This window comes from Ranitomeya variabilis, chromosome 3 (assembly GCF_051348905.1).
Source record: "Ranitomeya variabilis isolate aRanVar5 chromosome 3, aRanVar5.hap1, whole genome shotgun sequence".
NCBI lineage: Eukaryota > Metazoa > Chordata > Amphibia > Anura > Dendrobatidae > Ranitomeya > Ranitomeya variabilis.
In genome coordinates, this window is record NC_135234.1 from 490,733,801 (window position 1) to 490,805,889 (window position 72,089).

A 72,089-nucleotide genomic window follows, 5' to 3' on the forward strand; every position below is an offset into this window, starting at 1 on the left:
TAAAAATGTTCACATTGGGAGATATACTAAACAAACATTTAATTGCATGGATAGAGTACATTTAAGAATATTTAAAATGCAATCTCACATAACATTGTAAGATAGGTCTGAAAGCATTACTGAATGCATTTTAAACATGTAAGAAAAAGAACATCAGCATGAGCAATATTCATTTGGCATCTCTTACCATATTGCTGTGTTTTTCAATAATGTTTACTATTCAAATTATTCTGAAGAAAAATGTCAAGCTGCAAAAATCATCGATTTAAATGCCATTATATAGGGCTCTAAACTATAAATGATAAACTTTTATAAAGGAAACACTTAGTCTAAAAGAGCAAAGTAATCACTACTCAAATGACTGACCAATATCATGGTGTCGCTGTACTTAAGTGCGTCAAAAAATATACTCACTTGTTATTATAAATTTAAAGACCAGTGGAAAGAGATAAAGTACTAAGTAGCTTAAGATCATAAAAGGACATGCCAAAATTTATTTCTGATATTTCAGCATAGAGTTGAGCAAAAAGAAGGACCCTGGGTAGTGGATGATCTCAGAATAATAGTCTTTAGAAATAACTGTTGCTTGCATTTTCAAATCCTCTGTTGATTAAAAATCTTAACCCAGCATCATCATTGTTCTGGATGCATGCCTCACGTTTCACCTGGAGAGAAAATGCAATTAGTTCAAACAGATATGAGCTCTCTGGTCTGGAGGCCACAGACAACTAACATGGCCACTGGACAAGGACCATGAGAATATTTTTGTTCAACTGCATGTCGGATACATGTGAGAAAGATCACATTGGTGAAGTTGATAACCTCAGGCCACCACAATTAGCCACCAAAAAAGTCATAACCCCTGTGGCATTTTTCTGAATATTCCACAGATTTCTGAAAGTCAGGTTTTGATAAAGATATTTTTGTGCCTCATTGGGCACACTTTTAAAATATGTGTCTGAAGAGATCATGTCTATTTGGAGTCGCAACAGATTTATTAATGATAGAGATTGTAACGCCTCCTAGAGTTGACCCTCTGGGACTCGGTACCAAACCCTCCCCGGGTGAGCTAATCTAGTGGAACCGACCCCTAAACAGGGATGGTAAGGGGCAAAGCAAAGTAGGATAAATCAAGAGCGAGGCAAGCACACTGGGGGTAAACAGAGGCCAGAGTACATAGACAGTCACAGGGTGGTACACAGAGGCCAGAGTACTGACACGCACCAAGGCTGGTAATTAGAGCAATAATCAGGCACCTCCTCAAGGAGGAAGCCGCCTGATATACCTGACACGTACCGCTAATTGGCAGGATGGCACTTCCAGGTCTGAATACTGCTGAGGTATAAAAAAAAGGAGAAGCATGCTGCCACGTCCCAAGTTAGCCAGGGAGCATGCACGGACAGTGGGATCTCCAGGTCGGCCGAGAGACCGGAAGTGCAGGTGCTACATGACAAGATCCCCTTGTGGCAGAGCACCAGGACACTGAAGCGAGAGGATCAGAGTAATTATCGTGGGACCGGGTGGACGGGGCTGTGTCTTACCTCCTCCCTTACATCCCTCCTTCTTAAGGCTGGAAAGAAATCTACCAAGAATACGGGGTGCATTGATGTTCTCCCGTAGTTCCCACAATCTCTCCTCAGGACCCTTCCAATCAAAAAAACCCTTCCAATCAATCAAGAAGAAAGTTTTTTCTCTAACCTTGTTCACAGCAAGAACATCCTTCACTTCAAAGACATTTTCGGTACCAACGGGTTGAGGGGTGAGACAGGGAGAAGGATGAAATCAGTTAAGTATCATGGGTTTAAGGAGAGACACATGGAAGGCATTGGGAATACAGAATGAGGCAAGCAACTTCAGATTGTAAGCAAAATTGTTAATTTGTCCCAGGATCTCAAACTGACCGATATAGTGGGGACCCAGTTTGTAAGAAGGAATTTTAAGTCTAATATGTTTGGAAGAGAGCCATACTTTATAGCCAGGAAGATAAGGAGGAGTGTCCAAGCGCCTCTTATCGGCATGTCTCTTCTTCCTGCCACAAGCTCTTTCCAGGGCACCCATGGTCTCATCCCAGATCTTAGAAAACTACATGGACAGAGTCGGCTGCTGGCACACCAGAGAACGGAGGAACTGGAATAGACATAACAGGATGTTGCCCAGTGACAATGAGAAACGGAGACTTGGTAGAAGATTCGATGGAATGATTGCTATATGCAAACTCCGCCCAAGGAAGAAGGCTGACCCAATTGTTCTGATGAGCATTAGAAAAATGCCAAAGATAAGAAGTTAGGACCTGGTTTATTCATTCTACCTGGCTGTTGGTCTGGGGGTGATATGCAGAAGAGAAGTCTAGAATCACGTTCATGAGTTTGCAGAGAGCTCTCCAAAACCAGGAAGTGAACTGAACTACTCTATTGGACACGATGTGTTGAGGAAAACCATGAATTTTGAAGATGTGGCTAATGAAAATTTTTGCCAACTCTACAGCTGAAGGCAAGCCTGGCAGAGAAACAAAGTGTGACATCTTAGAAAAATGATCCACGACCATCAGAACAACTGTACAACCTGAGGAATGGGGAAGGTAAGTAATAAAATCCATGGTGATATGTTGCCAGGGGGCTGATGGCACTGGAAGAGGGTGCAAAGAACCAAAAGGTAGTTGTCTAGGAATCTTGTTCTTGGTGCTGGATGGGCATGCCGCCGTAAAATCTTTGACGTCCTGACAAAGAAAGGGCCACCAACAGTAGCAAAAAATAAGAGAGAGGGTCTTTTTGATACTAGCATGACCGGTAATTTTAGATGACTGACCTCAGAGTAACACCCCTTCTCGGTTGTTCTCTTCAACAAAAGTCTTACCTGGAGGTAGAGTAGAAAGGTTCAAAGGAGCTACAGTGACAGTGATAATCTTGGAAGGGTCAATAATGTCAAATGGATCTTCCTCTGCGTCAGCTGACTGGGAAGATCTAGACAGAGCATCTGCCACTTTCTTATTGCCAGGCCGAAAGTGAAGTTCAAAGTCAGAATGGGCGAAGAACAAAGACCACCTGGCTTGCGGGGGATTAAGTCTTTGAGCAGAACAAATATAAGCCAAATTCTTGTGGTCGGTGAAGATTATGAAAGGATGTACTGCTTCTTTGAGTAGATATCACCACACCTCTAAGGCCAATTTTATAGCCAATAACTCTCTGTCTCCAATTGAATAATTGTACTCAGATGTGGAAAATGCCTTGGAGAAAAAAACATAGGTGACTAACTGACTGGAAGAAGACCTCTGGGAAAGCACTGCATCGGCTCCCGTAGAAGAAGCATCCACCTTGAGGATGAATGGTCTTCTAGCCTCTGGACAATGTAGCACTGGAGCTGCCACAAAGGCTTGCTTCAGGGTTAGAAAAATGCTGCTGAGTGCAACAGGGTCTTATCCGGAATACAATTGATTAGATAGATCAGATTCTACTCACCAATTTGAGATGAAGGAAAGGCTCATAGATATATCCTGCTGCAGCAGATCCACCGGTCCACGCGTGACCAACAGAGGTAAAAAAAGGGGTAAAACGTGGATTTAATCTGCACTGCTGAATGATTCAAGGACCAAATATGTAGCCATTAGCTCGTGGATAATACATCCACGATCTAATAGGTACATTTTTGGACCTTGAATCATTCAGCAGCACAGTTTAATTCCAAGTTTTTCCCCCCTTCAGGGTTAGAAAGGCATTCTCTGCCTCTGAGGACCAAACATGAGGATTAGCTCCTTTGCGGAGATGAGACGAGATAGGCCTGGACAACGAGGAAAAATGAGGGATGAACTATCTATAATAGTTTGTGAAGCCAAGGAATTGCTGGATGGCCTTAATCCCAATAGGTAGTGGCCAGTTAAGAATGGCGGGCACTTTCTCGGGAACCATCCTTAGGCCGGAGTCTAAGATAATATACCCTAAAAAAGGTAAGGGAGTATGTTCAAAAATACACTTCTCAAACTTGGCATGCAGATATTCTCTCTCAATCGAAGCAACACTTGACAAACGTTCCTTCTATGGGAAGGCAAATCAGGGGAGATAACGAAAATGTCGTCCAAGTACATCACAACACAGGAGAATAAGAGATCCTGGAAGACGTCATTAAAAAACTCCTGAAATATTGCAAGGAATTGTAGAGGCCAAAGGGCATGACCAAGTATTCGTAATGTCCATCCCGTTTGTTAAAGGCAGTCTTCCACTCATCTTTGGAGCGGATACAGATCATATTGTAAGCTCCACGAAGATCAAGTTTGGTGAAGATTAGTGCCTATCGTAAATGATCAAATAGGTCTGGGATAAGCAGCAGAGGATGCTTGTTCTTGCCAGGGATATCATTCAAACCTCTTTAGTCTATACAGGGACGAAGGGAGCCGTCCTTCTGTTTGACAAAAAGAATGCCGTGCCCGAGGGAGAAGAGGACTTACGAATATAGCCTCTGGCCAGATTCTCCTGGATATATTCCAACATGGCCTGGGTCTCTGCTGGAGACAGCGGGTAAATTCTGCCCCTAGGAGGGGTGGAACCAGGAACGAGCTCAATCGGACAGTCATACGACCGATGCAGAGGGAGACTCTCTGCTTCCTTCTTGTTGAAGACATCCGTGAAAGGCCAATAGGCAGATGGTAACCCAGAGGGAGCTGAAGAGAGCCGTGAAGAACCAATTGGATGGACAGACAGCAGACACCATTCCTGACCGTTCCTGACAGAACTGACCAAACTGCTCAAAAAATAAAGGGAACACTAAAATCTCACATCCTGTGTGGGCCTCCAAAGAAATGCCACCCCACACCATTACTGACCCACTGCTAAACCGGTCATGCTGAAGGTTGTTGCAGGCAGCAGATCGCTCATCATGGCGTCTCCAGACTCTGTCACGTCTGTCACACGTGCTCAATGTGAACCTGCTTTCAGCTGTGAAGCGCACAGGGCACCAGTGGCAAATTTGCTAATCCTGGTGTTCTGTAGAAAATGCCAAGCGTCCTGCACGGTGTTGGGCTGTGAGCACAACTCCTATCTGTGGATGTCGGGCACTCAGACCATCCTCATGGTGTTGGTTTCTAACCATTTGTGCAGACACATGCACATTTATGGTCTACTGGAGGTCATTTTGCAGGGCTCTGGCAGTGCTCCTCCTGTCCCTCCTTGCACAAAGGCTGAGTTAGCAGTCATGCTGCTGGGTTGTTGCCCTCCTACGGCCCCCTCCACATCTCCTGATGTACTGGCCTGTCTCCTGGTAGCACATCCAGCCTCTGGACACTATGCTGACAGACACAGCAAACCTTCTTGACACAGCTTGACTTGATGTGCCATCCTGGATGAGCTGCACTACCTGAGCAACTTGTGTGGGTTGTAGAGTCCGTCTCATGCTACCACGAGTATGAAAGCACAACCATTCAAAAGTGACCAAAACATCAGCCAGAAAGCATTGGTACTGAGATGTGGTCTGTGGTCCCCACCTGCAGAACCACTCCTTTTTCTGAGTGTGTCTTGATAATTGCCAATAATTTCCATCTGTTATCTGTTCCATTTGCATAACAGCATGTGAAATTGATTGGCAAACAGTATTGCTTCCTAAGTGGACAGTTTGATTTCACAGAAGTTCGATTTACTTGGAGTTATATTCTGTTGTTTAAGTGTTCCCTTTATTTTTTTGAGCAGTGTATGTCACATGAACGCTAATCGAGTGTTGGTTCATGTGCTCTGAAACAGGGAAGACCAAGAAGAAATGTGTGAGATAAATTAGGCAAAATGTAAAAAGCTATCTTCTCACGATGTAGGGCTCCCACCTGCAATGCCACTTCCTTGGTAACCTTAATAATGGTCTCCTGAAAGGGTTTGCCATCCACCAAAGCAATCAACTGAGGATTCTCTAGGGTTTTGACTGGAATCTGATATTTGTAGACCTCCTCAAGCCTAATGAAGTTCCCTGCCATGCCCGAATCCACCTGTAATAATTATAGGGGATAATTCAGGAGCCTCTTTGCGTGGAACAAGACAACAGGACACAGTTTTATAAGTGGTAAAGTTTATATTATCACACAGTGATTCAAACAGGTGCAGAGAGAAACTCAAGTCCACAACACTTGGTGCAAATGATAAACGCAGCTTAGCAGTTAATAGGAAACTTCAGAGATAGATGCAAACAAACAGAATGTCTATGAAGCACAGTTATTCTTGAGGAAACTTGACACGAATAGATCCTTGACTTAGTCCAGACACAGATAGATATGCTATAAGGCAGTTCAAATCATATCTTAGCTCAACCAGGGAGGCCTGGTTAATAGTCTCAGGTTTTGCAGAGCAGCAAACAGCTTACATGTCCAGCAAATGCAGATGGAAGTAACACGAGCAGCAGATGAAGGAGGATTACTGAACACTGGTGTATGCAGCAGGAACTCAGAGCAGAGTGGCAGGATCTCCAACACAGGTTCACAGGAGCAGGTGCAGGTGCAAGGCCAGGGAGTAATCAGAAGGTGGATGCAAAGCAGAATAATCTAGCACAGACTGAAGGCTGGGGTGGAGTTTTATAGCAGGAAGACAAGTGCACATGAGACCAAAGATGCCATGTTGGAAAAGGGCAGTAATGCACAAAAGGTAAAAAATGTTCAGAGTCCTGACATTACTCCCTCCTTAGAAGTGGCCTCAGGACGCTCCTGGACCTGGTTTCTCAGGGAATCTCTGATGAAAATGAGAAATCTTCTGTTGGGCATTGATGTTTTCCACAGGTTCCCAAGAGTCTTCCTCAGGGGGATTTCCCTGCCATCTTATCAGATATTGGAGACTGAAGGCTGGGTGGAGTTTTATAGCAGCAAGACAAGTGCACATGAGACCAAAGACGCCATGTTGGAAAAGGGCAGTAATGCCCAGAAGGTAAAAAATGTTCAGAGTCCTGACACCACATAAGACACCTCAGAGTAACATTTGGGCCCAAAAAATAGTAGGGAGGAATCACATGCACCTAGAAAGGCCTCCTTTACCTGTCCTACATGGAGAAGTTTCCCGGCCTCTCAGAACAGGAACAAAGTAAGTATGAAGCAATTCCACAGTAAAAGCACAGGCCTTGCACAAGTTTCTCTCTTTGACGCTGTTCCACCATTTTGAGCCAGTCCACTTGCATAGGTTCAGGTGCAGTAGCGGTGACAGGCACCATTGGTCAGGGACTGAGTGGCTTATGGATAGATGAAGATGAACAAGTAGATCTTCTCTCCTGGACAGATTCGTGAGAGCGCTCTTGGAAGTGTAGGTCAATACATGTAGCAAGGAAAATTAGATCCTCAAAAGAAGTTGGAGTATCCCAGCCCGCGAGTTCATCCTTAATTCTGCCTGACAGCCCCTGTTGTGAATTCCGTCCTTGGGCTCCCTCTGGTGGTTGTGAATGGTACTTTTGTGAGTTCTGCCCTTGGGCTCCCTCTGGTGGTTTCGAGTGGAACTGCTGCTCCTTGAGTTTAGCTGTAGCAGCTGCTTTCACTGATCGTCTCTCCTGGCTTTGCTATTTAACCTGGCTTTGGTCTTCAGTTCATGCCAGCTGTCAATGTTTCTGGTTTGGGATTCAGATCTCTCCTTGGATTTCTCTGATGGCCTGTCCATTTCAGCAAAAGATAAGTTTTTGCTAGTTCTTTGTTGTCCATTTGCTTTGGACTTTATTGCTCAGCTCATGTTATGTTTCCTTTTGTCCAGCTTGTCATTATGATATATTCAGGCTAGCTGGAAGCTCTGGGAAAGCAGATTTGCCCTCCACACCGTGAGTCGGTGTGGAGATCATTTTTGTAAACTCTGCGTGGATTTTTAGTTTTTAATACTGACCGCACAGTATCTTTTCCTATTCTGTGTATTTAGATTAGTATTGGCCTCCTTTGCTAAAATCTGTTTTCATTTCTGTGTATGTTATTTCCCTCTCCACTCACAGTCAATATTTTTGGGGGGCTATCTTTCCTTTTAGGAATTTCTCTGAGGCAAGATAGCTTTCTGTTTCCATCTTTAGGGGTAGTTAGTTCTCAGGCTGTGACGAGGTGTCTAGGGAGAGACAGGAACACTCCACGGCTATTTCTAGTGTTGGTGTTAGGATTAGGAACTGCGGTCAGTAAAGATACCACCTCCTCAGAGCTTGTCTCATGTTGCTCTTTAACCACCAGGTCATATCAGTGTTGCTCCTTAACCACCAGGTCATAACAAGCCCCCCCAGAAAGCTCTAACCAACACCTTGTTATTCCACCCCAACTCAGAGGATAAGGTGCTTAAGCTAATGGCATATTAGCCGACTGTAAGTGAACCTTGGTGGAGATTGAAGAGGGACTCAAAAGTAGAGGCCAGACAACCCAGCTCATCAAACACTCTACAAAAGGTCTCCAGAAAGGTAGGCAGCTGAGAAACTATGGGATCATTACACTCCCACAGTGGATTTACCCAAGCCAGAGCCTCCCCCTCCAAGTGTGAGACCACAAATACCACTTTAGCCCAGTTGATAGGATATTGCTGCGGTAGAAGCTCAAAGTGGAGGCAACACTGATTCAAGAAGCCTCTACGCAGCTTGGGATCACCATTATACCTGGGCATCTTTCCCAAGTGGGGAGTGGAATGAGGCAGGGAGACGGAATCTGGATCCCGGGATAAGACCTGAGCCGAGGCAGTGGCAGTGGACTGAAGATTATACAAACGGTCATGCACTGAGGCTATATAACTCAGCATGTGGGACTGCATGTCATGCTGCTGGAAGAATTCCTCCTGGAGACTTGCTAGCTGAGTAGCATTTACTGGGTCAAACGAGACTCCATAGATTGCATAAAAGACATAAGGCGGTTCTGATTTTCTTGCAAAAATGCCAACTCCTTTTGTGCAGAAAAAGAGGCACCAGCGGGGTCCATGACCTGATTATTCTGTAATGCCTACTAGAGAGGACCCTTTATGATGTGGTACCAAACCCTCCCCGGGTGAGCTAACCTAGTGGAACAAACCACTATACCGGGATCGTCAGGGGCAGGCCCAGGGAGGTTGAATACCATGACAGCCGGTACCAAGGGAGCAGCTCATAGGAGACAAGGAAATGACGCATGAATCTTGTGCAACTGAGGAAAAGGGAGTCATAGAAAAAGGGCAACAAAAATGCTGGATCCAGAGGTGAGAGTAGGAAATAAGATCTGAGGTCCAGAGGGAATGGAGCAGGAACTGGGAATCTCTAGAGGCTAAGGCGAGGACTGGCACTAGAAGGGAAAAAGCAAAGCAGGATAAAGCAAGAGCAATGCAAGCACACTGGGGGTTCACAGAGGCCAGAGTACTGACAAGTACAACGGCTGGTACTTAGAGCAAAAATCAGGCGCCTCCTCAAGGAGGAAGCTGCCTGATATACCTGACACATACCGATAACTGGCAGGACGGCGCTTTCGAGTCAGGACACCGCCGCAGTATAAGAAACAGGAGAAGCATGCGGCTGCGTCCTAAGCTGGCCAGGGAGCATGCGCAGACAGCAGCATCCCTGAGTTGGCCGAGAGACCAGAAGTGCAGGAACGACACAACGAGATTCCCGCCTGTCAGCAAGCCGGGACATCCGAGAGAGAGGATAGGGGTAAGTATCGCGGTATCGGATGGACAGGGCTGTGACAGAGATGACAAAACTGATTTGATGCAAATGGAATGTGTTGAACTTTAGCAAATTTGCTGGACCAAGTGAATACAAATGATGTGTGTTTTGATTTTCATGAATCGTAAATAAATACCAGCTGTTATCTTACACAATATAAAAGTTTGCATCAGAAAGATAAGAGTCACATTACAGAACTCAAAATTAGGCAGGCTTTCCACTTATGTCTTGCAGCTATCATATCACATAGTTTAACACAGACATCACTAAGCATAGGACATCACAAAGTGTATACTGTATAAAAGCCTAAGTATCGAATGCAATGCAGCAATCATTTTGGGCTGAATCTATTTTGTGTGAGGATGCCATAGCTCACAAGAACAATAAAAATATGGAATCTGAATATGCTGTACAGATAGTATGTCTGACAAAATAGCAATGAAGAAAGGTTACCATTTGTTTACCCATAACTGTATATATAGAGGTCACTTTGACATTACTAAGGCTGAATTTAAACCCCTTACAGCTTGAAAGGGGTTGTATACAGTCCTGGGATACATCAAAGTATTACAGTATACATATCTTTTAAGAGCAACTGGAATACCTGAGATTCATATCAAATTTGTTTGCACAGAATACTAGAAAACATGTGGTGTCTCTAATGATATGCACCATTATTTTAGTGCAAAATATTTAGTTAAAGTATCACTGCCTAAATGGAAAATGGGCCAAATATTTGCTACATAGTGGAATTGACAAATATTACTGTATTTAGAAGTTACAGAAAATAGGCCTAGTATTATGTTACAAAATTAATCAAACGTTTTGACACTTATCACTGAAATTTCCTTCTTGTTTCTTTTTTAAATAATAAATATACAGGGTGGGCCACTTATATGGATACACCTTAATAAAATGGGAATGGTTGGTGATATCAACTTCCTGTTTGTGGCACATTAGTATATGAGAGGGGGAAAAAAGATTGGTGGTGACCATGGTGGCCATTTTGAAGTCAGTCATTTTGATCCAACTTTATTTTTTCCAATGGGAAGAGGGTCATTTGACACATCAAACTTATTGAGAATTTCACAAGAAAAACAATGGTGTGCTTGGTCACCACTCATCTTGAAAAGTTTTCCCCCTCCCATATACTAATGTGCCACAAACACTAAGTCGATATCACCAACCATTATAATTTTATTTAGGTGTATCCATATAAATGGCCCACCCTGTAGTATAAAAGTAAATTTATTTTAATTAAGGATTAAAATATACTATTTAGTAACAAAAAAATATAATTGAAATTCAAATTTATATTTTGTAAATGTTATTTAGATTATTCTTGACTCTCCAATGGAACTCATGACAATCATTTATCTTTGGATTTTTCAGGGACTGTGGTGGCCAAGTCATCTCACACAGCATTACTTCAAGCTCTTTTTCTCAAGAAACTGCTATACAGGCTAGAGGTGTATTTATGTCCATTGCCCTGTTAAACCCTTAACACAACAACACAAACTTGTACAAAACTTCATAGACATAATTTGTGGTGCCCTACTGTTAAATTAAGCAAGAGCCACAATTATCCAATAATAATTTGAAACTGACAAAAGTAATTTTCAACTGGATATCAACTAATGAAAATCAGACATTGCTTTAAAATTGTGATACAGCAGGGAAAAAATGATGAAAATACCTGAACAAAACTTATGGTACACCTATAAAACATTGAACATAATTTGATCCTAGGGACATGTTTACATGTGTCCTGTAATTAACCTATCTCCTTGGACTTGGCCGCAAGTTAAAAATTCATGAGAAAGTGAAGATATGGATGGTACAAATGGTAATCAATCAATTTCTAAAGAGAATAAAGGTGAACTCCAAGATCATGGTACATCAGTGTCAGACTGCAAAATACATTTTTAGAGGGGCTAAATTAGACTTCTTAGAAGACGACCGAAGAGGGAACCACTATTGGAAACAAATCATAAAAAAGGGATACTGTAGTTTGTCAAAATACATATTAACAAGCCGAAAACTTCTGAAAAAAAAGCTATTTTTAGAAAGAGAAAAAAATGGAGCGTATTTGTTTGTCACATCAGTATACAAAAAAAACATTGTACCTACTGTGAAAAATGGATGGGGGCTTGGTTATGTTTTGGGGCTGCTTTAAAGGGAACCTATCACCTCCCAGGCGTTTTTAACTAAAAGAGCCACCTTGTGCAACACCAATGCTGCATTCTGTCAAGGTGGCTCTTTTAGTTCTGGTCCCTGCCAACGCTGCAATAATCGCTTTTATAATGTGCCCCCTCATACCTCAAATTAGACTTGGGGGCAGGACTTTCCCCTCTAAGACAGATGCACCACAGCCATCACTCAGGGCCTCTGCGCACCGGGTGCCGCCTCCCCTTCCTTCATTAGCGTCCCCGCCGCCTGGGCTGTAAGTTTGAAGGGCAGCGCAACTGCGCATGCCTGAAAAAAAATAGCATTTAGATTGGAAAAACATTCCTAATTACCCTTATTAATTACGAATGATGCTCTATGCCATTACCCTGGGCTGCCAATGGGTTATTCTTGCAACCAGGGGCCTGCTGAAGTCCTCCATCACTGCCCTCTTGCTATTTCTCTGAATTTCAGCTATATGATGTGATATTGCCGTATATAGTACAATATAAGCAATCGGACCATGACAGGTTTAAAAGGTCTAACAAAGTAAAAAGAGAAAATCTATTATTTTTATTTTCAATGCAGAAAAATGAGCGTGAATTAATGACTTCATTTTTTTTGTTATATATTTTTTAAAAAAAAGATATTTTGTATCTACACTTTCATACAAGTTTGATATGTGAAAATATAGAATTAATTAACCCAATTGGAAAATGTTGTAATTAAAAAAAAAATAGAAATGTGTTCCTTTGGTCACTACTCCTCCCTAACAAATGTAATAAAAATAGATCAAAATGTTCAATATGGCCAAAAATTGTAGGAATAATACTGTCAGTTTGTCTCATGAAACTTGGTCTTGGAATACAGTGACACAAAGAAAAAAGTTTTGGTTTTTTTTACACATTTTTTTTATTTTATTTATTTAAATAGAAAAATGTATACACATTTTAAATTGCCATAATTATACTGACTTGAAAGAATCATTGTGCAAAGTAATTTTTACCACAAAACAAAAAACAATGGCAGAATTGCATTTGTCCCTATTTACAACACTTGCAATTTTTTTTACCATTTTTCATAAAAATGTAATGGTATAATAAATGGCATCATTGATAACTTCAACTAGTTTGGCAAAAAAACAAGCCATCATACAGCTATGAGGTTAGAAAGGTATGAGGTAGACAGGTTATGAGTTAGAAAAATAAAAGGTTCTGGAAGAAGCGAAGGAAAAAAAGAATAAACAAAATTGACTGTAAATTGAAGGGATTAAACATTAATTGTTGTCACTCTCAACTACTGTAAGAGAAAAACTTGATGGAAATATGTCAAAACAGAATTCAATGGTAGTCGACATTTGCAGTATATTTACATCATGGCGATCTGCCACACCGCCGGGTGGCATCTGACACTGACTGCTGACACCCGGCTCTCACCTGGTGCATTAAGCCCCTAAATGCTGTGATCAGCGAGGTTGCAGCATTTAGAGAGCAGGCATAGGAAAGAAAGCCCCTCTGCCTTTGGATCAGAGAGCCCACAATGTAGTCACAGAGTCCCGATCATTGTCATGGTGACCCAATGTCAGCAAGACGACAACCGAGTCACCAAGCACTAGGAGGTTAGTTAGATCATGTGCATAACGCGGTGTAAGGCATTCCGTTAACGCTGTCATTAACCCTCTGTGTGACTAACCTTTTACTATTGATGCTGCCTATGCAGCATCAATAGTAAAAACATACTGTATAATGTTAAAAATAATTTAAAAAAATTAAAAAATCATTATATACTCACCCTCCGACGGCCCGCGGATCCAGCCCAGGCCTTTCTTGCTCCTTGCGCGCCGCTCCGGTCCCCAGAATGCATTGTGGTAATGACCGGAGATGATGTAGTGGTCTCACCGGAGCGGTGCGCGAGGAGCGGGAAAGGCCTGGGCTGAAACCGGGGGCCGTCGGGGGGTGAGTATATGACTATTTTTTATTTGAGTTCTTTTTTTAACAGGGATATGGTGCCCACATTGCTATATACTGCGTGGGCTGTGTTATATACTACGTAGGCAGTGTTATATACAGCATGGGCTGTGTTATATACTACATCGGCTGTGCAATATAATACGTGGCTGTGCTATATACTACATGGGCTGTGTAATATACTATGTGGCTGTGCTATATACTGCGTGGGCTGTGCTATATACTGCATGGGCTGTGTTATATACTGCATTGGCTCTGCAATATACTGCATCGGCTGTGCAATATACTATGTGGCTGTGCTATATACTACATGGGCTGTGCTATATACTACTTGGACTGTGCAATATACTATGTGTCTGTGCTATATACTACGTGGCTGTGCAATATACTTCGTGGCTGTGCAATATACTACTCTACTTGGCTGTGCTATATACTACATGGGACTATGTGGAATGTGTTATATACTGCATGGGCTGTGTTGTATACTACGTCGCTGTGCTATATACTATGTGGGCTGTGTAATATACTACATGGGCTGTGTAATATATTACGTGGCTGTAATATACTGTGTGGGCTGTGCTATATACTGCGTGGGTTTGTGTTATATACTGCGTCAGCTGTGCAATATACTACATCGGCTGTGCAATATACTATGTGGGCTATGTAATATATTACGTGGCTGTAATATAGTGCATGGGCTGTGATACATACTGCGTCGGCTGTGTTATATACTGCATTGGCTGTGCAATATACTATGTGGCTGTGCAATATACTACGTGGGCTGTGTAGTATATTATGTGGCTGTAATATACTGCTTGGGCTGTGCTATATACTGCGTGGGCTGTGTTATATACTGTGTTGGCTGTGCAATATACTATAGCTGTGCTATATAATATGTGGGCTGTGTAATATATTATGTGGCTGTGTTATATACTACGTGGGCTGTGCTATATACTACATGGCCTGTGCAATATACTATGTGGACTGTGCAATATACTACGTTGACTGTGCAATGAACTACGTGGCTGTGCGATATACTACGTGGGCTGTGTAATATATTACGTGGCTGTAATATACTGCATGGGCTGTGCTATATACTGCATGGGCTGTGTTATATACTGCGTTGGCTGTTCAATATACTACGCGAGCTGTGTAATATATTACTTGGTTGTAATATACTGCGTGGGCTGTGCTCAATACTGCGTGGGCTGTGTTATATACTGCGTCGGCTCTGCAATATACATCACTGTGCAATATACTACATTGACTTTGCAATATACTTCGTGGGCTGTGTAATATATTACGTGGCTGTAATATACTGCGTGGGCTGTGCTATATACTGCGTTTGCTGTGATATATACTGTGTCGGCTGTGCAATATACTATGTGGCTGTGCAATACACTACGTGGGCTGTGTAATATATTACGTGGCTGTAATATACTGCATGGGCTGTGCTATATACTGCGTGGGCTTTGTTATATACTAAGTCAGCTGTGCAATATACTACGTGGCTGTGCTATATACTACGTGGGCTGTGTAATATACTATGTGGCTGTGTTACATATTACATGGGCTGTGCTATATACTATGTGAACTGTGCAATATACTACGTGGACTGTGCAATATAATATGTGGACTGTGCAATATACTGCGTGGCTGTGCAGCATACTACGTGGTTGTGCTATATACTACATGGCTGTGCTATATACTATGTGGGGCTACGAGGCTGTGTTATATACTGCATGGGCTGTGTTACATATGTCGCTGTGCTATATACTACGTGGGCTGTGTAATATACTACATGGCTGTGTAATATACTGCATGTGCTGTGCAATATACTACGTGGCTATGCTATATACTACGTGGCTGTGCAATATACTACTTGGCTGTGCAATATACTACGTGGCTCTGCTATATACTATGTGGCTGTGCAATATAAAACATGGGCTGTGCAATATACTACATGGGCTGTGCAACAAACTATGTGGCTGTGCAATATATTATGCCGGCTGTGTAATATATTACGTGGCTGTAATATACTGCGTGGGCTGTGTTATGTACTGTGTCAGCTGTGCAATATACTATGTCACTGTGCAATATACCACGTCGGCTTTGCAATATACTATGTGGGCTGTGTAATATATTACTTGGCTATAATATACTGCATTGGCTGTGATATATACTATGTGGGCTTTGTTATATACTGAGTCAGCTGTGCAATATACTAAGTGGCTGTGCTATATACTATGTGGGCTGTGTAATATACTACGTGGCTGTGCTATATATTACATGGGCTGTGCTATATACTACTTGGACTGTGCAATATACTATGTGGACTGTGCAATATGCTATGCGGCCGTGCAATATACTACGTGGCTGTGCTATATACTACTTGGCTGTGCTATATACTATGTGGGGCTACGAGGCTGTGTTATATACTGCATGGGCTGTGTTATATACTGCATCACTGTGCTATATACTACATGGGCTGTGTAATATAATATGTGGCAGTGTAATATACTGCATGTGCTGTGCAATATACTACGTGGCTATGCAATATACTGCTTGTCTGTGCAATATACTACTTGGCTGTGCAATATACTACATGGGCTGTGCAATAAACTATGTGGCTGTGCAATATACTACGTGGGCTGTGTAATATATTACGTGGCTGTAATATACTGTGTGGGCTGTGTTATATACTGCGTCGGCTGTGCAATATACTACGTGGCTGTGCTATATACTAAGTGGGCTGTGTAATATACTACGTGGCTGTGTTATATACTGTGTGGGCTGTGCTATATACTATGTGGACTGTGCAATATAATACATGGCTGTGCAATATACTACGTGGGCTGTGCAATATACTACGTGGGCTGTGCAATATTCTACGTGGCTGTGCAATATACTATGTGGGCTGTGCAATATACTATGTGGCTGTCCAATATATTACGTGGCTGTGCAATATACTACGTGGCTGTGCAATATACTACGTGGGCTGTGCTACATACTACGTGGCTGTGCAATATACTACGTGGGCTGTGTTATACACTTTGCGGCCCGTGTTATATACTGTGAGGGCTGTGTTATATACTACGTGGCTTTGTTATATACTACGTGAGCTGTGTTATATACTACGTGGCTGTGTTATAAGCTATGTGGGCTGCTATATACTACATGGCTGTGCTATATACTACATGGCTGTGCTATATACTACATGGCTGTGCTATATACTACATGGCTGTGCTATGTACTACGTGGCCGGCTGCAAACAATCAGTGGCAGGCGCACTCTGGCCGTGAATTGGCACAGGGTTTGAACCACACTTCACTAATTGGTCGCGCCTGGCCAGCCGAATTCTGTGTATTCACTGTATTATTCTAAAATCTTCATAAATAAACTACATATATATTCTAGAATACCCAATGCATTAGAAAAGGGCCACCATCTAGTAGTGATATATACACAATATACAGCTCCCCTAACTTAAATAACAGTCATTAGACTTACATCCATGGAGTCTATCAGTTTCTTAATTTGAGGACAATTAACTTTTGGGCAGCACTAACCACAGCCTTCCAGACACTGTTAAGAGACGGGTACTGATTTTCCTTCACCATAAATATCATATTTTAAAAGTGCCCACAATTTCTCAATATGGTTTAAGTCAGATGAGGACAGGAGCCATGTCATTATTCTTTCATATTTAAGGCCTTTACTAGCTAACCATGCATTGGAGTGCTTTGATGCATAAAATAGTGCATTGTACTGAATAAAATCACGGTTTTTCTAAAGATGCAGGCAAGTAAATATGAATGTCCACAGTGGCGCTACTGACTATCCTCTTAATCCAGCTGCAGGCAATCCGACCAATTCACCTGTCACTAAAATTGAACTAAAATATGAAAGCTGTACATTCTCAATAGCTTTATGTGTGCGTTTTGCAGCCCGATATTTTCAATAAATATATATGTCTAATTTTATTTTTGTATGAAGGCACTGTAAGGCTACTAACTAGTGTTGAGCAAGCCGTGACGTAATTTTCAGGTCCTGAATGCAGAATTAGGCATTCAGGACCTGAAATTATGTCACGGCTTGCTGCGATTGGTCGCGTCGTGGTCACATGGGCGGCACGCAACCAATCACAAGCCGTGACGTAATTTTAAAATGCGCGCGTTTCCTGCCTCCCGTGACGTCACGGCTTGTGATTGGTCGCGTCGCCCATGTGACCGCGACGCGACCAATCACAAGCCGGAACGTAATTTTAAAATCCTGAATGCCTAGAATTAGGCATTGAGGACCTGAAAATTACGTCACGGCTTGCTGTGATTGGTCGCGTCGCGGCCACATGGGCGGCACGCGACCAATCACAAGCCGTGACGTCACGGAAGGAAGTAAACGCGCGCATTTTAAGCAAAGAACGCTGCCGGTTCCCTCGGTGAGGTCCAGGCTGCGTCGGAGAGGTGAGTATAGCAATATTTTTTATTTTAATTCTTTATTTTACACATTAATGTTGTTTCGATACCGATACCCGATACCACAAAAGTATCGGATCTCGGTATCGGAATTCCGATACCCGCAAGTATCGACCGATACCCGATACTTGCGGTATCGGAATGCTCAACACTACTACTAACCTATTCTGTGCACACTATCACTGTAGGTTGAGTGGTGTTTATACAAATTATTCTAGAATAACTATCAGAGGGAGCACTTAGATAATCCCAAAACCTCCTCCTAAGTGCAGGTTCACAATTTCATATTTTATTTTTTTTCCTCTACCGCTATTTGAAGAAAGTGTTTTTCAACAACTGGCAGTATGTTTTGGAATTGATTTATAGTCCATCTTCAACTCTAAAAGGGTCAACTAGCTTATATCTAACAATAGAAGCCCATGCTAGTACCCCAACTCCACCTTATTGGTGTCTGAATTGCATTGCAGGTCTGTGCCCATTATTGATCTAGCCACAATCCCATCCATCTGGTTAGTTATGAGTGACTCTTATCACTTCAATCCATAAAATTTTAGAAAAATCTGACTCCAGATATTTTTTGGTTAAGTCTTGATGTTTGTGTCTTGTTTAGTGGTGGTCGGGTTTCAGCTTTCCTTACCTTGGCCGTGTCTCTTAGTACTGAATACGTTGTATTTCTGGGCAATCCAGAGTAGTTGCACTTATGGAATATGACAGAAAAGGGAAATAATGGGTTACTGGTAGCTTCACGTTCAATTCTTCTCAAAGAATAATGTGCATTTTTTTCTCAACATGTCATTTGAGACCCTATTGACGATTTGCAACAACAATTTTAATGGTTCTGTGATCATGCCCCAATATCTTAGCAATTTTAAGAGTGCTGCATCCCTTTGTCAGACTTTCCACAATTTTTATTTTTAATAGTTAGTTATATCTCTTTTTTGGCCCATTTTGTCTGAGGAAAAGCCATTCCCTCCTCATTACATAAATACACATAACCTGATCTGCTTCACCCAATAAGCATTTACAGTTTTACAAATAATAATTTTGCATACAGTGTATTTTATATTTGCTTTGCTATGGGTTGCAATCAAATCAACGTTTTGAAATGATGCTAAAATAACATTTTCAATGGCAACATTGTCACAGAAATTAGAAACAATTGGGATTTTAGAAATCACTTAGGTGGGTAAGTTTATTTTATATCTGAATTAATTTGAAGAATTTTCAATTCAGTGTTTGATTAACAGAAATATAAAATGTATCCACTGTTCATTAAAAATGCTTATTTCCTGAACATATATTAGATTTATTAAACTGTTTGAAAACTAAGTAAAAATACTCTTTGCATGAAGATAAATATATAGAGGAAACTAGAATGAATTACAGAGTATAACATAATATACATTAAATGTAACTATATTAATGCATTTAATGCACTTATCAGTTTTAATAGAAAACTTTTACTGAGGTAAAATGATTACTTATTGATTATGAATACATATATTCTTCTAAATATGGTATATGAAGTAGTAATTTAAATGCCAAATATAGCTTTTAGCCAGATTTTAAATTAGATCCAACCAACAGATGTTTATTAAAATGAATTGTCTACAAGGAGTTTGTATGTTTTCTCAGTGTTTGCACAGGCTTCCTTCAGGGATTCTGATTACCTCCCACACTCCAAAGAAAAACTGGGGACAGCGATGATAATATCTGTAAAGCACTGTGGAATATGATGGAGCTGTATAAGCAAGTAAAATAAGTAAATACTTGTCTATGAATTTTAACTCCTTAGTGTGCAGGCCATTTTTTCATATCTTACATGTCATTTTACATGGTGATGACTCTGGAATGTTTTGACATATCTAAGTAATTTTGAGATTATGCTTTTGTTACACATTAAGCTTTGTTAATGGGAAATTCGTCTATTTTCAAACTTTGAATTAATATCCCTTTAATCCAGAAAGTTATAACACACAAAAAAGTTAATAAATAACATTTACTTCATGTTTGCTTTATATCAGCACCATTTGTGAGATGTTCTTTTATTTTTTTAGGATGCTATAAGTCTTAAAAAGGTAGCAGCAATTTTATTTTTTCAAGGAAAATAACCAAACTTATTATTTTGGGTCACTTGTTTGGTTAAACCAATTGTAAATGAGTTTGTTTTTTTTAGATAAGTGCATTTTTATAAAGGTTTGATAATATTTTTTCCTTTTTTATATTTCCATATTAGTGCATATAAAATGTACATATATATTTCTATCTATCTATCTATCTATCTATCTATCTATCTATCTATCTATCTATCTATCTATCTAGCTATCTATCTATCTATCTATCTATCTATCTATCGATAGATTGATCTACCGTAGATATACAGCTCTGGCAAAAATTAAGAGACCACTTCCAAATGTTCAGTTTCTCCGATTTTCCTCTTTATAGGTATATTTTTGAGTAAAATGTAAATTGTTTTTTTAGTCTATAAACTTCTGACAACATGTCTCCAAATTTCCAAGCAATAAATTTTGTATTTTTTTCTGAAATGGAGAAATGGTCAAAATTAAAAAAAACAGTGCTTTCAGACTTCAAATAATGCAACGAAAGCAAGTTCATAATCATTTAGAAACAACAATACTAATGTTTTAACTTAGGAAAAGTTCAGAAATCAATATTTTGTGGAATAACCATGATTTTTAATCACATCTTTCATGCGTCTTGGCATGCTTTACACCAGTCTTTCACGCTACTTCTGGCACAAAAATGTAAGCAGTTCTTCTTTGTTTGATGTTTTGTGATTATCCATCATCCTCTTGATTACATTCCAGAGGTTTTTAATGGGGTTCAGGTCTGGAGATTGGGCTGCCAATGACAGGGTTTTGATGTGGTGGTGTGATAGAAATATATATATCATGTAGATCTCACTTGCATGTATACTCCTCTATAATCAAATATATACTTATATGCTCACAGCTAATATATATATTATAATCAATGGTTTAAAATGGCTGACACGAACTGAACTGATATAAGCCTGATATAACCCAGACAGATCATATGGGGTTTTCCACCCCTAAAAGCAGAAGAGAGTCAGATGTTTGGTGACTGCTGGTCGGGTGTCTCCACTTTGTCCTAGACAGAGAACTCGAGTTTAGTTGCTTGATCAGCAGTCATATGAGCATTAATCACAATATTCCATATATGTTTAGATAACCAATGACAGAGGAGCTAGACAATATGATAATTAACTAACCACCCCTGACAACCCCTAACCACTCCTTTCTATGTGAAAATATAAAACTATGTATGTACAATAAAGTATCAGTATTGATGGAATGTTGTTCTGTCACAGTTGTGTACAGTCCATTCTTGATGAGCGCTCAAAATACTCAGTCTAATTGGGAGCGGCCACAGCACACACAGGGATATATTTATCCAACCCTAATATTTCCATAACAGAATGGCACCCAACGGCTCGGATGAAACGCATGGGATCCTTCTAACCGGAGATACGGAAGCTGTAGCGTGGCCTGGCACAGGGGCAGGAGACTGCGCAGCTCCATAAGTAAGGTAAGAAAATGTTATCATCTTACCTGAAAGTCCCCTGTGCCCAGTCCTTGTCTATGCCTCTTGCCGGTCAGATGTGGTCACAAATTCCCAGGTAGTGTAAAAAATCCGGAGCCACGAATCCACCCTGGGAGGTGTCTGCTGTGAGCCGTGTATATGTATTTGTGTAAAATCCGAGAGAAGAAGGAAAAAGTGACTTTTGTTTGTGGTTGCTGAGAAACAGACCGCAGGAGGCCAAATCGCTCGATAAGTTATTGCAGGATTCCCGTGCATAGGAGGAACACGCAGAGTTCCGGGGCAGGTAGTCCCATGTTCCAGGCACGGGTAGTGATAACTTAAGAGGGCTACTGCAGATTCCCGTAGTGCTGGCGATCCAGTCAGGACGTCCGGACTGGGGTGGTAGATTTCCCGCTTGTTGTGCTTCTCAAGCACTCAGGTGGCCCGGGCGCAGGTGCGTCCAGTGCGATTGGCAGTAGTCTGTTCCCAGCGCAGCCTGCATGTGTCACAGAATTTAAAAGGGCATCTCTCGGATTGTCTATCTGTCTGTTTGTGTCATGTACTATTGCCGCTTTAAGAAGCAGAAATGGTTCTCTTGTCCGAACTTCCTCTTTCTCCGTGCTGTTTAGCAGAGAGATATGCATTGTAAATCAAACTGTCACATTTTTTTTCCGGACTGTTTTCAGCTGCAGTGCTGGGTATGTGTAGTTTTTTTTGTGAAGAAGTGAAATTTAAGTTGTATCTATCATTTTTGATGTGACATAAGTGTTTTCAGAAACGTGATTTTAGTGACATTTGATATTATTGCAATGGCATACGTGATATCTAAGAGGAAGTGTGTCTCTGACTGACAGCCGTTTTCATTTTTAATTTTTTTAACTCTCTTAGGGGGTCTTTTTTCTTTTTGCGGCATTTTAAAGTTTTTTTAATTAAGTTTTCCTCAATCTTCAATCTCTTTACCTTTTTATTTTTTATATATATATATTTTTGAAAAAAGTTTTTTTTTCTTTACTATTGTATCAAAGTTTTGAGTTTTTGGTTGTGAACTAAGTTTTTGACGGTTTTTCTTATCGTTTTGGGTTTTTCTTAGAGTTTTATATACTCATTTTTAGAAGTTTTTTTTTAGTACTGTTTTCTTTTCTCATTTTTGTGTGTTTTTCATTTTCATTTTTTTGCTTTTGCTATGGGGAATAAAGTGGCCAAGCAACAGGAAAGTCTTTTTACTTCCTGATGAGAAAACAGCCCCTAGATAGTGACAAAATACGAAGGTGTTAAGTATGTGAAGATTTTTGGAAGGTATAAAGTACGTGAAATTCATTAGAATGGCAGATTTCAAGCTGCAGAGTGGCATGACGTAGAAAGGAAAATAAGGGAAGTTACAGTAGCTGATGTTAGATTGCTGAATACTAATACATGGTATGAAGTGGCAGCAGAGCTTACATCGTTTAGGTGGAACAGAAAGTTATGTGAGCAAATCAGGAAGTGATTTTTGTGGGTAGGAGACAGGAGAATCTGCGCAGTCTGCTTTTAGCAGAATCCATGGTATAGGTAGTTATTTTTGCACAGTATGTGGTGCGCCCCGTCTCTCCCTACAGGGAGAAGGCATAATTGCTCCTCTCTATTATTCTTGTTGTTCTCCTCTATCCTCTTTCTTTTTTTTTTTTTTTTCTCTGTCAGTCTTTTTCTCTCCGCATTCTCTCTCTCTCTCTCTCTCTCTCCCTTCCTACTATTCCTTTGTCTCACTCCTCAACCCCTCCCCCTTCTTCTTCCTCTTTTTTCCTCCGTGTTGCCGGCTGGGCCAACGCCCAATTCAAACAATATGGTGCTTACAGCACAAGGTGTCCCTGGCACAGTCCAGCCATTGCCAGTTGTGATATCGGGGAAAGAAGGTGAAAGCCCCCCCTACAGTGGGCAGCCCCAGACATATCAGGCAGCAGTCAGCTCAGCCCTGGGTGCAGAGGGGGGAGGCATGATATCAGAACGAGCTCACTGACAGATCCTTCGTTACCTCATTTCACAGTCAACAATATTGTAACCCTTAAGGTTTTACATGAACATTGATATCACTATGTATTGATAATGTACAGCTTCAGCACCGGTCAGAGCTGCCTGCATCCACATTCACACCAACATGAAACTATAAGCCTAATCCATCACAGCTTCAGCAAGGGGGGAGACATCCTCACACAAAAAAGCAACTTCTAAGTTCAAAATCAGTCAGTGTATGACCCCAGTACAAGCTATCACAACTATTCCTCTGATGAAGATGAAGAGGGAACATCATACATGCTGTCCAGTACTAGAAAAGAAACCCACAGGCACCAAGAATGCAGGGGCAGATAGAGGCACCACCATTACACTATGTGCACTGCACTTCAAGTCAGGTGACAATTTTCCAGACCCAGGGATGCATCCCATGCCATTTTACTGAAGAGAGTAGCAGAAGCAGCAAACATATGCAGCCACCTGGAGTGATCTCTGGGCCATGAATGAAAATAGAAGCAGGTGATGCACTCTGGCCAATCATGAAGGAACAATTCAAACTTCCAGCAGAATCAGATGTACATGCTTGGGAGTCAGGGCCACAGCTAATATAACAGCTCAGAGAGTGGGCCAAAGGCAGATTGGCAGGACAAGCCATGACATGAGCCAAGATAAGACAGAGTCTGTAAAGAAGTTTCATGGCAGAGTAATGCAAGTATTCCAAGACTTGGGCTTCACCATTCATGAGTCATGACCAGATACACAGGCCTTTGTGCATGGACTGAGACAGCCAATTAGGAAACCACTGATAGTGGCTAGGCCTAGGAACAGGTCAATAGCAGTGGACTGACCCAGAAAAAATGTTTTATGTGCGCCTAGGAGACTGTCTATTGCCGATTGTCACCAAAACTGCCACCATTATAGCACCACAAAGAGCGCGAAGAAGGAAACGGGTGCCGTGCTGCTGAGAACGCTGGAAGGGGAGCCAGAGGTGAAGACGCTGCAAAGTGCCGACCAACACACCACCAGAAGAACCGCTGCAGACTCCAGAGAGGAGACACCGACCTCAATAAGGTTAGCAAAGGGGAGAAGCTATGTCGGAGCAGGAGGAAGAAGTGATGGCAGATGCAGCCACAGCCCCTGTAACGCCCCAAGACCTTGGGTTGGATGCAGCCGCCGGTCTCATGGCACCCCGGGCCTCGCCACGAATGCACCTGCAGGCCCCGTCTTACCACCGCAGCTTCAATCAGCAGGCTGGACCCCGCTGCCGCTACAGTACCCATCATGCCGTTGTCCACAGTAGCCAAAGGGATTGAGTCCCAACCAGGGGTGCAGAAGACAGCCCCTCTCATGGTGACCACTGACCTGGAAGAGCAACCACCCTACAAAGACAGAAGAAGTGTCAAGGGTTACATCTGTGGCAAGTTTGGCCATTACCAGAACCAGTGCGAAGCACCCACGCCCCCGAAGAGACTGGACCCATGCAACCCAAGAGTTGGTCCAGAAGAAACAGGTCAAGGAAGAAGTGCAGAAAGCAGTGAAGTACCCCATCCAAAGGACAGGGGCAAGCAAGCCAGGTCCGCAAGACACTACGCTCCTGACATGTAAAACTTCATCTGCAAGACCAGTACCTCAAATTACCCTTAAAATGGATGGCGTTGTCAGATCCAAAGTGGTGCAGCCAGAAGTGTGATGACACCTGTGGAACTCGCTGATCCCACCTGCCTATCAGAATCCTCTGTGTCTCGCATGGGCATTGATGGTCAAGTCAGACATTCTCAGCTTACAAAGCCACTGAGCGTGTGCACTCAGCCAGGACACTCTATCCTGTCCCAGTTTGTGGTGTAAAGGACCTGCCACTCAACCTGCTGGGAGCGAACCTACTGCAGAAGCTGAAGGCAACCACAGTGTTCCAGGAAGATGGGACAGTGACACTTTCTTCATCCCTGACCCAAGAAGAGTCATGCTGGCGGCCCTACAAGAACATTAAGCAACCAATGAGGCCTACTCAAGGAGGTACTGGACATAGTACCAGAAAGTCTATGGTCTAAGGGACCCCAGCACGTGAGAAAACCTCAAGTTGCCCCAGTACGGGTGTCACTCAAGCCATGTACCCCGTACCCTCGTAAGGCCCAGGCCAGGCCTAGAGTCAAGCTGCCTCTGACCAACTGAAGGTCTACCTGGAAATAGGAATCATTGTTCCTCGCAAATCGCCTTGCAATACCCCACTTTTCCCCGTCAAGAAAAAGACTGTAAAAGGAGAGCCAGCCAAGTTCAGAATGGTATATAACCTGAGAGCTGTGAATGACACCACAGTGTTTGAAACTGCAATTATGCCGAATCCGCACACTCTGCTCTCGAATGTGCCTGCCACAGCAAAAGTGTTCACAGTGACCGACCTGGCTAAGGTTTTCTTCAGTGTTCCCCCTCATCCGGAAGACCAGTTCATGTTTGCCTTAATGCACCAGGGGGGACACCACACATGGACAGTGATGCCACAGTGGGCCCAGAACAGCCCTTCACAGTTCACCAAAGCAATGTCCACAGTTCTCACCAACTGAGTCACAGAACAAGCAGAAGTAACCCTGCTACAATACATGGACAATCTACTCCTTTGTGCAGTTGACTTTGACACGTGTAAAGCCCATTCCTTGTATCTCCTACTCTACCTGGCGGAGCAGCACTGCAAGATCTCAAAGAACAAAGTCCAGTGGTGTCTGAAGCAAGTTACGTTCCAGAGACACTGTATTGCTCACCAGGTGAAATACCTGACAGATGACCGGAAGACCACAGTAGAGAAGATGGTTCCTCCAACAACTCCAAAGGTGCTACAGGCCTTCCTTGGTCTAGTTTCGTATTGCAGAGCCTGGATCCCTGATGCTTCCGTCCTAATGCAGCCTCTGTGTGAATACGTCAGCCTGACCCCGTTCCTCCAGAGAGATGTGGCCTTCAGTTCGTTCAAGAAGTTAAAAGGCTATGTAGTCTCTGCCAGCACTAGGCCTATCTGACTACGAGAAGCCATTCCGTCTCTACTTAATGAGAAAAGAAGGCCTTGCTACTGGAGTCCTGACACAGCTTCAGGGGGGAAAGCAGAGACTTTCGGACTACTTTTCAGCTTGCCTGGATCCAGTTGCAAGGGAAGCCTCTTCCTCCCGCATGAGAGCAGCAGTTGCAGCACACGCCCTCCTGGACAGGACTACTGACATCAGTGGAAAAAACCATTGGAAATCCTGGTTCTGCATGACATCTCAGCAATCCTCAACCAAACCCAGCTAAAACATCTCTTCACCGCCACGCATCTTCGCCTCCAGTGCTCTCTACTCCTGCCCGACAATGTCACCATCTCCAGATGCACAGTCCTCAACCCGTCCACTCTACTCCCACTCCCAAGGGGGGATACAGATACGGATCCTCAGATAAAAAGTCTGATCAAAATCTGCATGATACCTTCTGCAGGGATCTGAATTTGCTCCGGACGGATGACCATGATTGCTTCAGCATCATGCAAGAGGAAACAGCAGGACTACCCAAGGTGACAGAAGAGCCACTGACCAACCCAGAGTTGATCCTCTATGTGGATGGCTCCAGATTCGCAGATGATGAAGGAATATTTCACACGGGATGTGCAGTGACCAGCAATCAAGAGATCCTGTGGTCCAGAAGTCTGCTGCCCAGTCTGTCAGCCCAGGAAGCAGAACTGATAGCGCTGATGAAGGCCTACCAGATGGCAGAAGACAAGACTGAGAAAATGTATACCGATTCAAGGTACTTGCATGGCATAGCACACGACTTCGGACCCATCTGGGCTGCAAGGGACTTCATAACAGCCAGCGGAACAACCGTGAAGCATCAATGGAGCCATTAAGGACCTGCTGAACACACTTCAACTTCCAAAAGTGGTGACAATGCTAAAAGTCAAAGCGCATGGAAAACTGAACACAGTAGGGGCACGAGGCAACAACATGGCGGATATGGCAGCCAAAGAAACAGTCAAGGGAAGACAATATGGACAAGTGGAAGAGGTCGTAGAGCCGGATGGCTACTACAGGACGGCTGAAGACAAGAAACCTGACAAGATGACGTCCTGTGATCTGCTCAAAAAAGTTGCAAGAGCAAGCCCCAAAGGACAAGAAGGAATGCTGGATGCAGGAGTGAGCAACACATGAAGAAGGAAGGGTATACTAAATGGACTACAAACCCAGTTTACCCCGAAGCATGTACCCTATGGTGGTCCAGTGGGCACATGGGCCCACACACAGATTAAAGACACAGATGAATGATCCGATTGGTGCTTACTGGTTCGCTCCAGAAATCTCCACCCTAACAGCCAAGTTCATAAACAGCTGTCTGACCTGTGGCAAATGCAACCCTGGAAGAATGAAGAAAGTTCCCACACATCGTCTTGCCAGACCACTGTACCCCCTTCCAGAGGATCCAGATAGACCACATCCAGATGCCGCCAAGTGGAGGATTCGAATATGCCCTTGTGGTCGTGGACGTGTTCTCAGGATGGCCAGAAGCTTTCCCAGTGAGGAACCAGTCAGCAAAGACTACTGCAAAGAAGCTACTCTCAGAGACGAGATATGCAGCTATGGGGTCCCAGAAGTGATAGAGAGTGACCAGGGACCTGCATTCACAGCAAACCTCACATGAGAGATCTAGTCAGCAGTAGGGTCAGACTTAGGCCTACACACTCCCAATCACACTATTCAGTGTTAGGCACACTCCCAGAGGCCCAGGAAAGCTGTTACCATATGAAATTTTGTTTGTGTCTAGTCCCAGGTTAGGGGTATCCTTTCCCTTAGCAGCTGATTATGCAATATGATACTTTGTCTGCTTATGTAATTGAAATCACCAAGAAACTTGCTAACATCCATTCTCGAGTTTTTTTCTTCATTGCCAGATCCAGATTCAGTGTCCGGTATGCACTCCTAGAAGCCAGGAGACTGGGTGTTGGTGAAAAAGCTTGTAAGGAGAACACCACTCGATCCCAGATTTGATGGTCCTGCTCAAGTGCTGCTGATGACACCAAACTCTGTGAAACTGGAGGGAAGACTCGCTTGGATCCACTCATCGCATGGCAAGAAAGCTCCCCTACCAGAAGATGACACCCAAGCCAGAATGATGTCGTGGATGCCCTGCCTGACCGAAAAGATGACCTACCTGATAAAGACTACACATCGCTCACTACACATGCTATTGACTAAGAGACTGATTGCAACGAACCCCCGTTAGGGACAGATCTCCTGACCGCCCATTTGCGAAAAGTCTGTATGGAATGGGGCACAGGCGTTAGGCTTGTGTCAGTTTGCCAACAGCACAAAAGAGTTGCAGCGCTTTGGGACAGGAGGCTAGGATTAGGGCAAGTGATATCTAAGGGGGGCTTGTGATAGAAATATATATATCATGTAGATCTCACTTGCATGTATACTCCTCTATAATCAAATATATACTTATATGCTCACAGCTAATATATATATTATAATCAATGGTTTAAAATGGCTGACACGAACTGAACTGATATAAGCCTGATATAACCCAGACAGATCATATGGGGTTTTCCACCCCTAAAAGCAGAAGAGAGTCAGATGTTTGGTGACTGCTGGTCGGGTGTCTCCACTTTGTCCTAGACAGAGAACTCGAGTTTAGTTGCTTGATCAGCAGTCATATGAGCATTAATCACAATATTCCATATATGTTTAGATAACCAATGACAGAGGAGCTAGACAATATGATAATTAACTAACCACCCCTGACAACCCCTAACCACTCCTTTCTATGTGAAAATATAAAACTATGTATGTACAATAAAGTATCAGTATTGATGGAATGTTGTTCTGTCACAGTTGTGTACAGTCCATTCTTGATGAGCGCTCAAAATACTCAGTCTAATTGGGAGCGGCCACAGCACACACAGGGATATATTTATCCAACCCTAATATTTCCATAACAGTGGTCTCTTAGCCCCTTTCTGCCATTGGATGAAATAGTTCATCCGATGGCAGAACCTCCCCTTTGATGCGGGCTCCGGCGATGAGACCACATCAAACCTGGGACACGTCAGCTCTTTTGAACAGCTGACATGTGCCTGCAATAGGCGTGGGTGGAATCACGATCTGCCAGCGCCTATTAACTAGTTAAATGCTGCTGTCAAACTCTGATAGTGGCATTTAACAAGGAATTCTGGCCATTGGGCTGGAAATATGTGCACCACTGACCCCATCACGTGATCGGGGGGTCAGCGGTGCATCGGCATGACAACCAGAGGTCTCCTTGAGACCTCTATGGTTGTTGATGCCAGATTGCTATGAGTGCCACCCTGTGGTTGACGCTCATAGCAATGCTCTAATTCTATTACATAGGGGCAATCTGAGCATCGCCTCTATGTAGCATAGGCGATCGAGGTGTGACAGCTTCTAGCCTCCCATGGAGGCTATTGAAGCATGCCAAAAGCAAAAAAAAGTGTTTAAAAATATGAAAAAATATAAAAAAACATAAAAGTTCAAATCACCCCCCTTTTGTCCCAATCAAAATAAAACAATAAAAATAAAATCAAATCTACACATATTTGGTATATCTGCGTTCAGAATTGGACGATCTATCAATAAAAGAAGGATTAACCTGATCGCTAAACAGCGTAGCGAGAAAAAAGTCAAATCGCGAGAACTATGTTTTTTGGTCGCCGCGACATTGCATTAAAATGCAATAACGGGCGATCAAAAGAACGTATCTGCCCCAAAATGGTATCAGTAAAAACGTCAGCTTGGCACGCAAAAAATAAGCCCTCACCCAATCCCAGATCTCAGAAAATGGAAATGCTACAGGTAAAATTGAGCATTTTTTTTTCTAGCAAAGTTTGGAACTTAGATAAAAAAGAACTTAGATATGTTTGATGTCTATGAACTCGTCATGACGTGCAGAATCATATTGGCAGGTCTGTTCTAGCATTTAGTGAACCTAGCAAAAAAGCCAAACAAAAATCAAGTGTGGGATTGCACATTTTTTGCAATTTCACGGCACTTTTAATTTTTTTCCCATTTTCTAGTACACGACATGGTAAAACCAATAGTGTAGTTCAAAAGTACAATTTGTCCTGCAAAAAATAAGCCCTAACATGGCCATATTGACAGAAAAGTAAAAAAAGTAAGGGCTCTGGGAAGAGGGGAGCGAAAAACGAAAATGATAAACCGAAAAAAGCTCCGGTCATTAAGGGGTTAGTTTTTTTTGCCAGAGCTGTATATATAAATATATACATCTATATCTATATATCCTGATATGGAAAAGAAAAAAAAATGAATTTAAACATTGGTTTCACCAAATTAGTGACCCTAATATAATAAGTTTAGTTACTTTCCATGAAAAAATTACAATTGCTGCTATATTTTTAAGCCTTTTTGTTATTTTTACCATCTCTCATTTTCAGAAAATAAAAACAAAATGTATTGCTTGAAGACACAAAAGAGCATAGTAAAACAAAAAATACTCAGTTTCAAAAAAATCACAGTAATCCGCAAGTGCTAGTAAAAAGATGTAAAAAACAGGGTATTTGGTGTTAGGGCTAGCGGAACGCAACAAATAAATAGAGAAAAGGAATAAGGTGCGTTCGCAGCCTCTGGTCCACTGTGCAGAGATGGAACCTGCTGCTATGCAATGATGGACTATATGGGGGTAAAATGAGGATACACACACGGGTTAGCTTCACCCTGTGTGAAAGAAGCGAACTCTGTTGCATCACAGGGCCGCAGTACCGCACATAACAGAAATAATAATTAAATAGCACGAGAGTGCATGCGATGCCGCACTGGCGGACGCCACTAACCACCCAGACTTGGGTTTGGAAAGCGCAGTGATAGCGCACGGTGCCGCACTGGCGGTCACAGCAATAGACGCTGTTTGTGTACCAGTGTTGGTAGTTGGGCGCTAGATTACAATCATCCTTCTTACGCAAGCATTCAAACACAAGGGAGGGGATGATTAAAGAGCAACTTTCACTCACAACACACACACATAAACAAGTGTTTACTAGCGCATGGTCGTGCGGCCATGCCTACCTTTTATAGCTGCAGCAAGTTCAGGATCTTCCTAGAGGACCAATGAGAACTGCTACAGTAACTGAGCAGCTTCAGGACCTTCCTAGAGGACCAATAGGAGCTACTGCAGTACCTGAGCATGTGACACCAAATCTCCACTGAGAGGTCTTCCTTTGGGCATGCTCAGAAGGGGAAAAGCAGGACTTAGTCCCAGAGACGTCTGCTGTTATGACCTGGTGGTTAGGAGCACCCGAAGTGACCTGATGGTTAAAACAGAAAACCTAGGACTAGCTCTGAGGTAGTGGTAACTCTACTGACCGCAATCCCTAATCCTATCACACACACTAGAAATAGCCGTACCTAACTCTCCCTAGACACCTCTTCACAGCCTAAGAGCTAAATACCCCTAAAGATAGAAATAGTAGCCTACCTTGCCTCGGAGAAATTCCCCAAAGTAAAGGTAGCCCCCACAAATATTAACTGTGAGTTAAGAGGGAAGTGACAAACACAGGAATGAAACAGATTTTAGCAAAGGAGGCCAAATCTTCTCTAGAAAGACAGAGGATAGGAAAGGGAACTATGCGGTCAGTATAAAAAACTACAAAAACCGCGCAGAGTGTGCAAAAAGACCTCCACACCGACTCACGGTGTGGAGGTGCAGCTCTGCACCCCCAGAGCTTCCAGCTAGCAAGGAAATATCATAATAGCAGGCTGGACTGAAACATAGCATGTACTGAGAAATAAATTCAAAACCAATGAACAGCAAATGACTAGCAAGGACTTAGCTTCTGCTGGAGTAAACAGGTCATCAGAGAAATCCAAGAGAGATCTGAACCAGTACTGAAACATTGACAGCTGGCATGGACTAACGACCTGGGCAGAGTTAAAAAGGGAAGCGAGCAGAAGCAATAAACGAGGGCAGCTGAGAAAGCCAATCTCAAAGATCAGCAGTTCCACTCAAAGCCACCAGAGGGTGTCCAAGAACAGAACTCACCAAAGTACCATTCACGACCACAGGAGGGAGCCCGAGAACGGAATTCACAATAGTACCCCCCCTTGAGGAGGGGTCACCGAACCCTCACCAGAGCCCCCAGGCCAATCAGGACGAGCCAAATGAAAGGCACGAACCAAATCGGCAGCATGGACATCGGAGGCAACAACCCAGGAATTATCCTCCTGACCATAGCCCTTCCATTTAACCAGGTACTGAAGCTTCCGTCTCGAAATATGAGAATCCAAAATCTTCTCCACCACATACTCCAACTCCCCCTCAACCAACATCGGAGCAGGAGGATCAACGGAAGGAACCATAGGCGCCACATATCTCCGCAACAACGACCTATGGAACACATTATGGATGGCAAAAGAAGTTGGAAGGGCCAAACGAAACGACACATGATTGATAATTTCCGAAATCTTATAAGGACCAATGAAACGAGGCTTGAACTTAGGAGAAGAAACCTTCATAGGAACATAATGAGAAGACAACCAAACCAAATCCCCAACACGAAGTCGGGGACCAGCACAGTGACGGCGGTTAGCAAAACGTTGTGCCTTCTCCTGAGACAATGTCAAATTGTCCACCACATGAGTCCAAATTTGTTGCAACCTGTCCACCACAGAATCCACACCAGGACAGTCAGAAGCCTCAACCTGCCCTGAAGAAAAACGAGGATGAAAACCAGAATTACAAAAAAAAGGCGAAACCAAAGTAGCAGAACTAGCCCGATTATTAAGGGCAAACTCGGCCAATGGCAAGAAGGTCACCCAATCATCCTGATCAGCAGAAACAAAGCATTTCAGATAGGTTTCCAAGGTCTCATTGGTTCGTTCGGTTTGGCCATTTGTCTGAGGATGGAATTCTGAAGAAAAAGACAAATCAATGCCCATCTTAGCACAAAAGGACCGCCAAAACCTAGAAACAAATTGGGAACCTCTGTCCGACACAATGTTCTCCGGAATGCCATGCAAACGAACCACATGCTGAAAAAATAATGGAACCAAATCAGAGGAGGAAGGCAATTTAGGCAAGGGTACCAAATAGACCATCTTAGAAAACCGATCACAAACCACCCAGATGACAGACATCCTTTGAGAGACAGGAAGATCAGAAATAAAATCCATGGAAATATGCGTCCATGGCCTCTTTGGGACAGGCAAAGGCAAAAGCAATCCACTGGCACGAGAACAGCAAGGTTTGGCCCGAGCACAAGTCCCACAGGACTGCACAAAAGAACGCACATCCCGTGACAAGGAAGGCCACCAAAAGGACCTGGCAACCAAATCTCTGGTACCAAAAATCCCAGGATGACCAGCCAACACTGAACAATGAACCTCAGAAATAACTCTACTAGTCCATCTATCAGGGACAAACAGTTTCTCCACTGGGCAGCGGTCAGGTCTATCAGCCTGAAACTCCTGCAGCACCCGCCGCAAATCAGGGGAGATGGCAGACAAAATCACCCCCTCTTTAAGAATATCAGCCGGCTCAGGGACTCCCGGAGAATCAGGCAAAAAACTCCAAGAAAGGGCATCAGCCTTCACAATTCTTAGATCCCGGAAGGCATGAGACCACAAAATCGAAACGGGAGAAAAACAGTGACCATCGAGCCTGTCTAGGGTTCAACCGCTTGGCGGACTCGAGGTAAGTCAGATTCTTGTGATCAGTCAGGACCACCACGCGATGTTTGGCTCCCTCAAGCCAATGTCGCCACTCCTCAAATGCCCACTTCATAGCCAACAACTCCCGATTGCCGACATCATAATTACGCTCGGCAGGCGAAAACTTTCTAGAAAAGAAAGCACACGGCTTCATCAGGGAGCCATCAGAACTTCTCTGAGACAAAACAGCCCCTGCCCCAATCTCAGAAGCATCAACCTCGACCTGAAAAGGGAGCAAAACATCTGGCTGACGCAACACAGGGGCCGAAGTAAAGCGACGTTTAAGCTCCTGAAAGGCCTCAATGGCCGCAGGGGACCAGTTCACCACATCAGCTCCTTTCTTCGTCAAATCAGTCAAAGGCTTAACCACACTAGAAAAATTAGCGATGAAGCGACGGTAAAAATTAGCAAAGCCCAGGAACTTCTGAAGTCTCTTCACAGATGTAGGTTGAGTCCAATCATAAATGGCCTGAACTTTAACAGGATCCATCTCGGTAGTAGAAGGGGAAAAATGAAGCCCAAATAGGAAACCTTCTGAACTCCAAAGAGACATTTAGAGCCCTTCACAAACAACGCATTAGCACGAAGGACCTGGAACACCATACTGACCTGCCTTACATGAGACTCCCAATCATCCGAAAAGACCAAAATATCATCCAAATATACGATCATGAACCTATCCAGATACTTCCGGAAGATGTCGTGCATAAAGGACTGAAACACAGATGGAGCATTAGAAAGCCCGAATGGCATCACCAGGTACTCAAAATGGCCCTCGGGCGTATTAAATTCTGTTTTCCATTCATCGCCCTGTTTAATACGCACAAGATTATACGCCCCTCGAAGGTCAATCTTGGTAAACCAACTAGCCCCCTTAATCCGAGCAAACAAATCAGACAACAGAGGCAAAGGGTACTAAAATTTGACCGTGATTTTATTGAGAAGGCGGTAATCTATACAGGGTCTCAGAGAGCCATCCTTCTTGGCCACAAAAAAGAACCCTGCTCCCAACGTTGACGAAGATGGGCGAATATGCCCTTTCTCCAAGGACTCCTTTACATAACTCCGCATAGCGGCATGTTCTGGCACAGATAAATTGAACAGTCGGCCCTTAGGGAACTTACTACCAGGAATTAAATTAATAGCGCAATCACAGTCCCTATGAGGAGGTAGGGCACTGGACTTGGGCTCATCAAATACATCCTGGTAATCTGACAAAAACTCAGGGACTTCAGAAGGAGTGGAAGAAGAAATTGACATCAAAGGAACATCGCTATATATTCCTTGACAACCCCAACTAGACACAGACATTGATTTCCAATCCAGTACTGGATTATGAACCTTTAACCATGGCAAACCCAACACGACAACATCATGCAAATCATGCAACACCAAAAAGCGAATATTTTCCTGATATGCGGGAGCCATGTGCATGGTCAACTGAGTCCAGTACTGAGGTTTATTCTTGGCCAATGGCGTAGCATCAATCCCCCTTAAGGGAATAGGATTCTGAAAAGGCTCCAAGAAAAAACCACAGCGCCTGGCAAACTCCAAGTCCATCAAGTTCAGGGCAGAGCCCGAATCCACAAATACCATAACGGAGTAGGACGACAATGAGCAAATCAGAGTAACAGATAAGAGAAATTTAGGCTGCACAGTACTAATGGTGACAGACCTAGTGAAGCTCTTAGTGCGCTTAGGACAATCAGAGATAGCATGAGAGGAGTCACCACAGTAAAAACACAGCCCATTCTGACGTCTGTGTTCTTGCCATTCAGCTCTGTTGTGAACTCTGTTTCCGGGCTCCCTCCTGTGGTCATGAGTGGTACTGTGTGAGTTCTCTCTTTGGGCTCCTCCTGGTGGCTCTTTTTGTTATTTTGCAGGTTTCTGGCAGGATCAGCTGTCTCGTCATCTGCTAGTTAGGTTTCCTATTTAATCCACCTGGTCCTTCATTCCTTGCCTGTTGCCGTTGTATTCAGTGCTATTCTGATTGCTCCTGTCTACATCCGTTATCAGTCTCTCCAAGAGAAGCTAAGTTCTGTTTGCTTATTTTTGCTCATCTGTGTTCAAGATGTTTCCTAGGATATGATGAGTTTTTGTCCAGCTTGCTAATATGTGATTTCCCTGCTTGCTGGTGCTCTGGGGTGCTGAGTTGCTCCCCCCACATCGTTAGTTGGTGTGGGGGTTCTCGCATTCTCTGCATGGATATTTTTGCATAGGGTTTTTTACTGACCGCACAGATCCCTTGCTATTTTCCGCTATCTAGCGTTAGCGGGCCTCATTTGCTTAACCTGTTTCATCTCTGCGTTTGTCTTTTCCTCTTAACTCACCATTATTATTCGTGGGGGGCTTCTATATCTCTGGGGGGTTTCTCTGAGGCAAGTGAGGTCTTTACTTTCTCTTTAGGGGTAGTCAGTTTCTCAGGCCGTGAAGAGACGTCTAGGATTTCAGGAAACGTTCCACGGCTGCCTATAGTGTGTGCGGTTAGGATCAGGTTTGCGGTTAGTCCAGTTACCACATCCCCAGAGCTCGTCCTATTATTTTCTACTTAGCTGGTTAGATTTGTGATCCTAAGCCACTAGGATCATAACAGTGCAACAGGCCAAAAGTGTTAAATGCATCGCAAAAGTGGGATAAGAGAAATCCTGAGTTCAATTTTTTTTTCTGCTCTGCAGTCTGTCCTGCTTCTCTCCTCCCCTTAATCTCTGGGTGGCTTTCAGTTCTGCTGCAGACATGGATATTCAGAGTCTGACTTCTAGTGTGGATCATCTTGCTGCAAGGGTGCAAAGCATTCAGGATTTTGTTGTTCACAGTCCTATGTCTGAGCCAAAAGTACCTATTCCTGAGTTTTTTTCTGGAGATAGATCTAGGTTTCTGAATTTTAAGAATAATTGTAAATTATTTCTTTCTTTGAGACCTCGTTCCTCTGGTGATTCCGCTCAGCAAGTTAGAATTGTTATCTCTCTGTTACGCGGCGACCCTCAAGATTGGGCCTTTTCCCTGGCGCCAGGAGATCCTGCATTGCTGAATGTGGATGCGTTTTTTCTGGCGCTTGGATTGCTTTATGAGGAACCTAATCTGGAGAACCATGCAGAAAAGGTCTTGCTGGCTCTCTCTCAGGGTCAGGATGAAGCTGAGGTGTATTGTCAAAAATTTGGGAAATGGCCTGTTGCACTGTTATGATCCTAGTGGCTTAGGATCACAAATCTAACCAGCTAAGTAGAAAATAATAGGACGAGCTCTGGGGATGTGGTAACTGGACTAACCGCAAACCTGATCCTAACCGCACACACTATAGGCAGCCGTGGAACGTTTCCTGAAATCCTAGACGTCTCTTCACGGCCTGAGAAACTGACTACCCCTAATCATCTGAAAAGACCAAAATATCATCCAGATACACAATCATAAATTTATCCAGATATTCTCGGAAGATATCGTGCATGAAGGACTGAAACACAGAAGGGGCATTAGAAAGTCCAAAAGGCATCACCAAGTACTCAAAATGGCCTTCGGGCGTATTAAATGCTGTTTTCCATTCATCGCGAAGTAAGGAAGGCGTTCCAGATCGGGTACGATCGAAACTCGTCGCATGTACTCTGTACTTGGACTTTTGCACTAAGGCAAGGACTGTTTGTACTACACCAATTTTTAATGGAGAAATAAAGCATTTGAATTTTATGGAGCTGGAACGCCTTCCTTACTTCGTTATGTATATCCATCTTAGTCCAAGATGATGTTCCGTGCACCTTCCTGGATTGGTGAGCTGGCTGTGGCTTCTTATAGCCTTTTCTTTTTGCACATTTCCATTCATCACCCTGTTTTATACGCACAAGATTATACGCACCGCGAAGATCTATCTTGGTGAACCAACTAGACCCCCTAATCCGAGCAAACAGATCAGACAACAATGGCAAGGGATACTGGAATTTGACCGTGATTTTATTTAGAAGGCGATAATCTATACAGGGTCTCAACGAACCATCCTTCTTGGCCACAAAAAAGAATCCCGCACCAAGAGGGGACGAGGAGGTCGAATATGTCCCTTCTCCAAAGACTCCTTTACATAGCTCCGCATAGCGGCATGCTCTGGTACAGACAAATTAAACAGTCGTCCCTTAGGGAACTTACTACCAGGAATCAAATTTATAGCACAATCACAATCCCTATGAGGAGGTAGGGCACTGGATTTGGGCTCATCAAATACATCCTGGTAGTCCGACAAAAACTCAGGGACTTCAGAAGGAGTAGAGGAAGCAATTGATACCAAGGGAGCATCGCCATGAATTCCCTGGCAACCCCAACTCAACACAGACATAGCTTTCCAATCCAGGACTGGATTATGAGCCTGCAACCATGGCAGACCCAACACGACAACATCATGCAAATTATATAACACAAGAAAGCGAATCACCTCCTGATGTGCAGGAGTCATACACATGGTCACTTGAGTCCAGTATTGAGGTTTATTCTTGGCCAATGGTGTAGCATCAATTCCCTTCAATGGAATAGGGAACTGTAATGGCTCAAGGATAAAACCACAGCGCTTGGCAAATGACAAATCCATCAGATTCAGGGCGGCACCTGAATCTACAAAAGCCATAACTGAGTAGAATGACAGAGAGCAAATTTCGGAAACAGAGTTCACAACAGTACCCCCCCCTTGAGGAGGGGTCACCGAACCCTCACCAGAACCCCCAGGGCGATCAGGGTGAGCCACATGGAAGGCACAAACCAAATCGGCCGCATGAACATCAGAGGCGACAACCCAGGAATTATCCTCCTGACCATAGCCCTTCCACTTAACCAAATACTGAAGCCTCCATCTTGAAATACGAGAATCCAAGATCTTCTCCACCACGTATTCCAATTCTCCCTCAACCAGCACCGGAGCAGGAGGCTCAACAGAAGGAACCACAGGCACCACATACCTCCGCAACAAAGACCTATGGAACACATTATGGATGGTAAACGATGCCGGGAGGTCCAAGCGAAATGACACAGGGTTGAGGATTTCCAAAAGTTTATAAGGACCGATAAAACGAGGTTTAAACTTAGGAGAAGAAACCTTCATAGGAACATAACGAGAAGACAACCACACCAAATCCCCCACACGAAGTCGGGGACCCACACAGCGACGACGGTTAGCAAAGCGCTGAGCCTTCTCTTGTGACAACATCAAATTGTCCACCACATGGTTCCAAATCTGCTGCAACCTATCCACCACAGAATCCACCCCAGGACAGTCAGAAGACTCAACCTGACCCGAGGAAAAACGAGGATGAAAACCAGAATTACAAAAAAAAGGCCAAACCGAGCAAACTGACCAGACCTTGGAAACTTATTTGAGATGTTTTGTTTCTGCTGACCAGGATGATTGGGTGACTTTTTTGCCATTGGCCGAGTTTGCCCTTAATAATCGGGCTAGTTCGGCTACTTTGGTTTCGCCTTTTTTTTGTAATTCTGGTTTTCATCCTCGTTTTTCCTCGGGTCAGGTTGAGTCTTCTGACTGTCCTGGGGTGGATTCTGTGGTGGATAGGTTGCAGCAGATTTGGAACCATGTGGTGGACAATTTGATGTTGTCACAAGAGAAGGCTCAGTGCTTTGCTAACCGTCGTCGCTGTGTGGGTCCCCGACTTCGTGTGGGGGATTTGGTGTGGTTGTCTTCTCGTTATATTCCTATGAAGGTTTCTTCTCCTAAGTTTAAACCTCATTTTATCGGTCCTTATAAAATTTTGGAAATCCTCAACCCTGTGTCATTTTGCTTGGACCTCCCGGCATCGTTTACCATCCATAATGTGTTCCATAGTTCTTTGTTGCGGGGGTATGTGGTGCCTGTGGTTCCTTCTGTTGAGCCTCCTGCTCCGGTGCTGGTTGAGGGAGAATTGGAATACGTGGTGGAGAAGATCTTGGATTCTCGTATTTCAAGATGGAGGCTTCAGTATTTGGTTAAGTGGAAGGGCTATGGTCAGAAGGATAATTCCTGGGTTGTTGCCTCTGATGTTCATGCGGCCGATTTGGTTCGTGCCTTCCATGTGGCTCACCCTGATCACCCTGGGGGTTCTGGTGAGGGTTCGGTGACCCCTCCTCAAGGGGGGGGTACTGTTGTGAACTCTGTTTCCGGGCTCCCTCCTGTGGTCATGAGTGGTACTGTGTGAGTTCTCTCTTTGGGCTCCTCCTGGTGGCTCTTTTTGTTATTTTGCAGGTTTCTGGCAGGATCAGCTGTCTCGTCATCTGCTAGTTAGGTTTCCTATTTAAGCCACCTGGTCCTTCATTCCTTGCCTGTTGCCGTTGTATTCAGTGCTATTCTGATTGCTCCTGTCTACATCCGTTATCAGTCTCTCCAAGAGAAGCTAAGTTCTGTTTGCTTATTTTTGCTCATCTGTGTTCAAGATGTTTCCTAGGATATGATGAGTTTTTGTCCAGCTTGCTAATATGTGATTTCCCTGCTTGCTGGTGCTCTGGGGTGCTGAGTTGCTCCCCCCACATCGTTAGTTGGTGTGGGGGTTCTCGCATTCTCTGCGTGGATATTTTTGCATAGGGTTTTTACTGACCGCACAGATCCCTTGCTATTTTCTGCTATCTAGCGTTAGCGGGCCTTATTTGCTTAACCTGTTTCATCTCTGCGTTTGTCTTTTCCTCTTAACTCACCATTATTATTCGTGGGGGGCTTCTATATCTCTGGGGGATTTCTCTTAGGCAAGTGAGGTCTTTACTTTCTCTTTAGGGGTAGTCAGTTTCTCAGGCCGTGAAGAGATGTCTAGGATTTCAGGAAACGTTCCACGGCTGCCTATAGTGTGTGCGGTTAGGATCAGGTTTGCGGTTAGTCCAGTTACCACATCCCCAGAGCTCGTCCTATTATTTTCTACTTAGCTGGTTAGATTTGTGATCCTAAGCCACTAGGATCATAACACAGCTCTAGTCAAAGTCCTATCACAGTGCATAGGCTCAGGCCTCCGCTCAGAGGACACCGCCAAATGATGCACAACTTTGCGCTCGCGCAAACGCCGATCTATCTGAATGGCCAAAGACATTGATTCATTCAGACCAGCAGGCGTGGGGAACCCCACCATAACATCTTTAAGGGCTTCAGAAAGGCCCTTTCTGAAAATTGCTGCCAGGGCACACTCATTCCATTGTGTAAGCACAGACCACTTTCTAAACTTCTGGCAATATACTTCTGCTTCATCCTGACCTGACATAGAGTCAGCAAGATCTTTTCTGCCTGATCCACAGAATTTGGTTCGTCATAAAGCAAACAAAGCACTAGAAAAATTGCATCTACATTAAGCAATGCAGGATTTCCTGGCTCCAGGGAGAATGCCCAGTCTTGCGGGTCGCCACGCAACAAAGAAATAATAATTTTTACTTGCTGAATGGGGTCACCAGAGGAGCGGGGTTTCAGAGCAAGAAACAGTCTGCAATTATTTTTGAAATTCAAAAATTTAGATCTATCCCCCAGAAAACAAATCAGGAATAGGAATTCTAGGCTCTAACATAGGATTCTGAGCTACATAATCTTGAATCCTTTGTACGCTTGCAGTGAGTTGATCCACACAAGAGGACAAACCTTGAATATCCATATCTACACCTGAGTCCTGAACCACCCAGAGGTTAAGGGGAAAAGAAAGACAAAACAAGCAGCAAAGAAAAAAAAATTGACTCAGAACTTCTCTTTTCCCTCTTTTGAGATGCATTAACACTTTATGGGCCAGCTGTACTGTTATGACCTGGTGGTTAGGAGCACCCGAAGTGACCTGATGGTTAAAACAGAAAACCTAGGACTAGCTCTGAGGTAGTGTTAACTCTACTGACCGCAATCCCTAATCCTATCACACACACTAGAAATTGCCGTGGAGCATACCTAACTCTCCCTAGACGCCTCTTCACAACCTAAGAGCTAACTACCCCTAAAGATAGAAATAGTAGCCTACCTTGCCTCAGAGAAATTCCCCAAAGTAAAGGTAGCCCCCACAAATATTAACTGTGAGTTAAGAGGGAAGTGACAAACACAGGAATGAAACAGATTTTAGCAAAGGAGGCCGAATCTTCTCTAGAAAGACAGAGGATAGGAAAGGGAACTATGCGGTCAGTATAAAAAAACTACAAAAACCACGCAGAGTGTGCAAAAAGACCTCCACACACGACTCACGGTGTGGAGGTGCAGCTCTGCACCCCCAGAGCTTCCAGCTAGCAAGGAAATATCATAATAGCAGGCTGGACTGAAACATAGCATGTACTGAGAAATATATTCAAAACCAATGAACAGCAAATGACTAGCAAGGACTTAGCTTCTGCTGGAGTAAACAGGTCATCAGAGAAATCCAAGAGAGATCTGAACCAGTACTGAAACATTGACAGCTTGCATTGACTAACGACCTGGGCAGAGTTAAATAGGGAAGCGAGCAGAAGCAATAAACGAGGGCAGATGAGAAAGCCAATCTCAAAGATCAGAAGTTCCACTCAAAGCCACCAGAGGGTGTCCAAGAACAGAACTCACCAAAGTACCATTCACGACCACAGGAGGGAGCCCGAGAATGGAATTCACAACAGTCTGCTCGCCGCTGATCAGTACAGGCTACAATGGCAGAGCCTGGAAAGGCAGCAGTAACCCTTTGAACAGATTCAGACTGAGCGAGACGCTGGGATTGACATCTCCGCTGAGCAGGCTCCACTGCGGCTGATGCAGAATGAGAGACTGCAGCAAACATGGTTCGAGATTCCCCCTGTGCAGCGGAGGGAACTCGACTCCTAACATTACCCCCCTCCTAGGGCCCCCCTCCTTGGGCCTCACTACACTCAAAGACTGCAATGAGCAGCGGAGCCCAAATGTGCTCTACAGGTTCCCAGATTCTGTCCTCAAGGCCATGGCCCTTCCAGTCCACCAGATAGTATTTTTTGCCACATACTACCTTGCACCCCACGATAGCATTCACCTCATACTCATCCGTGGATGAACCTGATGTCCCGGCAGATGACTCAGAAAACTGGGACATATAAACAGGCTTTAAGAGGGAAACGTGGAAGGTGTCGGTGACACCAAGGCACGGAGGAATAGCCAAACGGTAGACCACAGGGTTAACCTGCTCCAGAACCTTGAAAGGACCAATGCAGCAATGCATAAACTAAGTGGACTCAACTTGCAGCCTGATTTTATGGGCGGAGAGCCACACTAAGTCGCCAGGAGAGAAGGTCGGAGCGGGGCGCCGGTGAGCATTGGCAAAAACCCTCATTCTCTCCTTGGAAGCCCGAATAGCATCCTGTGTGCGGTCCCAAATGTCATGTGCCTTCTCTGCCCAGTCTGCCACTCTGGAATCAGTGGATGACATGGGCATGGGCACAGGGACACGCGGATGCTGGCCGTAATTAAGGAGAAAATGAGTCTGCCCAGTTTAATTGGCTATGGCGTTGTTCAGAGCAAATTCTGCCCAAGGTAGCAAAGATGCCCAGTCATCCTTCCTAGCAGAGACAAAATGTCGCAAATATGTCACCAGTCTGGTTGGCCCTCTCTACCAACCCATTCGTCTCGGGATGATATGCAGAGGAGAGATTTAGTTCTATGCTGAGTAAACGACAGAGCTCTCTCCAAAACCGAGATGTGAACTGGGGACCACGGTCACTGACAATTTTATCAGGCATGACATGTAAATGGAAAATATGCTTAATGAACAACGCCACCAAGGCCCGTGCAGAAGGTAACCTTGGAAGCGGCACCAAGTGCGCCATCTTAGATAAATGATCGTTGACAACCCAGATAATGGTGCAACTATGAGACTTGGGTAAGCCCACCACGAAGTCCATCCCGACCATCTCCCAGGGCCTGTCTGCCACCGTCAGGGGGTAAAGTTGCCCAGCAGGCCGTTGCCAAGGAGACCGATTCTTGGCGCAGGAGACACACGCCCGAATATAGTCCCCGACATCACGGGCCATATGCGGACACCAGTACGTCCTCACCAAAATGTCAGATGTTCCTGTGTGGACATTCTTCTTGGCCCCAAATGTCCAGCCACCCTGGACGAGTGAGCCCAAGAGAGAACCTCCGGTTGCAAATTAGATGGAATGAAAGTCTTGCCTGGGGGCACAGACTCTAGCAAAACCAGAGCCACAGTTCTCAGACTCTCAGAAGGGACAATAAGCCGAGGCTCCTCCTGCTCCTCAGATGACACTACGGAACGAGAGAGAGCATCAGCACGAATGTTTCTCTCCCCAGGGAGAAAATGGAGAGTAAAATGGAACCGGGAGAAGAACAGGGACCATCTAGCCTGGCGAGAATTCAGCCGCTGGGCCATCTGTAAGTACACTAAGTTCTTGTGGTCTGTGAACACTTGGAAGGCAAAGCGAGCTCCCTCCAAGAGGTGTCTCCACTCTGAGAAAGCCAACTTCATGGCTAGCAACTCCCTGTCCCCGATGAAATAATTCCTCTCCACTGGTGAAAAGGTCTTGGAGAAGAAGAAGTAAAGATACTTCTGATCTTGAGCATCCTTTTGGAAGAGGACTGCTCCAGCACCAACAGATGAGGCATCCACCTCCATAATAAATGGCTTATCTACATCGGGGCGATGTTGGATGGGAGCGCTAGCGAAGTGTGACTTAATCAAGAGAAAGGCCTTGGAGACCTCCGACCACAACTTGGGACTTGCTCCCTTCTTTGTGAGGGCAACCAAGGGAGCTACCAAAGTTGAGAAGTGTGGGATGAACTGGCGATAGTAATAATGAACCCCATAAAGCGCTGCACCGCTTTAACCCTTGTCAGGCTGCATAATTTTACAACCTTAACAGGCTGCATAGGTACAATTGTACCTTCACATATACCTCCACTGTGGGAAGACTTTACTTGGTTTCAGAAACTAAAGTTCATTCAGCTACAAATGTTATGCTGATATCTATTGTTCAGTGTTGTTACTGGTCACTTATGTTGCTGTCAATTAAGTTAATTCAAACTGGGAGTGGCTTCTACTTGTCTTCCTGCCTCCCTCCTCTCATTAGCCATTTTGCTGTTCATCTCATTGCTGTGAGCACACATTTCTAGGCTTGTGAAGTCTTCAATTTCTTGGAAACGAAGGTAGGAAAGTCTCACAGCATCTAACAGCCAGTTATACCTTTATTCTCATTATGTGGGGCAGAACAGTCAAATTGTCTTTCAGCCTGGACTTGGCTTACATATATTTTGTATGAAACTTATCACTATAGGTATAATTTTTATACGAAAAATGGATAATAATTAGTATCTACATATTGTTTTACGATGTTTTATTTATATTCAGCACAAAATACGAAGCCAAAATTCATCTAGCAAGTCATCATGAGTGATAGTAATGCTGGATCTAGTTTCCGCCATAATCCAAGAAAACGTGTTTGCAGGTTAGTATAATTTTGTGAAAAGCCAATAATGTAGTATTTTGGAAAATTATTTATTTTACATTTTTTCATATTTACAGATTTACGTCTGACGAAATAATGCGAATGCTAGAAGAATCTGATTCTGAGCATGAGGATGAACCATATGTTGCATCTGATGATGAAAACTATGTACCACAAGTGGATGTTACTGAAGAAGATTCAGACATTGAACAAGAAATGGTCATAGAGCATGAAAATGAATACGAATCAGACGAAAGTGTTGAGGATGATTCTGTGCCTCAAAGTGCAGGCGACATTTGGACTGCTAAGGATGAAACTCAATGGTGCAGTAATCCACTGCCAAATGCACAAACAAAATCTCGTAATGTCCTACGACAAAGAGGTGGCCCTGCAGCAATCAGCAACCTATATACAGCAAAAGAGCTATTCAAGTCCATCATGACTCCCGAGATGTGTGACATCATATTACGGGAAACGAATCGAAAGGCCAAGAGAGTTTGTGATGCTTACAACAACGAACTGGTACAACGTTTTCCTGATTCTTCCAAACGGCCACCACAAAAAACATTCAAGCAATTTACTGAAACTGAACTTCATGCATTTTTGGGCATACTGATTGCTGCTGGTGTGCACAGAGCCAACAAAGAGAATCTGGAGGAAATGTGGAATGTTGCTGCTCTGCCTCTTATACGTGCAGCCATGTCTCGTGACCGCTTCAAGATGATACTCAGATTTATCAGGTTTGACAACGAAAATACACGTGCAGAACGTGTGCAAACAGATAAAGCTGCACCAATACGGGACATCTGGACAATGCTGAACAGTAATCTGGAGAGAGCCTACAAGCCATATCATTGTATCACCGTCGACGAGCAATTATTTCCATTTAGAGGTCATACTAAATTTACCCAGTATATACCTTCAAAACCAGCTAAATATGGCATAAAGATTTTCTGGGCTTGTGACTCATCAAATGCCTACCCTTTACAAGGTCAGCTCTACACTGGGAAACCAACTGATGGTCCTCGACAAGTAAACATTGGAGAACGAACAGTATTGGACCTAGTGAGCTCGTATAAAGGCTCTGGAAGAAATGTCACCACCGATAACTTCTTTACAACCATGGAACTAGCTAAGGTATTGAACTCCTGGAACATGACACTAGTTGGTACAGTAAGAAAAAACAAAAGGTTCCTACCTAGCAACATGCAGCCTGCCAAAGAAAGGCCTGTAAACTCGACAAATTTTGCCTACAATCATGATGCAACAGTCTGTTCATATGTACCAAAGAAGAACAAATCAGTCGTGCTTCTATCATCTATGCACATGACGGGAGAAGTTGAAGAGACACTAGCAGCCAAGCCAGAGATAATAAAATACTACAACATAACAAAAGGTGGCGTTGATGTTATGGATAAAATGTTGGGAGAGTACACTGTGAAACGACGAACATCACGTTGGACTTTGGCATTTTTCTACAATATGATTGATGTCAGTGGGTTAGCATCCTACATCATCTACAGAGAACACAATCCAAGCTTCAGGGCAAAGGATCAACGAAGAAAGTTCCTGAAAGATCTCGCAAATCAGCTGTGTATGATTGCAATTGAAGATCGTAGTACAAACAAAATGATAATGAGAAACCATTTTCTTCGAGGTGCAGTAGAAATGGTGCTTGGACGATGCATTGTGGTAGCATCGCAGCCAGCAGCTGGCCCCAACATACCTCATGGTAGTCGTGGACCCTCCCCTGTTGTTGGTAGTTGCTATGTCTGCAGAGACCTGAGGCGAAAACAACGCAAGACTAGAAAGTCTTGTGTGGTTTGTGTGAAACCCATTTGCGATGAACACTCTGTAGCAAAGCCAACATGCATTACTTGCAAAGAAAATCAATAAAAAAAAGTTTCTTACATTTTCTTTTATAATGTAAATGAACAGTTTTTTACTTGTTTATAATAGTTAAATAGCATTATCATTAAAAAAAAATTTATGCTTTTTCCCTTGCATTATCTTCATTCAAAATATATGAGGTACATTTGTACCTATGCAGCTTGTTATGGATGCAAAAAGATCTCGACCCCTTATCTCGGAAGCGGGTGGAGATATTTTATTGAAATTTGGCCAATATATTCTGGACCAAAAATGTAGAGATGTCACGAAATTTCAGCCCTCTACGTCTTTTCAAAAAAAAGTTATTGCAATTTTAAAACGGAATAGTTACAATTGTACCTATTCAGCCGGATAAGGGAATGGGGTTCTTGCCAGTCCATCACAGCCTGTAGCTTGGCAGGATCCAGAGCCAATCCCTGGGCAGAGATGATATAGCCAAGGAAAGGCAAGGACTCCTGCTCAAACACACACTTTTCCAAATTTGCGTAGAAGGAGATTGCCAGTAAGAGGTCGAAAACTTTGCAAACATCTCTCTGATCGTAGTCAATATCTGGAGAGTAGATGAGAATATCATCCAGATAGACTATGACCAAGGTGGTGAGCATCTCCTGGAAGATGTCATTCACAAAGTCTTGAAAAACGGCTGGGGCATTACAGAGCCCGAAGGGCATCACCAGATACTCATAGTGCCCATCCCTGGTGTTAAAAGCCATCTTCCATTCGTCCCCCTCACGGATGCGAATCAGGTTGTAAGCAGATCTAACTTAGTAAATGCCCTTGCTTCCCGTAGCCTATCAAAAAGCTCAGATATCAGTTGTAGTGGGTATTTATTCTTAATGGTGATGGCGTTAAGACCCCTGTAGTCTATGCATGGATGAAGTTCTCAATTCTTCTTCTGCACGAAGAAGAACTCAGCCCCTGCAGGTGACACTGACTTCCTAATGAATCCTCTTGCCACATTCTCTTGAATGTACTGGGACATTGCCTTCGTCTCTGGGAGAGATAATGGATAGACTCGACCCCAGGGAGGCTCTGCACCAGGCAAGAGGTCAATAGGACAGTCATAGGGGTGGTGAGGAGGAAGGGTCTCCGCAGCCCTTTTGGAGAACATGTCCGCATAGGACCAATAGTGCTTTGGGAGAGAGGAAAGATCTGCGGGTACCTTTGTTGAAGCAACCTGAACGCATTCCCTCTGACATCTACCCTCACATGATTTACTCTATTCCAAAATTTTCCCTGAGGACCACTCTATATGAGGAGAATGATAGCAAAGCCATGGTATCCCCAAAAGGACCCCATCAATTCCCTCAGGAAAGACTTATAGGGAGATAATCTTTTGATGTGATGAAGACATAGAAAGAGTGAATGGAATGGTCTGATGTGAAATCTGTGAGGGTATTGTCGACCCATTTACCACTCGAACGGTCACAGGTTTGGGGAGCATCACCATGGGTATTGCGTAACGCTGGGCGAAAAGACAGATGACATGAAATTGCCTTCCGCCTCGGAGTCCAGGCAAAGCTCTACCATAAGAGTGGATGGGCCTATGGTTATCACCCCTTGAAGGACAATTTAGAGGAAAACGTCTCCGTGTCTAGTGTACCTCCTCCAACTACCACTAGACACCGACGTTCCCCTGACCGCTGAGAACTAGTGTTGAGCGATACCGTCCGATACTTGAAAGTATCGGTATCGGAAAGTATCGGCCGATACCGGCAAAGTATCGGATCTATTCCGATACCGATACCCAATACCCATACAAGTCAATGGGACACCAAGTATCGGATGGTATCCTGTATGGTTCCCAGGGTCTGAAGGAGAGGAAACTCTCCTTCAGGCCCTGGGATCCATATCAATGTGTAAAATAAAGAATTAAAATAAAAAATAGGGATATACTCACCCTCCGACGCAGCCTGGACTTTACCGCCGTAACCGGGAGACGTTGTACCTAAGAATGCGCGCTTGAAGGGCCTTAGATGAGGTCACTGCGCTCTGATTGGTCCGTAGCGGTCGCATGACCGCTACGCGACCAATCACAAAGCAGTGACGTCACCTAAGGTCTTTCAAGCGCTTGAAATACCTTAGAAGATGTCCGCAGCTTCTGATTGGTCGCGTAGCGGTCGCGTGACCGCTACGCGACCAATCACAAAGCAGTGACGTCTTCTAAGGTATTTCAAGCGCTTGAAAGACCTTAGGTGATGTCACTGCTTTGTGATTGGTCGCGTAGCGGTCACGCGACCGCTACGCGACCAATCAGAGCGCAGTGACCTCATCTAAGGCCCTTCAAGCGCGCATTCTTAGGTACAATGGCTCCCGGTTACGGCGGTAAAATCCAGGAGCCACCGGAGAGGTGAGTATATCCCTATTTTTTATTTTAATTCTTTATTTTACACATTGATATTAATCCCGATACCGATTCCCGACACCACAAAAGTATCGGATCTCGGTATCGGAATTCCGATACCCGCAAGTATCGGCCGATACCCGATACTTGCGGTATCGGAATGCTCAACACTACGGAGAACACTTGGAAGCAAGATGTCCTGACTGCCGACAAACATGACAGACCATAGGTGCACGAGTGGACTGGGACAGATCCCGCACGCAACGACTCTATGGCCTCATGTGACTCAGATGCCTGGACCAGAGATTCCTGAGGTTTGGCAAAGGTGGGAGCCAGCCGAAACCTCTGCCTACACTGGGCTCGCTCTAACCTTTGCTCGTGAAAATGAAGGTCGATGCAGGTTGATATAGCTATGAGCTCCTCCAGTGTGGCGGGAATCTCCCTAGTGTTCAAAGCGTCCTTCACATGGTCAGCCAGCCCTCTCCAAAATACCGGAATAAGGGCTTTAGCCGATCGTTCCAGCTCAGACTCTAATGTCCGGAAGTGGACGGCAAAATGGCTGACCATGGACGAACCCTGAGTCAATGCCAGCATTTGGAGCGCCGTATCATGGGTGACACGCACTAAAGCTGTTCCACTCAGCATGTCCACATGGACATTTCCTCTCTGAACCCTGTTCACACAGGTAATATACAGATGATCAGGTTTTTAAATACATCAGATAGGGATTGCATACATCAGTTAGGACTGCTCTATATGGGTATACCTTGACGTTTGGTGGAGCAGCTTAGTATACATTTTTTGCAAAAAACGTATCAACCAAATACTCTGTTTTTTACATCTTTTTACTAGCACTTGCGGATTACTGTGATTTTTTTGAAACCGAGTGTTTTTGGTTTTACGATGCTCTTTTGTGTCTTCAAGTTTCTTGGTGGTGTGTGAACATGTTCCTACCGACTTGTTTACTGTGCAAGTAGCCCATGTGTTCCTGTTTCCAAAATGTATTGCTTGGAACGTCGGAGACATGTTGTCAGTAGTTTATTGAACGAAAGAACAATTTATATTTTACTCAAAAATATACCTATAAAGAGAAAAATCAGACAGACTTAAAATTTTGCAATGGTCCCTTAATTTTTGCCAGAGCTGTATGTACAGTGTGTATATATATATATATATATATATATATATATATATATATATATACATATATATATTTTGAAGAAAAGAGAAATCTTGCAATTTGAATACTAGTTACTAGGCCTAATATTGAACTCATGATGTCAGTTCTTTACTGAGAGCTTTTTAGTAGTCTCAATTCAGACAGTGTTTCGATGACAAATAAGGCTACTCTCACACTAGCGTCGTTGTATACGCCGCACAACGGGGGCAGTGGATGCATTTTTCCAGCGCATCTGCTGCCCCATTGTGAGGTGCGGGGAAGTGCGGGGAGGTGGGGGCGGAGTTCCGGCCGTGCATGCGCGGTCAGAAAAAGCGGACCGTCGGCGGCAAAAAACATTACATGTAGCGGTTTTTTGTGCCGACGGTCCGCCACAACACCGCGCAACCGTCGCACGATGGCTGCGACGTGTGTCAATCCGTCACAAAACGTCACTTAATGTTAGTCTATGGGGAAAAAACACATCCTGCAAGCACTTTTGCAGGATGCGTTTTTTTGGCCAAACGACGCATTGCGACGGATTGCAAAAAACGCTAGTGAGAAAGTAGCCTAACAGGTCTATACATAGAAGATAACATATGTTCCATCTGTAAGATCAGAGTAAGCTTTTTTTTTGCCTAGGTTCATGTGGCTGCTGAATACAACAGGAAGTGTGAGTCTGCTATAATACCTTGTTGGCAGTGTGAAAATAGCAAGTTTTCAAATATTCTTTAATATAGACAATGACATAGAAAATTGAAAAAAGTAATAATTTTCAATACCTTCAACATAAAAAATTCATTTAAGCGTTATATCATTTTCTTACAAAACAATTCCTTTAAAGCCTAAATGTATTTTAAAAAACTGAATCACTTTGATTTGTGATCATTAGCATCCCTTGTGCAACCACCATATGGAAATAAATCCATTTATATAAACAGATATTTCTGATTTGTATTTATATGCATGAATTTTTTGTATCATTTTCATAGTCAGTGATCAACTTTTCCTTCTTCACCTTGTGCCAGCCTGAACCAATCATGTGTGATAAATTTATAAAAAATAAGATGTCAGAAATAAGTGGAGAACATCCAAAACAATTCAGGATATATATATATATATATATAAAGGAATCTTAATGAAATTGGCATAAAGTAACAAACTGGGTTATGCTCTGTTCTTATTTCCTATGCCTAAAAATGTAAAGTGCAAAAATATGCAATATGATATGAGGCTATAAATCATTTATATTTTAACATATACTCTGAATATGATAGAACTTGTATTCAATAAACAGAGAAAAAACAGTCATGTGAAAAAGAAGCAAAATCTGGGTTCACAATTAGTTTTACAATAAAACACAAATCTGTTTCCTTCTGTTAAATAAAGTATGGTAGGTTTTTTAATCTGACCCTTAAATTCCCATGGAACCACTACATGGAAGCATGAATGGAATTCCTTCAGTTAAAATTATTCTGTCAGTCGGATCAACTCTCCTAAGTCATCTATATAGCCATGTATGTCATAGAAAATCAAATAAAATAATACCTCCATTTATGCAATCTGATGTTCAGAGAATTCCATGTATTTCAGAAATATAAGTGAGCTGTTTCGGGCTCTGGACCGAACATGGATCTGCATGAGAATCTGCCTACAGAGAGTCATTTAAATAAAATGCAAAGTTACCAGTGTGAACCAAGTAGTAAGTATAACATTGCTTTCATGCTTTGCTCTCATGCTGAAACACATCTTTACAATGACACCAGACAGATTCCCTTTAACCCCTTTCTGTCATTAGACGTACTATTCCGTCCATGTGGGGTGGGCCCTACTTCCCAAGGACGGAATAGTACGTCATACGCGATCGGCCGCGCTCACGGGGGGAGTGCGGCTGATCGCGGCCGGGTGTCAGCTGACTATCGCAGCTGACATCCGGCACTATGTGCCAGGAGCGGTCACGGACCGCCCCCGGCACATTAACCCCCGGCACACCGCGATCAAACATGATCGCGGTGTGCCGGCGGTATAGGGAAGCATCGCGCAGGGAGGGGGCTCCCTGCGGGCTTCCCTGAGACCCCCGGAGCAACGCGATGTGATCGCGTTGCTCCGAGGGTCTCCTACCTCCCTCCTCGCCGCAGGTCCCGGATCCAAGATGGCCGCGGCATCCGGGTCCTGCAGGGAGGGAGGTGGCTTACCGAGTGTCTGCTCAGAGCAGACACTTGGTAAGCCTGCAGCCCTGCACAGCAGATCGTCGATCTGACAGAGTGCTGTGCACACTGCCAGATCAATGATCTGTAATGTCCCCCCCTGGGACAAAGTAAAAAAGTAAAAAAAAAATGTCCACATGTGTAAAAAAAAAAATAAAAAAAAAATTCCTAAATAAATAAATAAAAAAAAAATATTATTCCCATAAATACATTTCTTTATCTAAATAAAAAAAATCAAACAATAAAAGTACACATATTTAGTATCGCCACGTCCATAACGACCCCACCTATAAAACTATATCACTAGTTAACCCCTTCAGTGAACACCGTAAAAAAAAAAAAAAAAAAACGAGGCAAAAAACAACGCTATATTCTCATACCGCCAAACAAAAAGTGGAATAACACGCGATCAAAAAGACGGATATAAATAACCATGGTACCGCTGAAAACATCATCTTGTCCCGCAAAAAACGAGCCACCATACACCATCATGTGCGAAAAAATAAAAAAGTTATAGTCCTCAGAATAAAGCGATGCCAAAATAATTATTTTTTCTATAAAATAGCTTTTATCGTATAAAAGCGCCAAAACAAAAAAAAATTATATAAATGAGGTATCGCTGTAATCGTACTGACCCGAAGAATAAAACTGCTTTATCAATTTTACCAAACGCGGAACGGTATAAACGCCTCCCCCAAAAGAAATTCATGAATAGCTGGTTTTTGGTCATTCTGCCTCACAAAAATCGGAATAAAAAGCGATCAAAAAAATATCCCGTGCCCGAACATGTTACCAATAAAAATGTCAACTCGTCCCACAAAAAACAAGACCTCACATGACTCTGTGGTCTCAAATATGAAAAAATTATAGCTCTCAAAATGTGGTAACGCAAAAAATATTTTTTGCAATAAAAAGCGTCTTTCATGTGTGATGGCTGCCAATCATAAAAATCCGCTAAATAACCCGCTATAAAAGTAAATCAAACCCCCCTTCATCACCCGCTCAGTTAGGGAAAAATTAAAAAAATGTAAAAAATGTATTTATTTCCATTTTCCCATTAGGGTTAGGGCTAGGGTTAGGGTTAGGGCTAGAGTTGGGGCTAAAGTTAGGGTTAGGGTTTGGATTACATTTACGGTTGGGATTAGGGTTGGGATTAGGGTTAGGGGTGTGTCTGGGTTAGAGGTGTGGTTAGGGTTACCGTTGGGATTAGGGTTAGGGGTGTGTTTGGATTAGGGTTTCAGTTATAATTGGGGGGATTCCACTGTTTAGGCACATCAGGGGCTCTCCAAACGTGACATGGCGTCCGATTTCAATTCCAGCCAATTCTGCGTTGAAAAAGTAAAACAGTGCTTCTTCCCTTCCAAGCTCTCCCGTGCGCCCAAACAGGGGTTTACCCCAACATATGGGGTATCAGCGTACTCGGAACACATTGGAGAACAAGTTTTGGGGTCCAATTTCTCCTGTTACCCTTGGGAAAATACAAAACTAGGGGCTAAAAAATAATTTTTGTGGAAAAAAAAAAAAAATTATTTGCATGGATCTGCGTTATAAACTGTAGTGAAACACTTGGGGGTTCAAAGCTCTCACAACACATCTAGATGAGTTCCTTAGGGGTTCTACTTTCCAAAATGGTGTCACTTGTGGGGGGTTTCTACTGTTTAGGTACATTAGGGGCTCTGCAAACGCAATGTGACGCCTGCAGACCATTCCATCAAAGTCTGCGTTCCAAATGGCGCTCCTTCCTTTCCGAGCCCTCCCATGCGCCCAAACGGTGGTTCCCCCCCACATATGGGGTATCAGCGTACTCAAGACAAATTGGACAACAACTTTTGGGGTCCAATTTCTCCTGTTACCATTGGGAAAATACAAAACTGGGGGCTAAAAAATAATTTTTTGGGGAAATATTTTATTTTTTTTATCTTCACGGCTCTGCGTTCTAAACTGTAGTGAAACGCTTGGGGGTTCAAAGTTCTCACAACACAACTAGATAAGTTCCTTGGGGGGTCTAGTTTCCAATATTGGGTCACTTGTGGGGGGTTTATACTGTTTAGGTACATTAGGGGCTCTGCAAACGCAATGTGACGCCTGTAGACCAATCCATCTAAGTCTGCATTGCAAATGATGATCCTTCCCTTCCGAGCTCTGCCATGCGCTCAAACGGTGGTTCACCCCCAGATATCAGGTATCAGCGTACTCAGGACAAATTGGACAACAATATATAGGGTCCAATTTCTCCTGTTACCCTTGGAAAAATACAAAACTGGGGGCTAAAATATAATTTTTGTGGAAAAAAAATATTTTTTATTTGCACGGCTCTGCGTTATAAACTGTAGTGAAACACTTGGGGGTTCAAAGCTCTCACAACACATCTAGATGAGTTCCTTAGGGGTTCTACTTTCCAAAATGGTGTCACTTGTGGGGGGGTTTTACTGTTTAGGTACATTAGGGGCTCTGCAAACGCAATGTGATGCCTGCAGACCATTCCATCTAAGTCTGCATTCCAAATGGCGCTCCATCCCTTCCGAGCCCTCCCATGCGCCCAAACGGTGGTTCCCCCCCACATATGGGGTATCAGCGTACTCTGGACAAATTGGACAACAACTATTGGGGTCCAATTTCTCCTGTTACCCTTGGGAAAATACAAAACTGGGGGCTAAAAAATAATTTTTGTGGGAAAAAAATTTTGTTTTATTTTTACGGCTCTGCATTATAAACTTCTGTGAAGCACTTGGTGGGTCAAAGTGCTCACCACAGCTCTAGATAAGTTCCTTAGGGGGTCTACTTTCCAAAATGGTGTCACTTGTGGGGGGGCTTCAATGTTTAGGCACATCAGTGGCTCTCCAAACGCAACATGGCGTCCCATCTCAATTCCTGTCAATTTTGCAGTGAAAAGTCAAACGGCGCTCCTTCCCTTCCGAGCTCTCCCATGCGCCCAAACACTGGTTTACCCCCACATATGGGGTATCAGCGTACTCAGAACAAATTGTACAACAACTTTTGGGGTCCAATTTCTTCTCTTACCCTTGGGAAAATAAAAAATTGGGGGCGAAAAGATCATTTTTGTGAAAAAATATGATTTTTTATTTTTACGGCTCTGCATTATAAACTTCTGTGAAGCACTTGGTGGGTCAAAGTGCTCACCACACATCTAGATAAGTTCCTTAGGGGGTCTACTTTCCAAAATGGTGTCACTTGTGGGGGGTTTCAATGTTTAGGCACATCAGTGGCTCTCCAAACGCAATATGGCGTCCCATCTCAATTCCAGTCAATTTTGCATTGAAAAGTCAAATGGCGCTCCTTCGCTTCCGAGCTCTGTCATGCGCCCAAACAGTGGTTTACCCCTACATATGGAGTATCGGCGTACTCAGGACAAATTGTATAACATCTTTTGGGGTCCATTTTTTTCCTGTTACCCTTGGTAAAATAAAACAAATTGGAGCTGAAGTAAATTTTGTGTGAAAAAAAGTTAAATGTTCATTTTTATTTAAACATTCCAAAAATTCCTGTGAAACACCTGAAGCATTAATAAACTTTTTGAATGTGGTTTTGAGCACCTTGAGGGGTGCAGTTTTTAGAATGGTGTCACACTTGGGTATTTTCTATCATATAGACCCCTCAAAATGACTTCAAATGAGATGTGGTCCCTAAAAAAAAATGGTGTTGTAAAAATGAGAAATTGCTGGTCAACTTTTAACCCTTATAACTCCCTAACAAAAAAAAATTTTGGTTCCAAAATGGTGCTGATGTAAAGTAGACATGTGGGAAATGTTACTTATTAAGTATTTTGTGTGACATATCACTGTGATTTAATTGCATAAAAATTCAAATTTGGAAAATTGCGAAATTTTCAAAATTTTCGCCAAATTTCCATTTTTTTCACAAATAAACGCAGGTAATATCAAAGAAATTTTACCACTATCATGAAGTACAATATGTCACGAGAAAACAATGTCAGAATCACCAGGATCCGTTGAAGCGTTCCAGAGTTATAACCTCATAAAGGGACAGTGGTCAGAATTGTAAAAATTGGCCCGGTCCATAACGTGCAAACCACCCTTGGGGGTGAAGGGGTTAAGGCCTGTAGTTTAGTACTTCTATGCTTGTGATGAAGTATTTTCCTGCATAAAAATTGTGTTTTCCTTGAAAGATGCAGACTTTTTCCTCTACCACTACTTGAAGAAAGTGTCTTGTAATGGATCTGTGATCCCAATATCTAAGTCCCAATATCTAAGCAATTTCAATAGTGCTGCATCTTTCTATAAGACTTTATAACAATTTTTGACTTTTCAGTCACTGAAACCTCTGTTTTGTGCTATTTTTCCTGAGGAACGGGAGCTGCCTGATAATTCTGCACACCTTGATAAAGGGTGATAATTAGTGATGAGTGAACGTGCTCTCCACTACTCGTTAGGCCTCTTTCACACTTCCGTTTTTTACAATCAGTCACAATCTGTCAAAATGTTGAAAAGATGGATCCTTTGCAGATTGTAAAAAACAAACGCCTATGGTCTATGCAGCATCAATAGTAAAAAGATATAATGTTAAAAATAATAAAAAATATAAAAAATCTTGATATTCTCACCTTCCCCCATCCCCCGCAGCGTTCCCGATGCTCTTGATGCTCGCGATGCTCCCGTTCCGAGTAATGCCTTGTGAAATGACCCAATGATGTAGCTATGTCATCACAGGTCATTCTCGCAATGCATTACTGGGAACGGGAGCATCGTGAGCATCGGGAATGCTGCGGGGGACGCCAGAAGGTGAGAATATCAAGATTTTTTTTAAAATTATTTTTAACATTATATCTTTTTACTATTGATGCTGCATAGTAGAAAGCGAGAGTGAGCGAGAGAGAATTTTCCTGACTGGAAATTCTTCCACTCATGTTCAGTTTCAAAAGACTAAACCAGTCACTGGATTCCTGCTTTTGACACACAGCGACGGATCCTGCGTCCATAGGCTTCCATTATAGCCAATCCATCGCTGCGCGATTTTCCGACATTCACAAAAAATGTTTCTATGTGCGTTGTCTCTGCCCGATGGACAGTGATTTTACAATGGATCCAGTGCATGATGGATGAAACGGAAGGCCATCCATCACAATCCATCGCTAATACAAGTCTATTGGAAAAAAATCCAGAAACATTTGCTGGATCCATTTTTTTTCACAAAACAATGAATTGTGATTGAAAAAGAAAGAGGGAAGTGTGACAGAGTCCTAACTCACCCAAGTATCACTGTACTCTGTGTACTCAGTGATCACCGAGCATTTCCGGGATTACTCAGAGTGAAATTGGGTCTCGACCCTGCATTTTTGGTGGTCTTTAGAGACCCAGTCAACATGTAGTGATTGTCTGCCAGGCACTATAACGCCGCAGCCATCTTTGTTGTGGTCTTGAAGTGATTGGCTGGCCGCACAGCATCATCAGGGGTATAAGAGGCCAGACGCCGCCCTGCTCGGCACATTCAGCTCCAGAATCAGACAGTGTAGGGAGAGCTGCTGCCGAGATAGGGTCAGATTTGGAGATTTCTTAGTCAGTGTGGGGTTTACCATCCTAAACTACTCAAATACAGCTAAACCAACAGTTTTTCTAAGGACTAATTCCGGAGTATATAGATTGCAGTATTAGGTAGGCATGTGAATGTACGTCACTCTATACATATGAGTGCAAGGCCTGCAGGCACTGTATGTGTGTATATAGATATCAATACATACAACAAGAGTCCATTCCATTAGTGTCTGCTGCTGCTGCTCCCTATAGCATATATTGACCGTATATACCTAGCCCCAGGTATAATTGGCTAGGAAAAAATTTTTTTGCCAGGTTAATAGAGATTATTTTACTGCAAAGCAATCCAGAGCCCTTTTATATCTCCATTTGCTTTTTGACACTGCACAATACAGCAAGATCCTTTTCTTAGCAGCGTGAAAAGCCAGCCATTTTAAAGGGGTCACAAAAATCACTTATGAGTGCGCAGAAAAATCTTTCATTTTTTTGTGGAACAGTAGAGTAGAATTTGTTTTCACCATTCACCATTTTGCTGAACCCCCAAAAAATATATACAGCCACATATTTTACAGTGTGGTATATCTGTCACACGCCTCATGCATCCGTGTGCTAAAAATTTAAGCATTTTAGGCCTAAATTCTATTTTTTTGCTGTCTGTTACTTTAAATATATACAGCACTATTTTGCAGACCACCCAAAAAATAAAGGCCACATATTTGGCAGTGTAGTATCTCCATGACAGGCCTCATATATTTGTGTGCTCCAAGTTTGGGCATTTTAGGCAGGTATTCCAGTGTATTTCCTGTCTGTTATGTTACTTATATACAGCACTATTTGCATAAAAAAATAACAAATACAGGCCACATATTTGACAGTGTGGTATCTCCATGACAGGCCTCATATACCTGCGTGCTCCAAGTTTAGACATTTTAGGCTGGTATTCCAGTGCTTTTCCTCTCTGTTACTCTAGTTATATACAGCACTGTTTAGCAGACCTAAAAAAAAATATAGGCCACATATTTAGCAGTGTGGTATCTCTGTGACAGGACTCATATATCTGTGTGCTCCAAGTTTGGGCATTTAAGGCTGGCACTCCAGTGTTTTTCCTGTCTGTTATTTTAGTTATATAAAGCACTATTTTGCATAAAAAAAAATGCAGGCCACATCTTTGGCAGTGTGTTATCTCCGTGACAGGCCTCATATATCTGCATGCTCCAAGTTTGGGCATTTTAGGCTGGTATTCCTGTGTTTTTCCTGTCTGTTAATCTAGTTATATATAGCACTATTTTGCATTTAAAAAAATAAAAAATATAGGCCACATATTTGGCAGTGTGGTATTTCCGTGACAGGCCTCATCTATCTGTGCAAAAAAAAAATTCCATTTTTAAGCCTACATATTCTAGTGTTTTTGCTGTCTGTTACCCTGCTTATTGACACCAATTTGATAACCAAAAAAACATTTTTAACTACAGTCCAGATAGTTTAAAGTGTGGTTTTCCCACACACTTATGACATACAAGTTCGCTCCTATTTCTGCCATTTGTAGTGAACATGTAAAATATTCTAGTCCATTTACAATAGGCAAGGCATGTGGCAAGGGAAGTGGACGTCATGGTGATGGTGCATGCCGAGACTGAGACTGGGGACAAGCTGAAATTGGGCCACGAAAAACACCCACATCTTCTCTCTGGACCTTAGTGCCCAAAGTCCTAAGGGACCGCAGCAAGACAGCACTATTGAAGACAGAGCAGTGTGAAAAGTTTGTTGGTTGGATAGCAGATAATACCTCCAGTTACTTGGCCACCACCACCAGCACCTTGTCTTCCACACGGTCAAGTCTGATTAGCCATGAATCTGGACTGCAGTTTGCTTACCCTGATCCTCCTTCCTTCCACCATGCTGAGTGCCCTGAGATAACTGATCCCACACTTGGACACTCCGAAGAGCTGTTCACTTTTCTATTTATAGATTTGGGCCTTTCGCCTGGTCCACTTGAAGTTGGGCAAGATGAGATTCCATGTAGTGATGACCAAATATTTGAGCAGCCACGCTCACACAATTGCCAGAAGAAACAATTGCCAGAAAGTCAGGAGGAGGACCAGGGTGCAGAAGTGGAAGATGAGGTGGTAGATGATATAGTAACTGACCCAACCTGGCAGGAGGACATGCAGAGCGAGGACAGCAGCACACAGGGGGAGAGAGGTGTAGCACCCATTCAGGCAGGAAGAAACAGTGTTGTGGCTGCAGACAGAAGGTGGGAAACCATTCCCCTTAACACCAACATGACGGAAGTTACCAATCCAACTGTTAATAATAATAATAATAATAATTTTATTTATATAGCGCCAACATATTCTGCAGCGCTTTACAAATTATAGAGGGGACTTGTACAGACAATAGACATTACAGCATAACAGAAATCACAGTTCAAAATAGATACCAGGAGGAACGAGGGCCCTGCTCGCAAGCTTACAAACTATGAGGAAAAGGGGAGACATGAGAGGTGGATGGTAACAATTGCTTTAGTTATTTGGATCAGCCATAGTGTAAGGCTCGGGTGTTCATGTAAAGCTGCATGAACCAGTTAACTGCCTAAATATGTAACAGTACAGACACAGAGGGCTATTACCTGCATAAAGTGTATGAGAACATGAAACGAGGAAACTGATTATGTTTTTTTTTTTTTTTATGATAGGCCACACAGGGATCGTTAGGTTAATGCGTTGAGGAGGTAGGCCAATCTGAACAAATGAGTTTTTAGGGCACGCTTAAAACTGTGGAGATTGGGGATTAATCGTATTAACCTAGGTAGTGCATTCCAAAGAATCGGTGCAGCATAAGTAAAGTCTTGGAGATGGGAGTGGGAGGTTCTGATAATTGAGGATGCTAACCTGAGGTCATTAGCGGAGCGGAGGGCACGGGTAGGGTGGTAGACTGAGACCAGAGAGGAGATGTAGGGTGGTGCTGAGCCATGGAGTGCTTTGTGGATGAGGTTAGTAGTTTTGTACTGGATTCTGGAGTGGATGGGTAGCCAGTGTAATGACTGGCACAAGGTAGAGGCATCGGTGTAACGGTTGGTGAGGAATATGATCCTGGCTGCAGCATTCAGGACAGATTGGAGTGGGGAGAGTTTGGTAAGAGGGAGGCTGATTAGTAGAGAGTTACAATAGTCCAGACGGGAATGAATAAGTGAATCAGTAAGAGTTTTTGAAGAGTCGAAAGTAAGAAAAGGGCGAATTCTAGAAATGTTTTTGAGATGCAGATAAGACGAGTGAGCCAGTGATCAGATGTGGGGGTGAATGAAAGCTCAAAATCAAGGATGACCCCAAGGCAGTGGGCATGTTGCTTTGGAGTAATGGTGGAACCGCACACGGAGATGGCAATGTCAGGCAAAGGTAGGTTAGTAGAGGGAGAGAACACGAGGAGTTCAGTTTTTGACAGGTTCAGTTTCAGAGAGAGGGAGGACATGAAGTTAGAGACAGTGGTAAGACAATCACTGGTGTTTTCTAAAAAGGTCGGTGTGATAACAAGAGAAGAGGTGTATAATTGGGTGTCGTCAGCATAGAGATGGTACTGGAAACCAAATCTACTAATTGTTTGTCCAATAGGGGCAGTATACAAAGAGAAGAGGAGGGGGCCTAGGACTGATCCTTGAGGAACCCCAACAGTAAGGGGAAGGTGAGAGGAGGAGGAACCAGCAAAACATACAGTGAAGGATCGGTCAGAGAGATAGGAGAACCAGGAGAGAACGGTGTCCTTGAGGCCGATGGAGCAGAGCATATTGAGGAGGAGCTGATGATCCACAGTATTGAATGCTGCGGAGAGATCCAAGAGAATTAGCATGGGGTAGTGACCATTAGATTTAGCTGTTAGTAGGTCATTAGAGACTTTAGTAAGGGCAGTTTCAGTAGAGTATAAAGAGCGGAAGCCAGATTGAAGAGGTTCGAGAAGAGAGTTATCTGAGAGATAGCGGATAAGATGGGAGTGGACCAGGCATTCGAGGAGTTTAGAGATGAAGGGAAGATTAGAGACAGGTCTATAATTAGCGGCACAGTTTTGGTCGAGGGATGTTTTTTTAAGTAATGGATGTATGATGGCATGCTTAAATGAGGAGGGAAAAATACCGGAAGTGAGAGAAATATTGAATATTTTTGTTAGGTGAGAGGTGACAGCCGGGGAAAGGGACTGGAGGAGATGTGATGGAATGGGATCACTGGTGCAAGTGGTCGGGCGAGATGATGCAATAGCCCGACTACTTCTTCTTCTGTAACTGGCTCAAAGTCAGAGAGTGAACTAGATGCAGTGGGGGAGGGAGGACAGTGCATGGTATGAAGAGATTGGGAGATGATTTCCTGTCGAATGTGGTCAATTTTTTCTTTGAAGTAATTGGCCAGATTGTCAGCGCGGAGATCCGTGGTTGGGGCCTGCTCTCTTGGGTTGAGTAGGGACTGGAAAGTGTCAAAGAGATGTTTAGGGTTATTTGACAGTGAGGTGATCAGGGTGTTGAAATAGGTTTGTTAGGAGAGGTGAAGGGCAGAGTTGTATGTTTTTAGCATGAACGTATAATGAATGAAATCTTCGGGTAGATTAGATTTTCTCCACAGACGTTCGGCGCACCTGGAGCACCGCTGCAGGAAATGTGTTTGCAGTGTGTGCCACAGTTGTCGCCATCTGTGCTGAGTTGTTCTATGTATAGGAGGTGCAGCTTCATCGAGGGCACTTTGCAGGGTTTCATTGTAATGCTTCAGAGCAGAATTTGGACATGAGATGGAGGAGATTGGGGCCAATGAGGACTGCAAGTTCTTCATAAGTTTCTGGGTGTTAATGGCCTGTATGTTTCTATAAGTGTGGAAAGTGGGGGTGACCTGAGTGGGATGGCAGTTCTTGATAGAGAATGAAAGAAGGTTGTGGTCAGAGAGCGGGAGAGGGGAGTTTGTGAAATCGTCCACTGAGCAAAGCTGGGACAAGACCAAGTCAAGGGAGTTTCCATCTTCATGTGTTGGAGACTTAGTATGCTGCGAGAGGCCGAAAGAGGAGGTTAGAGATAAAAGGTGAGAAGCAGATGGGGAGAGGGGAGAAGCAATGGGGATGTTGAAATCACCCATGATAAGGGTGGGGGTGTCACAGGAGAGAAAGTGTGGAAGCCAGGTGGCAAAGTGATCCAGGAACTGATGAGAGGGGCCGGGAGGACGATACACCACCGCCACTCGCATGGAGAAGTTGACGTAGAGTCTGACAGCATGGACCTCAAAGGAAGGGAATACAAGTGAGGGTATTTGGGGGATAATTTGGAAGGTACATTTGGGTGAAAGGAGCAGACCAACGCCTCCACCTGCTCTGTTGTCTGATTTGAACTGTTAGGTCTTCCCGAGTCTGGTTATTTTTTAAAAACTCTGCCGATAACCCCAAACTGGCCATTAGCAACACCTGTCATGCCAGCATCAGCAGGGGTAGCAAAACTACCAGCCTTACCACCAGCAGCATGATCAGCATATGGCAGCAAAGCACCAGACTTTGTGGGCCCAACCCAAGGCTCCAGGAACAGTGTCTGCAGGTGACACCACTGCTTCTTCCAATGTTGTGCATGCAAGCAAATCCCCTGCCCACAGTGCATGCTAAGGTGACTCCTACCCTGCACCTGCCATTGCCCACACTCAAATAGCACCATCATCAAGCACATCTACATCCTTGTCCCAGCGCAGCCTTCAGTTGTCTATACCCCAGTCTTTGAAATGCAAACGGAAACACGCAGCCAATGCCCCATTGGCCACAGTACTAAATTTACACATTTCTCTTCTGTTTGCAATTGAAATGTTGTCTTTTAGGCTCGTGGAGATGTAATCTTTCCGCAACCTGATGTCGACAGCCATCCCAAGGTATTCGGTCCCCAGCCGCCACTAATTCTCCCACTGTGCCGTCCCGGCATTACACAAGCACGTGTCCCACAACATTACCCATGTCCTCAACAATGCAATTACTATGAGAGTACACCAAACCGCGGACACGTGGACAAGTGCTTGTAGCTAGGGGTGGTACATCTCGCTGTCAGCACACTGGGTTAACATAGTGGAACCCTGAACCCAGTCAGACCTTGGGATGGAATACATCCTCCTGACACCAAGGATTGTGGGCCCTATGTCTAGCAGGGTTGCCCCCACAGTCTACAGCTCCTGCACCTCCTCCTCCTGTTCAGCCTACATCTCTGAAATGAGTACATCTGTACTAAGCTGGAAGCACTGCAGCACTGCCAAATCCAAGCAGCAACAGGCTGTGCTAAAGCTAGTATGCTTAGGTGACAAACCGCATAATGCTGAAGAGTTGTGGACAGCTCTGAAAGAGCAGACAGATCTGTAACTGACAGGCATGGTTGTGTGTAACAATGGCAGGAACTTGGTGGTGGCTCTGAGGCGAGGCGAACTGACACACACACACCATACAAACATACTGACCATTTGGATACTAAACGAGATGAATCGTTAAATTTCTTTTACTTTTTAATTAAAAAATAACCGTTATCTACACATATAAACACACAACAATAAAATAGTGGCTCTACACCAGTGACTAATAATTCTTAAAGGTCAGTTGAAGAATGTGCATACAACTATTGAAAATATGATTTGGGAAAGAAAACACTTCTCTGCTACTCATATATTCATTATATGTTGCTTACCAGCAATGTGAAGGACATTAATATTTAACTCAGTAATTGTACATAGGTTATTTGTCCTGAAAACAGCTGCTTAGAATGAACTATCTATTTGAACATACTAATGAGAAGCACATTAGAGAGCAACGTGTTTGCAAAGTATGACTATGAACAAATTGTAACACAATCAAATAAGTTGCAAATCCACTACACAGATGTATCAACTCCTCCATTCAGAGGCTATATCAGAATCATGCACTTTCATGGCAAGCTCCATTGCACAAGTGAATCCATTGGTAAGCTCTATAATATACCGCAACACCATCATTCATAGCACTGAAACTCACTGCAATATATCAATCCCAATCAATGCATATTACCTTAGTGGATGCACAACTTCCCAAATGTGATGTCTGGTGATATGTAGGGTTGAGCGAAACGGATCGTTCATTTTCATAAGTCGCCGACTTTTGGTAAAGTCGGCGTCTCATGAAACCCGACCCGATCCCTGTGTGGGGTCGGCCATGCGGTACGCGATCTTGGCGCCAAAGTCAAAGACGTGCATAGGGTTTCGTGTTCCGGCCGATCCTCGACTTTGCGATGTAATCGGCCGATTTCGCCCGACTCGACTTTTCCAACAGTCGGGTTTCGCGAAACATGACTCGACCCTAAAAAAGTCAAGGTCGCTCAACCCTAGTGATATGCTGAACTCTCTACTGCCCCAACCTTCTACTGAAGCTGGTGGCGGCTCTGAGGTGAGCTCATACACGTACCATGCCTGGTCCATGTGCTTAACCTCCTTGTTCAATGGTTTCTAAAAAGCTACCTGGAGCTGCTTGTGAAAGTACGCCACCAATGTGCCCATTTTAGAAAGTCTGGTGTGTGATGTCGCCACACGTAGGAATTCTATACTGCAGATTTTGGAACAGAAGAGGGCAGTTGTTGAGTACCAGCATCAACAAAGCCATCGTTATTTAAATCAGACTCCACACATAAGACCTCATGTTAGGGGTTGAGTTCCCGCCTCTGTACAGGGGGAATCTCGTGCCATCTCCGCTGTGGTCTCCCATTCTTCTCCTGCCACAGTGGAGCCTTCTCAGTGGAGACGTCGGTCCCAGCGTCTTGCTCAGTCCTGCTCTGTACAAAGAGTTACTGCTACTTTTCCTGCTTCTGCCATTGAAGTCAATGCTGGGCAGCGGTGAGCAGATGCTTCTGGGACTAAGTCCTGCTCTTCTCGTTCTGAGCATGCCCTGAGTAAGATCTCTCAGTGGAGATCGAGGTTCACATGGTCAGATACTGCAGCTAAGTCCATTGGTCCGTTCAGGAAGGTCCTGTAGGTGCTAGGACTAAGTCCTGCTTGGCACACACTGAGCATGCCCAGGGCAAGATCTCTCAGTGGAGATTTAGGGTCACATGCTCAGGTATGGCAGCCTCTCATTGGTCCTTCTAGGAAGGTCTTTTACCTGCTGCAGCTATATAAGGCTCGCATGGCCGCACGGTCATGCGCTAGTATTGCTTTCATTTATGCACTTTGCGCCAGTGTGGTCTTGTATGAGTGTGTTCAGGGACCCCGCTGAAATAAGCCCCTAGAATGCTGGCACCTCCGGCAAGGAGTTCGTATGCTTGTGTGTTCAGGGACCTGGCCGAAATAAGCCCCTAGTATGCTGGCAGCTCCGGCGAGGAGTTTTGTGTGCCTGCAAGACCACTGACTGCTCTTGTTTAGACAGTTAGCCTGTGCCTCTGTGGAGTCTAACAGCGCGCAGCGCTTTGAGTTCATGGCTGCTCTGTGAAGTAACAGAGTTAGCTAACACTGCCATTAGTTCCGCTATTTGCTAGCAGCAGGTTCTCCTGCACGGTGGACCCCGGGCTGCGAACGCATCTATCCTAATGAAATATATACTTTCATTAGGTGCGTTCCGCTAGCCCTAACATAATACTAGCGCCAGGGTCTGGCTAGTAAATGGCGGACATACAGCAATCTTTGCGGTATATCCAGCAGCTCGAGGGTAGGTTGGCGGCTCTCGAAAGCTCAACCTCAGCTATGGATATTTCCGCAGTTGCTGTACAGGCTGCTAGCGTGGCTGCAGCAACTTTGTCCACTGCCACCCCTGTTCCGACATTTTCGCGCCTCCCGCTCCCAGAAAAATTTTCTGGAGAAAGCAGATCTTGTAGGGGATTCGTGAGTCAGTGCTCTATTCACCTTGAGCTTCTGGCTGCACGTTTTCCCACAGAGCGGGCTAAGGTGGGATTTATTGTGTTCCTCTTGTCGGGCAGGGCGTTGGAATGGGCTATGCCACTGTAGGAGTGTGGCGATCATGTGGTGCAGAGTGCTCCGTTGTTTCTGAGCACTCTGAAACAGGTCTTCCTAGGACCTCAAGTCACCCATGATACAGCGCTCCAACTGCTGGCATTAACTCAGGGTGAGTCCTTGGTCAGCCAATTCGCCATCCGTTTCCGAACTTTAGCTTCAGAGCTGGAGTGGTCAGATAAAGGCCTTATCCCCATATTTTGGAGGGGGCTGGTTGATCATGTTAAGGGCGCTCTGGCCACTAGGGAGATTCCAGCCACACTGGAGGAGTTAATAACTGTCTCTACCCGCATTGACCTCCGTTTTAACGAGCGGAGGTTTGAGCGAGCCCAGTGTAGGCAGAGGTTTCGGCTGGCTCCCACCTTCGCCAGACCTCTGGAATCTCCTGTCCTGGTTCCTGAGTCACATGAGGCCAGGGAGGTGTCACAAGCGGATTCTAAGTCCCGGACCGCTTTGGCATCCAGGGTTCGTCATGTTTGCCAGCAGTCTGGACATCTTGCCACCAGATGTTCTCAGCGGTCGAGGAGAAGTCAGCCTCTAGTGGTAGTTGGGGGAGGTACACTAGATACGGCGACGTTTGCCTCAAAATTGTCCTTTGAGGGGATAATTAACATTGGCTCATCTTCCCACTCAGTAGAGCTCTGCGTGGATTCTGGGGCAGAGGGCAATTTCATGTCTTCCGCCTTTGCCCAACGTCACGCAATACCCCTTGTTATGCTAGCACAACCAGTTACGGTACGAGTGGTGAATGGGTCGACACTACCTTCACAGATAACTCACCAGACCATTCATTTTACTCTTTCCATGTCGCCATCCCATCAGGAGACAATATCTCTGCTTGTCATACCTGAGGGTATTCAAGAGGTCCTGTTGGGGATACCTTGGTTACGGTACCACTCTCCACATATCGAGTGGTCTTCTGGCCGAATTTTGGGATGGGGTGAGTCTTGTGAGGGTAGGTGTCAAAGGGAGTGCGTTCAGGTTGCTACTACTGAGGTACCCGCAGATCTATCCTCTCTCCCCAAGCAATACTGGTCTCATGCGGATGTGTTCTCCAAAAAGGCGGCAGAGACCCTTCCACCTCACCGCTCCTATGACTGTCCTATTGACCTCTTGCCTGGTGCTGTGCCTCCCCGGGGTCGAGTTTATCCGTTATCTCTCCCGGAGACGGAGGCTATGTCTCAGTACATCCAAGAAAATCTGCCAAGAGGGTTCATAAGGAAGTCGGTGTCGCCTGCTGGGACTGGGTTCTTCTTTGTTCAGAAGAAGAATGGGGAACTGCGTCCATGTATTGACTACAGGGGTCTTAACACCATCACCGTTAAGAACAAATACCCATTACCCCTGATATCTGAGCTTTTTGATAGGCTACGGGGAGCAAGGGTATTTACAAAATTAGATCTGCGGGGTGCTTACAATCTGATTTGCATCCGTGAGGGGGACGAATGGAAGACGGCTTTTAACACCAGGGATGGGCACTATGAGTATCTGGTGATGCCCTTTGGGCTCTGTAATGCCCCAGCTGTTTTTCAAGACTTTGTGAACGACATCTTCCGGGATATGCTCACCACCTCGGTCATAGTCTATCTGGATGATGTTCTCATCTACTCTCCAGATATCGACTCCCATCGGAGAGATGTTCGCAAAGTCTTTGACCTCTTACAGGCAAACTCCCTCTACTCCAAGTTGGAGAAGTGTGTGTTTGAGCAGGAGTCCTTGCCATTTCTTGGTTATATCATCTCTGCCCAGGGTTTGGCTATGGATCCTGCCAAGCTACAGGCTGTGATGGACTGGCAGGAACCCCATTCTCTTAAAGCGGTGCAGCACTTTATGGGGTTCATTAACTACTATCTACATTTCATTCCACACTTCTCAACATTGGTAGCTAACTTGGTTGCCCTTACCAAGAAGGGAGCAAATCCCAAATTGTGGTCTGTGGAGGTCTCCAAGGCCTTTAATTCCATAAAGTCACATTTCGCTAGCGCTCCCATCCTACATCGCCCCGATGTAGACAAAGCCTTTATCATGGAGGTGGATGCCTCATCTGTTGGTGCAGGAGCAGTCCTCTTCCAAAATGATGCTCAAGGTCGGAAGCATCCTTGCTTCTTCTTTTCAAAGACCTTTTCACCAGCAGAGAGGAATTATTCCATCGGGGACAGGGAGTTGCTGGCCATGAAATTGGCCTTCTCGGAGTGGAGACATCTCTTGGAGGGAGCTCGTTTTCCTTTCCAAGTCCTCATAGGCCATAAAAATCTGGTGTACCTACAGACAGCCCAGCGGTTAAATTCTCGCCAGGCTAGATGGTCCTTGTTCTTCTCCCGGTTCCATTTCACCCTCCATTTTATTTCTGGGGAGAAGAACATTCATGCCGACGCTCTCTCTCGCTCTGTGGTGTCATCTGTGGAGGAGGAACAGGAGCCTCGGCTTATTGTCCCCACTGAGAGCCTGAGAACCGTAGCCCTGGTTTCGCTAGAGTCTGTGCCTCCGGGCAAGACTTTTGTACCACCCAATTTGCGACTGGAGGTTCTCTCGTGGGCTCATTCGTCCAGGGTGGGTGGTCATTTTGGGACAAAAAGGACATCTGAGCTGTTGGAGAGGACGTATTGGTGGCCACATATGGTCCGTGATGTCAGGGATTATATTCTGGCGTGTGTCTCCTGCGCCAAAAATAAGTCTCCTCGACAATGGCCAGCTGGGTTAATCTATCCATTGCCGGTGGCAGACAGGCCCTGGGAGATGGTCGGGATGGACTTTGTGGTGGGTTTGCCCAAGTCTCAGGGCTGTACCATCATTTGAGTTATCACCGATCACTTCTCCAAAATGGTGCATTTGGTGCCGCTTCCGCGGTTACCTTCGGCACGGGCCTTGGCAGCGTTGTTCATAAAGCACATCTTTCGCCTACACGGTATGCCAGACAAGATTGTCAGTGACCGGGGTCCCCAGTTTGCATCTCGGTTCTGGAGAGAGCTTTGTCGTCTTCTCAGCATTGAGTTAAATCTCTCCTCCGCATATCATCCCGAGACGAATGGATTGGTAGAGAGGGCCAATCAGACCTTGGTCACATATCTGCGACATTTTGTTTCAGCCAGACAGGATGACTGGGCATTAGTGTTGAGCGATACCTTCCGATACTTGAAAGTATCGGTATCGGATAGTATCAGCCGATACCTGAAAAATATCGGATATCGCCGATACCGATACCCGATAACAATACAAGTCAATGGGACTCAAGTATCGGAAGGTATCCTGGATGGTTCCCAGGGTCTGAAGGAGAGGAAACTCTCCTTCAGGCCCTGGGATCCATATTCATGTAAAAAATAAAGAATTAAAATAAAAAATATGGATATACTTACCACTCTGGCGACCCCTGGACCTTACCAATGTAACCGGCAGCCTCCGTTCCTAAGAATGAGCAGTTTAGGACCTTCGATGACGTAGCGGCTTGTGATTGGTCGCGTGCCGCTCATGTGACCGCTCACGCGACCAATCACAGGCCGCGACGTCATCGCAGGCCCTAAACTCCTCATTCTTAGGAACGGAGGCTGCTGGTTACATCGGTAAGGTCCAGGGGCCGCCGGAATGGTGAGTATATCCATATTTTTTATTTAAATTCTTTATTTTTTACATGAATATGGATCCCAGGGCCTGAAGGAGAGTCTCCTCTCCTCCAGACCCTGGGAACCATACACTGGGAACTTCTGATTCCGATTTCCGATACCACAAAAGTATCAGAACTCGGTATCGGAATTCCGATACCACAAGTATCGGCCGATACCCGATACTTGCGGTATCGGAATGCTCAACACTACTGGGCATCCTTGCTACCGTGGACAGAGTTTGCGCTGAACAATGCGGTTGCCGACTCCACTGGACAAACCCCATTCCTCCTCAACTATGGTCAGCATCCGCGGGTACCTGTGCCTATGCCCGTGTCTTCTGCCGACTCCAAGGTGGCAGACTGGGCTGTGGAAGCACGGGATATTTGGGACCGCATTCAGGATGCCATTCAGGCCTCCAAGGAGAGAATGAGGTCCTCCGCCGATGCACATCGGCGCCCCGCTCCGACCTTTGCTCCTGGCGACTTAGTGTGGCTCTCTGCCCGTAACATCACACTGCGAGTGGAGTCCGCTAAGTTTGCACCTCGCTACTTGGGTCCTTTCAAGGTCCTCAAACAGGTTAATCCTGTGGTCTATCGTTTGGCCCTTCTGCCACGCCTGGGTATCACTGACACCT